A 56,693-nucleotide genomic window follows, 5' to 3' on the forward strand; every position below is an offset into this window, starting at 1 on the left:
AGTGCCAGATCAAAACCGGGACATGGATCATGTCCATGAGTCATTTAAAGCAGATTGGCCAATGGTTTCATCACTGGGTATTCACTTGTACATCTACTTGCTTCTGAAAGATACTGACAATAGTAGCACCATCAAATATGTACTATATAATCTCCAGTCCATAGTATTGCAATAGTTATTTTGTGATGAAACAGTTATTTTTGCATATCGTCTTCCACACATTCCATGCATTGTCTCAGTATTCCACGGAAATGTGTACTCTGGTATCTAAAGAAAAAATTATAATGAAAAAAAAAATCATCAAACTAGAAATGCACCCCACATTGCCATAATCTTGGATGTTTTACAAATTTTGATTAAACAGAAATCCTGTGTCAATTCTGTCATCTGTTGTTATTACAGTTACTTACATGATAAGGTCTCTCATGAGTCCATAAAGTCCGCCCAAGACAGGGTCAGGTAAAGTATTAATAGTAGTCAATGCCCCATCTGGAGAAAAGAGGTAGAGTTTGACAGACACAAGACAAGGGACCAATCTCAACCTACCTAAACCTGAGGTCCTTTACCTCAGGTTTAGGTAAAGGACCTCAATGAGTTGGCGATGTTGCGCCAAGTGTCCAACATGAATTGAAATTTGAATAGTTTTGTCCTTTGTAGTCACTGTGTACCATCAGCTGCAAGACATACAGTACAGTGTAGCACTCCACTGTCTGGTTGCTGCTATGTTACTACTTATCTAATATTTTGCCACTGAAATTAAATTAAAACAGCAGGTCTTCAATTTCAAACAGGTAGCTCAACCTGTTTTGTTTGTTCTTTACAAAATGTGTCTAATGAAATATTAAATGAAATTTTCATTTAATGAAATATTGATGCAAGAGCTCTGTGATGAAATCAAACACTCAACCTACCACATAGCCAAGGCCTAAATCCCTACTCTTTAACATGGTGCTAGGTCTGAGGGGGGTGATTACCAGAACGGCCTCCAACCAGGGTGAGGTTACGAGGGAGTCAGACGGCTGCTGGCTGGCACTTTTATGGGGCTATTAGCACACGTCCCAGCGTCTCAGTGTTAACACGCCTTTTGTAGCCTAATCCCATTACTTTCAACACTCAAATGGAATTCAGATGGAATGGTGCCCTCCATTTTAAGAAACGACTGCAAACACAGCAGGCGTCTACATTCTCATCCCTGCTTTGCTGGGAAATTAGAACAGCGCGAGCAGGAACTAAAAGCGCATCAAATCATCATTACAAAATAGAAGCATTTTACCTTGCACACAGTGCAAATGTTTTCACCGCAGCACATCCACTTCTTCTGCTTCCAGAGAGGCAGGAAAGTGGTGCACAGCTCTTCAGAGATGTGGTAAGAAGTGTTGGGGAGTAGTGGAGCAGGACAAGTGGATGTAGCAGTGAGACAATGAGAAACAACTACTGCTGCTCTAGGCTCTGTGAACAGGCTTGCCATTGATTAAAACAGCAAGGTGTGCAATAAAGCGCAAGGCAAAGTGTTTCCTTCCATATGGGCCCCGGGACCCTCAGGCTCTGGCCACCTATTGGGCCTTTCTGTCTGCCACTGTTCCCCCTTTTCTCCTTTCTGCTTCCCCTTCTCTGTCCCTCGGTCCCCAGATGGTAAAAACAATTTTCCAGCCCTCTGTCTCTCTCTGCTGCTGCCCGCCACTCTGCAACCACAAAGGGCCCTGGCCGTGATTCAACCGTTTACTCCAGTAATTAACAGCACCCATACCACAACAATTACAGTCACTGGGCTACTACACTCCAAATATACACACAGACACACACAGTGGTAACAGTGTCACAGCGTGAATGAAAAGGGAAGGTAACCGCCAGAAGCTGCTAAATTAAAATTAAAATAGTATTAACAAAAAGGTGAAAACAACATGCTGGCACTACAGCAATGATTACCTCATAATTAGAGGAGACAAAGCTCTCTCCCTATCTTGTGGCAAAACACTGTAATTACTGCCATGACAGAAAATCAAAGGCTACTTTGTAAGCAGCAGGAAAAATTAACATTTTAGGCCCTGAAGCTGTATGTCCTGATTAGAAACGTATTAAATCAATGCATTGCTAACTGCTGGGCATAAATACGTCCCCTCCTGAAGGAGCCTATAATTGCGAGAGAAAAAAAAGTGGGCTTCAATTTCACAAGGAAGTGGCATTAATCGTAATGGCAGCATCATTTGGCGAACGCACACTCCTTTTGTCATGAGATGATGCACTAAAAGCAGCGCCATTTTTCAAATGTGTTTTTTGGTTGGAGTGAAGATCAAAGTGTGTTTAACATAACTTGTTGGAGGCCTCTAACCAGAAGTACATATCTGAATGTTGCAATGCACCAAAGCAACAGAATTTGTTGTTAACTCTTTTTAAACATGACCATCAGTACACTGTACTTTGCCTAATTCTTTTAAGGGGGGTTGTCTGTGCAAAATTTAAGAAAAATATAATAAAATGTACAGTGCTGCTCATGAGTATAGGAAGTCCTGCTTAAATTGACTAAAATGAGGATTAAAAAAAATTATCTTTTGGAAATGGATCTCATTGCCTTAATTAAAAAATAAGGAAAACTCAAAACATTTAAGGACACCAATTTTCTTTGTAAAAGAACATTAAAATACATTAAAAAAAGAACATTAAATATGCATCCTGATAAAGTTCACTTGGCCTTTGGAATTAAAATAGCCCCCCCATCATCACATACCCTTCACCACACATAGAGATAGGCATGGGGAACCTTCCCTAAGATCATCTCTCAATGCAAAAAAAACCAGCTATTAAGCTAGCTGAAATAACACCATGCCTATCTCTAGGTGTGGTGAAGGGTATGTAATGATGGGGGGGCTATTTTAATTCCAAAGGCCAAGTGAACTTTATCAGGATGCATAGTATCCATGCACTGAATCCATATTTATTCACAAATAAAATTGGTGTCCTTAAAGGTTGGACTTCTACTCATTTGTTAATTAGGGCATTAAGGCTTCTGTTCCTTCTTTTCTTGTGATGATCCTTTACTGTTTCTCCTCTCTCAGTTCCACTAATCTAGACTCATTTCACCATGCAAGATGAAGTTGTGAATGAGAATTTGATTTGCTCTAAAGTTGGCTGAATCAAGGTTTTAATGAAAAAAAAATATGATAATTAAATAACACAAAAACAAAACGAGTAATGGTCATGGCTACAAACATGTTGTGACCTTAACTGATACTCGTACCTTGGAATAATTTCCCAAATTGGTAAGCTTCTGTGAAAGAAGAGGCCATTTTTTTTGATCACACAGGTCAGCTCTATTTCAATTTTCAAGCATTGCAGACATTTTACCTTGTCTAATTTCCAGGTTGGACATGTGACTCATGTAAAACCACACGGGTTATGACCCACCTAGTTTCCGTTCCTGTTTAAATTGATAAAAGCTGCTAGTGGGAAAGCAAACTGATCCCTGGCATCTTTAACATGCCCACAATAGGCTCCTTGGGAATACAACTAATTACTTCACATCTGTATTTATTTGATCCGCGTGGAATTCTCCCTTCTGTCAGTACTGAGCAATGCCAGCTTGGACTAATAGTGATTCATCTAAGTGACACTTCTGGTGCAGATTCACATCAAAGCAGTGCCCAAAATCAATGGGGGACACATGGGGGAGACGGGGAGGAGGAACTTTTTTTTTCCCCTCAGCAAAACTGTCATGCATACAATCCACCAGCATAAATAAAGCACGCCTGTGCTTGCAGGTTTGCTGAATCAGATGTGGTGGAAATAAGACACAAGCTGTTTGTTAATAGTAGCTTAAAGAAAGACTTTCACAACTACAGCATTTTTTGGAAACTTTAGTCCACAGCAGTGGGCCACACCAGCTCTGACTGAGAGGAGGTGCCAACTTCACGCAAGAGCTGTTTCTAGTGACCTCTGTTGTACACTGAGTAAACTGCAAACAACTCACCTTGATGTGGCCCTGTGCAGTGAACCAGCTGGTTTAAAGAACTGGGAGGCAGAACCAAGAAAGTAAATATAGATGACACAAAACCCAATTCATATCAGCTGATAACTACTTTACACGCACACACACGCACACATACACACACACACACACACACACACACACACACACACACACACACACACACACACAAATCATCCACATTAAAGTAAAAACAATGACCCTGGCAGCCTGTTTTAAGTTCATGTAAATGGTTTGATAATTGTTCTCATTGACAGGTTAAACGCTAAAGTCTGAAGCCCACTAGCGGCCCCTAGAGGTTGCATATTTTATTACACTAGATTAGAGTGGTGGACAGAACAAAAAAACATACTGATTCATTATTTATTGTTAGACCCTTGGAGCATGCAGGCCTGATGAATGAAGTAAAGGTCATTAATTAGCTAAATAAACACATAAATGTTTGTAGTAAACTTCATAGTACAGATGAATACAGAATACATTTGGAAGACGTAGTTTCTTGGACTGGCAGGGTGTATCCAGGTGGGAAAAGTCCCCCACTGTAACACCCAATTGCCTCGGTGCAGTTGCTAAGTGGCCAACAGAGGACTGTGGTTTTAGCACGGCTTTCTGAAATAGACAGGCAATATTACTCCTGTTAAATAATTTATGTCTAATCTCTGGTGAACATGCATATCTACAACACATTTTATGACAACCCGGCCACTACTGTAAAAGTCTTGTGTGCAAAGCTGACATTGGGGAGATGCCAGAGGAAGTGAAGTTTCCAAAAGGCAACAGGTTCATCCTCTGGGGAAGCTCATTCATTTCCTTTGTGTTCTGCCTGTAGATTTTGATACTTCTTACTACTCAAGTGGATGCTTCGTCCTGATCAAGGTGCAAATAAGTCAGAAATGTAATTAGCATTTTCTGGGGACTGTGAATATGTGCAGTGTTTTAAATAGAACGTAATTTTATTTTTTGTTAGGCCTATGTTGGACAATTTGGGGAGCATGCACAAATCATTATTTACTGTTGAAGACGCTGTGCTGGACATTCAGTAAAAGCAGTGGTCTGGGATTGCCTCCACACGGCTCTCACTAACTGTCCCCGAAATTGTCAAATACAGACGCTTTGTCACGACCCTCGGCGTCTGATACTGACACACAAGGCACTCACATGCACACACACACATACACACACAAACAAACACACACACAAACACAACCACACACACAGAGACACTCAACCAGATCGGCTATCAAAACAAAGAACTTACACAGAAGAAGTGTGACTTTGTTCTGTGCTCAGATGCCGTCACTTCAATATATCTTTACCTAGAAGATATTTAAATATTACTGGTATATTAATGTTCTGAATATTGAGTGAAGCCTCTTTGATTTCCACTAATGTTATGGACGACAATTACTGCAAATTGCGTACAGAAAAAAAAACATGTGCTCCACTGAAATAAAGTAATGTCACCTGACCTGTCATCACAGGTTAAAGCATCAGTGAGGACATGAGTTAAGGAAAGTCAGAACAAGTAAGATAATGTTGTGTAAACCCAAATATTTATTTATTTATTTATCATTTTTGGGATCTTGTGACTCCTTATATTTATCTTGAGACCCCTTGGGGAGTCCGGATCCATGGTTGGGAATAACTGCACTATGGCAACGTGTTTATTGTCTTGACGTTAAAGTTAAAGTATAAATGGAATGGTTTCCTGTCCGACTCACTTGATTAGTTACCGTCCCGATGAGCCCTCGGGTATCGTGAAGCATCTCAGCATGAGGCTTTTACATGCTGCTTCCCTCCAGAAAACAAACGGAGTTCTCAATAAAGAAATATAAAGTCTCTGTATCTACGCAACCTCAAGGATTGAAGTCAATGACTGCTCCAAGCAATGCATTCATATAACTATATAGCTAATTTGAACCAAATTTACATCAAAGTGTTGATTATTTAAACACAACTTGGAAAAAACAGGACTTCAACTTCTTAATTATCCTTGTTCACACTGCATTTCCCATGCACACAGTCGCCTTAAGTGCAAATAAAGCCTCCCATCTGTTTGTAATTACAACTACGTAATTTCAGTCGTTGAGGCTAATCATTTTGACTGCACATTCAATTAAAACTAGTGCAGCAATGGTGCAACTTTGAATATCTGAGTTACATCCTTTTGTGCTAAATACAGATGTGAGCAGAAGATGTAGCAGATTAACGTCAGGCTGCAAAAGAGAGACTGAAAATGTATAAAAGCCTGTGTAGGCCAACTGGCTCAATACCAAATCCTTTATAGCCCTTTTTTGAAGAGCACATAAAATTAAAGCACTGCTAGAAAGCCTTTCCTGCTAGCTAGTGTGATGCGTTTTATTTGCCTAATCCCCAAATTAAATGATGTTTGACGCAAGAAATTTGAAACCTCGTGTCATCAGGCCTCTGCTCATGTTTTATTTCCCTGTGGTGCCCGTGGAATAGGACAAGCAGGCTGCTTGGCAAGCTACTCCAACAACAGGAGTCGAGAAACGTCATGTAACATCACTTTATTGCGACTCCATGTAAGCTAACAGCGTTATGAACCCCGGGGCAATGGTGAAAGCTAATGATGGGAGGACGATGGCGATTCCAGTGGTTTGCCAGATGTTAAACATCTAAATGTGCATTGATCAGTGACAGGATAGCCCGTAGAGATTTCTTCATTTGCCCAAAAAGAAAACAAGGTTTGACTAGGTTCCTCTTCAGTTTAACAGGAACTGAGCAAAGCAAATTAAATTAATTACATGTGTAAAAACATCTCAATTAATTCAGTTAGCCCGCAACATGACACTGACATAGGGTGGATTAGATGGTGTAATTAACAGAAGATCCAATCCTTGTACTTGTATATTTTACAGCATTGCTGATTGGTTGATTCATTAATTCATTGATCAACTAGTAATTAGGAAAACGTTTTGATAACTGATCATTTAGGTTGTCTTTCCAGCTTCTGAAATGTAGGGATTTGATGCTTTTACATTCGAGATTGAACATGTTTGTGTTCTGGACTGTTGCCCATCTGAAGCCTTGGTAACGTTACATTTTTCATTTTTCACTATTTTCTGGCTTTCTGACCCTATGGCGTTTATTTTTTAGACTTGATAAATCCCAAAAATGTCCATTGCTATGGGACACTGGTCACAACTGAAGCCACATGTGCAAATCCTGACTCAAAATGTGTACTTAGCATATGATGCCCCTTTCCACAATTAAATAGAAGAGCTCAGTTGTTTTGAAATCTGAAAACTGTTTTTAAAACGCTTTTCGTCAGTTGTTAAACAAGCAAAGTCTCTTCACAGCTACGAACACACCTGTCCAGGTGCACCATGGGTATGTGGAGCCTTCTGACGGTTGATGAAAACAACAAGGCCTATTGGCTATTCCTGAACAGAGGATTTGGGTGTGCAGTGTTATGACATGACGTAAGGTTCATGTTGTCATGTTGTCCACAATGCAGTGCACAAAGGAAAAGACAGCAATTACAGCTGAAAGAAATATTGGTGAGAAAACACAGAAACATAAATTAAAAAAACTTGAAACATTAGCTTTCTGAAGTTCAACTGACTGTGTATTATATAGTTTCCTCTTAGTAGTCTACAATTAGATTGGAAATATACCAACTGCAAGAGCAGGCTGGGTTATGAAGTTCGCTGTTTACCAGAGACTGCACAGAAAGGTCGGTTGAGGCCCAGTAGTAGAGAGTTTGCCTCCCCATTGGAAGGTTGGCAGTTCGATCTCTTTCAAAGTGTCCTTGGGCAAGACACTGAACCCTGAGTTACCCCCCTATGCCACGCCTTCAGTGTGAAAATGTGTGTGAGTGTTTATATATGGCACTGTGTACGCCAGCCTCTGCCATAGTGTGTGAATGTGCTATGTAAAAGCAATTTGAGTAGTTGTTAACACCACGAAAGCACTAAATAACAACAGTCGGTCTGCAATCAGCATGTAGTCAGATGCTCTAGGCTGGGTGTGTTTGCCATAGAAGTGGCAGGAGTTCAAAAAGTAGAAGGTTTATCTCTGTAGATTTCTTTACATGTGCATGTGCAAGGGTTTAAGCTCTGCAAAAGAAACTTATTAACCTTAAATCAAATGTATAAACAGATACGCAATAAAAAAAACGTGTGCAAGGCTCAACCAAATATTAATTAAGAACATTTAATGACAGGGCACGCACACAACATGACTGAAATAAAGCAAGATCTTATTTGTGTAAAGTGATTGCATTTAAGGGGGGTGGGGGGAGGGGGGGCAGGATTACTTGTGCCATCCTCCCTGTCTCAGCAATGAGTATTTACAATGACACAAACCTTTTGTATACATACACACTGTAACAAGTTTAAAGTAGAATTTACAGTAACTTACTGGCAGCAATTAGCCAGCAAGTTACTGTCAATTTCTTTTTTAAAGTAAAGGTAGCGTACTTCCATTTAAAGTATTGTATGCATTCACTGTAAAATACAAAACAATTAAACACAACATAAGATGAACAGTAACAATGCAGTACTATTTACAATGCTATAGTTTTGTTACAGTAATACCACTGTGATTTTGTCATGTCGACAAGGTTGTAATGCAAACTTAACAGCATTCTGCTGTAAAAAATAATATATAGTAGTGTTGCTGTGAAATCCAATGTAAATAATTGTAGATTTCACAGCCATTATGCTCAGCGCAGTGTACATTTAGTGAAGAGATTCCCAAATGTCGACGAGGGACAATGCTGAGTTTAAAACACACTGAAAAACTAGTCTACAAGAACTCTATAAAGCTTCTAACAGTAAAAAAATAAAAATAACTAGGCTAAGTACTTCTACTTTAAGCTTTACTAGTTGCTTTACTCAGTTTTCAGTGGTCTCCTGCAGGATGAAGGACTACTCTGCGCCATCGTCATCGCCATCGTTCAGCAGCTTGCGGTCAGTGCTGAGTCACACACATATTGCTACTCCTGCATCATCTGACATCTTGTATTCAATACTTACTTATACTGGTGGAGTATTTCCTGTGCTGGGCAACATCCTGCTTTGAGGCCACATGGTGACACATTTTCATGTCATCTTTTGTCAACAATTAAACAATGCGGCTGTTCATGACGACAGCTCCCCTTAACTTTGAAATTAAATCAATAACATCATGTTAATCCACTCCCAACTGACTTCAGACCAGCCAGACTGATAACACCAGCTCTAGTTACTGTCAAGCTGATTTTCTCAGCTTTACAAAAGATGACAACCAAGTGACAAGGCCTCGCCCAATAAACACAAAACAAGCAATTAACCCAACTATCACCCTATAATCATGAATCAACTGTGGAGCTAGCCGGTTCCTGCTTTGCTAGCAGCAGAGCCTTTTGGAGAGAAAACATGGAACATCTGGTGGAAGCAGACAGGGGCTGGCGTTACACGATGGGAGAACAAGTGCCTGAAAGCTTCATTATGTACCAGCTGTTGGGCTTGCTGTTGCCCTCAGCAAAAAACAACCTTGGCAGGATGATGTTCCTGGCAAATACGCTGCAGAAGACTTTTTGTGTGTCGTTTTGCAGGGAAACTTGAGGAGGAGCTATTGGTAATTGTGAGGTGTTTTTTCAGTGTGAGTTGACCTGTGTGCATGACAGGGCTCAGCTTTCAAGAAACCAACACTAATGTGTAGCTCAACGTAGACACTCAGACCAGGGGAATGTCTTTCTTTCTTTTTTCTATCTAGGAGTTGGGTTGTGGTCCTGTGTGCCCATTGAAAAATTGTTGGGCTATGTCCCAATTTTACTAAAATAGCTCAAACTCCTTTTAAAACTTTTAATCTTAATTCTTCCCTAATCTCTTAATACAAAATATCTGGTGCAAGTTTCATGCTCATCATCTTTGGTTTTAAACCAAAAACCTGCAACATGAATGACGTTCCCATCAACACCCACTGTAGCCTTTGTTAAGCAAATGTTAGCATGCTAACACACTAAACTAAGATGGTGAACATGATAAACATCATACCTGCAAAGGATCAGCGTGTAAGCTTTGTGATTATGAACATGTCAGCACACTGAAATGAGCATTTAGCTTAAAGCAGCCTCACATAGCCGCTATCAACTGTTAAGTCTAGTTTTGTCGTGCATGAAACATGATGATTGACAGGTTCTGGGTTCAGCTGCTAAATATGCAGAGTTAACTTAAATTGTAAACTAGTTTCCTCTGCTTGTTACAACCCCTAAATCTCATCTGTGTCCTTACAGGCCCTGAATCCCACAATAATTCACTTTTAAAGGATATGTCAGTTAAAGTTAATTTACGAGTATCTGAAATTTACTGCTCACTACAAACAATTGCATGTGAATTATGTAGAAAATAAACCATGGATTCAGGCCAGGCGTTCAAAGTTGAAAGGTTTCCATGTAACCCTTCTCACCTTGTTTTTCATTTCTAACTTTTCTTATTTTCTCTTCTTTCCAGGCCGGTGCTGTACCGGCAGCAGCAGAGCCCACTCTCTCAGGTTGGACAGCTTGTTCAAGTCGAATGCTATTAGTTCTAGGTCAGCGCCTGGGCTTTCTCTACACCCCAACAACACCTTTTCACCAGGCAGGGATTCCAAACGCCATTAATCAGAGTGGTGACAGCCCATGGATGTCAGTAAATATGTTTCCCTCTCTGCCTCTTTCTCCCAACACTTTCCTTTCCCTCGCTCTCTCTCTCTTGCTCGATGATTGTTCTTTTTCCCCCGCTCTTTGGGGTTTAATGTTGACCTGTTCTTGCTTTGATCTTTATTAGATCAGGATTCAACAGTGGAAGCACTCCACTACACATTGAAGTTGGGTAGTTTTAGGGTGTTTTGTTAGGAAGAGAAACTGGGAACGTACAAAAACAAATCTGCACCGAAGAGCAGAACACAAAATGAAAAGCGCTTTTTCTTGATCCCTGCTACACCAAACGTTTTCTTACAACCAGCTCAACGTAGTTTTTTTGCAACATAAGTGTTGGCCAGGTGCTTGTAATGATGTTGTCAAGACAGAACGTCTGCTCAGTCGAGACGTGCGACAGTTTTGTCTCCTGCACGGGTGGTACAGCTGACCAGGGGGATGAGTGTTGGCTAGCGTAGTGGCTGATGTCTGTTTGTGTGTGTGTGTGTGTGTGTGTGTGTCAGTGGGCAGAGGGCCAACAGCAGCCAGTTGGAGAAGTGGGTGCCCATCCCTGTTGGCATGCAGGGCCGGGTATCTGCTGCTGTCCAGAGACAGCTGTAATGAAGCAACCCGTGGCCGTGGCTACTGAATGCTGACAGAGCTGCAGTCTGAGCTTTTTCTCTGCCTGGCAGACGGAGCTGTGACCAACCACTGACAGGCATTCCTCATGAAAATAACTCGCACCGGTGCCAGAGATGTAAACTGAGAGAGAGTAAGAGAGCGATGGAGAGATAAAGAGAGAATGAGGCAGGATGACATGAAGCAAATGGTGACCTTTGCAAAGATGGATTTGTTTATCAACAAATGTTCTCGCTGTCGACACCTGCTCCAGCGTGACCTTCGCGCCGAGACAGAGCTGACGGCACTCATCTTTTCATCTTTGTGTCCACTTGTCAACACTAAGTCCTATCAATTGAACAGACAGACAATGTGAGCCATGTTTCCTCTTTGTCGATGCACAGAGCCCTTTCATTCCACTGCACAGTCGTGTTCTGTTAATCACTATTAGCTGTCATCATGTGGGCTCACACACTAACAGGCTAACGGTGATAATTATTCACTTAATTCATGGGTTGAAGTGATAAATGCATATACAACTTCTTCAGTTCAACAATCTCTGTACTGCTAAATCAGTTAAATATGTGTACAGTGAATATGTACACTATTCAATATTATTATACTGTGGTGTGTGTTTGTTAATGGATAATGTCTTACTCTTGCTCTTATGTTTGAAAGATGCATTTCAAATAAACTTTCATTGCCTCACAGGCCAACTGGAGATTTAAAAAAAAAGAAAAAAGGTCTTGAGCCGTTTCACTAGAAAATACTAGAAAAACTATTTTGTTTACATAAAATACAAGAAGACATGCTGTATCTAAAGTGTGTCTGGTGAATCTCAGTGTGGACATTTTGTTACAGTTTTTCTCAATTGCAAAAACACTAAACCCCATTGGCTGAACAAAGTTCTGCAGTTGCCTGAACTCATTTAGCTGATTGTGCAGTCTGTTGTTAATACCTTAAACCGTTTCACATTGTAGAACACAATTTGCAAATCTCGCTTAGACTTTTCAGCAAAAGTCTAAACACATTCTACTTCTCAAAACCCATTCGGCACTGTAAAGCACAGGTCATCCATACTGGTAAACACAAGGGGCGACAATCAAACCCAAACAGAGAACACATGTCATTGATTGAACACAAGCACTTAAAATTGATTTCACTTGTTCCAAATGAAGTGACACAACCAATGTACAAAGGGGCGTCTTCCCCCGTTGCCTCAGGAGGGGGAATGTTGCTTGTGATGTCGACGAAGTGCTCTGGCCTGACCCAGCCCAAAGACGAGAAGAATTGATCACATGTTTGCTACTTAGATTTTTGTCCCTTTTACAGTAGTATTTTATACTATAGTACAGTGCAATGTATGCTGTTTACTGTACAACGAACAAATTGCATGGCCCTGAACATTGTGTTTTCCATTTGTTACTGTAACAGTACTCCCTGCTCAATAGATCGTGACTGGTTGCAGTTTCATATCAACAAAGAACTAGAGTTACAGTATCAAAGAGACAAAGGACAGGTTTGTGAGATGCAGGGTACAGTACTGTAAAAATAGAGGTATAAGGTGGAAGAACAAAACAAATTGCAAAGCAAAGTAGTAATTTCTGATAAATTTGGAGCTTCTATGAGGGCCGGGAGAGCTCAGTTGATAGAGCGGGCGCATATTTATATATATATATATATATATATTGAGGTCCGCTCCTCAGCGCAGCGGCCACAGGTCCGTCTCCGACCTGCGGCCCTTTGCTGCATGTTGTTCCCCCTCTCTCTCCTCTTTAATGTCTTAATTTGTCCTGTGAAAATAAAGGCCTAAAAAAGCCCCCAAAAAATAAATCTAAAAAACCCAAATAAATAAGAACCTGACTATGAGCTACATTGAGAGAAATTGTTTTCATCCATCAAAAGACAATGATGTAAAAATATGTAATTTGTTATGAGATTGAAAATGTACTTCTCCCTGAGAACTATGTTTTGAACAACATGTTTCCTATTATATATTTGTATGTACAGTGTGTATGTTTATATGTTTGTTAACTGATTGCTTGATAGTGCATATCATTTTGATCCCTTTGTTCATGACTGTTTATGATGTGTTTGATTTTGAACACAGGGAAAGAAGTTTTGTAAGTATTGCTCAAAGATGAGCTTTCGTGTTTAATGTTTTCACAAAATGGAGCAAGGTATCAGAAGTTATGTTTTAACGTTTTTTCCATTAAAACAATGGAAATATCTTCAGCTGTTCTATTTTTGTCACCCTCGCTTACGTGTGTGTGTGCTGCAGAAACTGTAGCCTATGTACAAACAGGAAGACACCTCCCTGCTGAACTGCTCCATACTACTAAATCTGTCCTGTTAAAGCTTTAGAGCGTAACTCTTTGATTCTAATGAACGTCCGTTACATTCAAGCCATAGCCAAATGAGTTGTCTCTAAGCTAATTAAGACTATCAGCTCCACACAACTCTCCCCTCGTTTATATCTCAGGATGGCTGTGTTCTGAAGATTGTGTTGTGCGGTGACCTTCCTGTACAGGACCTCGAGTGAGGAGAACATGCAAGCATAACATATTTCTGGTTAAATCTCAGGATGGATGTAAACTTCCGGTTATTGCAGAACGTTGTGCTACTTTATGATTTCATTGAATGCTTGTTGTCAAAACACTCAAAACTGTTCAATTTTGTTGCTGTTGTGTTGATATGTTAATTAGTACAGAGCCCGTTGAAAATGTGCCAGTTTGAAAAGTTGCTTGGCCTGTGGTATTGCTGAATTCTTCAAAAACAAATAGTACCCCAAAATTTGTTACAGAAGGGCCCCAAACCAAATTTGAAACTCCACTGTATAGCCTAGTACTAACTAACAGTGTTAGTGTAACAACAACTACTACAACAGAGGAAGACAGTGTAGTACTGCATGTACCTGACAGAGAACGCTGCAGATTCAGAACGTAATCACAAAATTTCACAATGAATACATGGAGTAATCAGACATTAGCCTCATGGACTCAAGGCAGAGCGCAACCCACCCGGCCCGTTATGAGAGCTAATCAGTAGTGATGGTCAAATGAATCTTCGTGAACCACTGTCTCTATTTTGTGAGCTCACTAGATGGCGCTCTCAGAGAGCTTCACTTGAGCATCACTACTAATATCTGCGTTAATCAACCACCAGAACCGGACTGTTTATGTGTGTGTATATGTGTGTGTGTGTGTGTGTGTGTGTGTGTGTGTGTGTGTGTGTGTGTGTGTGTGTGTGTGTGTATGCACACAGAGAGAGAGAGAGAGAGAGAGAGAGAGAGAGAGAGAGACGTCTCGTGTTGTGCGATCATTAATGTATTTAACACTTCAGCAGTAGAGGCTTGGTGGTTAATGGTGAAGTATGGACTTGCTTCGCGGGGGTATTTTGGCGGCAGTAATGTTGTTAGTATTATAAATTAGCAGTAGACTTAATTAACCCGACCCAGGATGAGTATGATGAAAACTTATGTGTCTGCCTAGTTCAGCTCTGAGATTTTCTCGCATTGCCCAGCGCTGTAAAGGAATAATCTCCCAGATTACGTTATGTTCTGCCAGCTCACAGCAGTTTAATACAATAGCTGGAAAAGAGTCCAAGGCTGTAACACCCCCAGTGTTTGAATCATACCGTGAGCTTCAAGGGGGAACAGTTATTTTCTTTTTTATAGATGATGTCGTATGCTCATTTGCATATTGATCAAGTCATTAAACAATCATTTGCATAAAGCTTAGTGGTTGTGTCAGCAAGGTAGATTCTAAGAAATATAAATCTTAAGCCAAATAATCACAAACTCACCATGGGAATTTATATTAAATTACAATTATTACTTAGGTAGCCGCACCCTGTCCCCCCTCCCCTTCTACCTCCCTGCAGTGCCGCTGCACATGAGGAGAAAGCAGAGAGTGGCGGCGCAGCTCCTCAGCCACAGAACAGAAGAGAGAGGAGACTGTTTTTGCAGCCACACGAGAGAGAAATACCTTGCTTATTTGCCGGACACACTTGCGACCTTTCAACAGAACGTTGCCAGCCTATAGGCGGAGATTAAAGTTGTTTCAGCCACTTACACTGACTTACTACTGACACACCAGCGCCTGCTCGGTACGTATGTTTTCACAGCTAGTGAGGTGATATCAAAGAACCAGTCTGAACGTAGGCCTACCTCCCTGTTGGGCGGTACCATTTCTCTTGTACGTAGTGAGGGTTTGAAAAACTTATTTCATTAGATTATTTCCTGAATTGATGGTGATGGTAATACTGCTTTTAAGGAAAGACAGAAACTACACACTATAGCTTTATCTAGAGCTGATCCTTTTCACATTAAAGTGACTAAAACAAGTGAATAGTCTTACATTAAAACTAACAAAAAAAAATGTATCCACTATCAAATAAAGGCCAAATGACTAGGTAAGAGTTTGGAACCATCACCAACATGAAACTTCCTGTTTGGGGCCGGTCCGTTTTCCCTGCAGCCAGCAGATGGCAGTGTTAACCTAAAACAGTTCATTGGCCTCATTAACATCAACAAGCCTGCTGCTGCTAGATCAACACAGTGACAGTGATGCACACTCCACAAACCATAAACGGAGATAATATCTTAAAATAAAAACCTAGAATCTGTTGAATGAATTGTGGGGTTATTGGTACGGGAGCATTTATGTTGAACTGAAAGCAATAAGGACTAAACGGACACCTGTTTAATTATCGGTACATATCTTTTGTGACATGAGCTGTGTGTGATCCCACAACACAGTCCAACCAATAAATAAATGAAATCTAGTACATAGTTCTATTCATAGGACAATGAGGGAAGTTATGGATTTTATAAAAGAAATTGTGGGCACGTCCCACCCACTGGCAGGTGAAGGAGAAATGAAAACTAAATAACGTATTTTCTTCTTAGGGCAAAGGAGACTGAGTGAAACCACTTAAAAAGTAATAATAGAGCCTAATGCACTTCACCTGAAAGAGAACACCACCCTCCTACTCTCCACCCATATGTCTGGCTTTGACTGTGTGTGGAACCCATCATCTGAGGCCATAATTTTAACATAATTTTCCCTCTCCAGTTTCTCAAAAAAAATAAACCATTGTCTGCTATCTGATATTATCTTAGTTTCCAAAATCATGAACAGGACCCGTTCAGTTCTTCTTTTACTTGCAGTGCATTAACCACAACTATTTAACATTTACTCTCTTGAGGTATCAACATAACTTCAATAGTGGAAGTACATAAACTGCATTTACAAAAAGCTTCAAACTTAAAGTGGTCTCGTATATCTTGTTAATGTGTTTCCAGAGCCTCATAGCTTAAGTATGCCTAATATAGAAAAGGCTTTCCTTTTTTTTGAACCAAGTAATAAGTCAAACCATATTCAGAAACAGAATTAAGTATATTATACTTTGGTATTCTGCTGTATACCATATACCTTACGATAATAACTTCAGTGCTGTCCTAATCCTCTGAGACACAAATCTGCCTCCTAGCTATTTTTATTGCTTCTGCATTGACTCTTTTTAAATATTTCCAGATATCACAAGAGTGAACCAACAGAGGTTATAGTCTTTCCACCCTCTCTTCACTGTTGATTTTCTCATGCACACAAACATTTTGTCAGCATAGTGACGTGGTTTCTGAAGTTCCAAGCAGGTGTGCTGTCCTCTTTACCTCAAGGCTATCGGAACAAAAGCCTTGCATTCACAGTGAAAGCTAAGTCATGCCTCTGTGACAGCAGAACTGGTTATGGTTTGCATTAGTCTGTAACATAGAAATTGTGAAGAGCCAAGAGAGTGTCTGCTTTGTGCACGTAATTACAGTTACTGTCTGCTTCTGAGGACAGCGCCAAATTATCCACCACAGACCAGGAAATCCCCGACCCACAGAAGAAAGCAGACAAAAGGAGTCTAAAATCTGACGTGTCTCCAGAGAGGTCTGTAATAACAGCCTTTAAGTACATTTCATGCTAACAAAACTCATTAAGGTATACATTTATAAATATGTTGGTGCGGATTTCCAATGTTATTCTATATTTCACAGAGTGAATCTGAGTAAAAGAATAACCTTGACCACTGAAATATAGATTAAGTTTTACATAAAAAATGTATAATACCCAGCTTCTTACTCGCTCCAGTATCACCACAAGATATATAGTTTATTTGTAGACCAACAATAATAAACAAAAATATAAAGCATCACATCAACTTTTTATAGGCAGAGAAAAATGAAGGGCATGATTTTATATGAGACATCTAAAAAGAATTCAGAGCACAAATACATAAATCACAACTAATAATGACGATTACGGTGAACAATTTAAACAAGGGGGGAAAGCACAAGCACGATAACTTGAAAATGGTATAAAAATTAGGGCTTAAAGAGCCCTTTAGGGTCAGGACTGCTGCGCTCGAGGACACCAGAAGCTCTACAAAGAGCCGTCTTGTCTCAGAGTGGTAGATGCTACCGTCTCTGCAACAATCCCACAGAAGGTCTAAAGTCATCATCATTTATAGATAGAGATCAAAAATCAACCAGCTTTAACTGTAAAATTGTATGGCTTTGCTGCTCTCTTGAGTCCCTAAAATGTTACAGATTAGCACCACTGGGCTGGCATCAGCATCAGAAGCTAGGGTAATGTAAATAAGTACTGCAAAAGGATTCAAAATACTGTGTTCACCCACTTTGTCTTTGTCTAGTGTTCTAGAGCCAGAAGGAAATCGATCCACTTCCACCACAGTGGGTGGCTTAAAGGAAACGGGACCAAAGAGAAGACTACGCCTTTCCATTTCAGCAAAAGCTTTTCTCAACATTTTCTTTTTTCATGTTTCCAAAACCATTAACATTATAAAGGTTAACGGTCACATTATAAACATGTATGTAGTACATGTACATGGACCTAAAATAACATCACATTTTGAGAAGCTACCTTTAATTACAAGCCTTGATCCGTCTAAACATTTCCCTTTGTAAAAAGCTGTGCTTTGTACTAAAATTGCCTCGTCTTTACAGGTAGAAAAATACAAGATTTGTGTCCCCGGAGCGGCTAGCAGTACTTTCTGTCCTGTCATGCAAACACATATGGAGAAGACAACACCCGGTCACCTTACTGTCCTATAAAAATAATCGGTAGTAAAATAGACTAATCTTGAAAGTCATGCATCTTTCCTTTCCACTGGTTGCTGTATATAATTAAATTATTTTTTTTTACAGTCCTGAGTGTGCAAAAAGTCAAAATCACTGATGGCTAAAAATAACACCAACGTTATGGACTGCTGAGAGAGAAAATTAAAAAAAGCAATGGCATCTTCCTGCTCTCTTTACACAGCCTTCTGCAGAGAATTTATCCCACACGCAAGTATTCCAACTACATCTTGTGTGTTTAATTTATAATTTAACTAAAAGGTTTGCAGAGAAGTACAGTATGCAAGATGTTTTCAAGTTCAATGTAAAAGCCATATCATACACTACCTACCACAATACAACGCTGCAAAAGTATTTTGCAAATTGGCAAAGCTTCCTGAAATGAACGCAAGATATATTTCATATAACCTTTTGACAAGAACTATTGCAGCTGTGAACTACAACTGCCATTGAATGTACATTACCAACATTGCTTTTACTAGAATATTAACATTTTACAAAAGTGCATCATCCTCCTGATGACATCTGATGAATGCCACTGACTTTAAGTACTCATATTCGGGTATTAAGAGATGTACCTGCCGTCTGCTTAATCTTAAGAATGACGGACTTCTTCCTTGACAAAGATTTGTCTGAAACTCAAATCTGTCGTTAAACACGTTATTCGCCCTGTCAGAGTAACTAGGCTAGACACAATATTCCTTCACACAGGGTCTAGAAAGAGTTGCTGAACATTTGCATTATATTATTCATTTTATATAATATCAGTCCAGTGAGACATCAATCTGTCTCACTGGATTTATACTTAGAAATGTCTTCATAACCCAGCAAATGCCCGCATATAGAAACAAAGTCAAGTGAAGTGCATGATCTTATACATGCTTTACAAAATTGTTATTAATGCTTTAAAAAAAATTGAGTTCATTTTTTAAATCCACTGTTCACTTCAGCATCTGTACAAAATACATGTAAAAATCATGGAAAATGAAATTTAACACAAAAGAAGTAAGAAATAAGAATCTCATAATGAAAAAAAAAAAAAAAAAAAAAAACTCCTGCCATTGCTTCAGCCTTTCTGGCACTTTTGGACAAAATGTTGAGATCATACTAACATGGTATTGCTTTAATGCACTTGTCCCCATTTGCCACAAACAACATGTATATAAAAGTGCTACTGACAGCTGGTGGGGAGAAGGACTACGTTACAGAATGAGGATTGGCTGAATGAGAGGGAGGCTCGTCATTTTTCTGTTCTCGTGTTGCCATTCTTGCCTGTATGCAGTCTGTGTGTTTTTTTAGTCACTGACAGGAAGTGGGTGGATGAAGGGTTTTCCTAAGAGACGCTGGAGCATCGGATGCTGGGGGAGCCCATTTGTGTGAGCACCTTGTCGAGCCACTGCAGGGGGCCGTTCAGGTGCAGCTCGATCCAGCAGGGGGTGCTGGTCACCGTCTGTCGCCTGGGAGAGACCAGAGGAGAGCAGAAACAGATGTTGAGTACGCAGGGAAAGCAGAATGTGTGTGAGTAAGAAGACAAGAAGCTGGTCTCAGACAACCAAAAGACAAATAGCACAAAAAACTGGATCAATACTGGATCAAAATAAGTCTAGACTGTGAAGTGAAATACCAATATTCTCCTTTTTCTATCGGTGTTGTGATTTTTTTAACTTGGGGTTGGGAGCGCCAAGCTCTGACCTATATTTCATGTCTACAATAATTGTTTTTTATAAGTCTTATCAATGCCTCATCTACATAGTGAAAAGTTCAGTTGAACCAGAATAAAAATGATAACCTAAGTCAACACCTGCTAGCATCTATGTGTTTTTAGAATTCTAGTGCTTAGAGGATACATGTCATTTATGAGTACTAAAACTGAAAATAGGAAGTTTTGTTTTCATAAACGTGTGTTACCTTTTATTCTATATTCCTCTGAAAATCCTTAGAATGTACAAAGTGATGATAAGGATTCTCCACTTACACGTTCTTAAAAAAACCATAATACTATTTTCCTTTTGTTTTTAATTCTTGAAAAAGAAATATTTGAGAAGAGGCAAAATAAACAAAACACTTCCAGACATTCATCCTCTTGATCTCTTTATCCTTTGGCACCTCCATCATTCCCCATGGCATTCACACAAAATCTCCCTAGTTTATGTGGTTTGTTTCAATCATCTTTGTATTTGTCTGTTAACAGTTTATCTATTTTTTTTAGTGGATTAAAAAAGTAACAGGTAAAAGAGACAGAAGAGTTAAAAAAAACAACCAAAAGTCAGCATGGGAAAAGACAGAGCGAGCGAGCGGGCGACGAGTGGGTGGAGGTCTGGCTGGTCCAGTAACCTGAATCCTGTTTTTAACTGTCTCCACATGTCAGCCTTTGGTCTGGACGGGACTGGTGAGACGTTGCTCACGGCACAAAGGTTTCCCCCTGAGGAAACCTCCTGTTCAGAGCCAGTTTTCAGCCAATCATTGGCTCCTCTTTTATTCCGTCTCCTCCTACTTACTATCAGTGAGTCAGACTGTATGGAAAACAGGGAGGGGAGAGGGAAAGTCTGACATCTCTTTTTGAAACAGCACATGTGTGTTTGTTTAAAAGAAGTCGGCCGTACCAACTGGGGCCTGTTTCTGTTGGTGAGGGCTTGACGACGTCATGCACCGGATTCCATACAACCGGAGTGTAAGCAGATGCCTGAGAGCGGGAGCGGCTGAGTTGTGGGGTGTGATTCACAGCTTGTTTGTTTCTATTGTCTGTGTTTACATAAGAGGACAGCAGTGTCGCTGATAAGTTGGTTGAGGGTTTTCTCAGGTGTTAAGCAGTTCATATCTGTCGCGGTTGGGGTTTACTATTTAGGATATGAGTGAGTGTGAGTGTGAGTATGATATGTGTTTGTCATTAACCCAAAGGTGATCTGTGAAAGCAGCTTACCTGTACTCCGCTCCCCAGCCCTTGACGAAGCTCATGCGGATGGTGCACATCCTGGTGAGTTGGTACACAGCCTCAAAGCCCTGGTTGACTGACTGGGCCAGCAGGGCAGCAAACTCCTGGTTGTTGAAGATCTTCAGGTTACATCCTGTAGGGAACCGCCAACACACAACTGGTCACAATCAATTTGGTTTTACCATATTTGGACATGTCCATAAGATGGGACAGCTTTTGGGGACGTCTGGCTTTCAGGGGATCTTGTATAAAGCCTTTTGTGGCTCCAGAGGGAGCTTAACCTGTCACATTGCATTGTTGGTAATGGAGGTGCCTAGTTTTGACAAGAATGCATGGAATATTAAAAAAAGATGATATTTTTGACTGCCCATTGTGTGTCCAACAATGGCATAGGAGTGCTCAATCTGTGGAGCATTCTATTAATTGAAGGGGGGAAAACAATGAGATTTCTTAATGTTACTAGGCCTTCAACAAAGTTTTTAATTATTTTTTAACCTTTGACACTTGCAATTAATTTAGCCTGAATTAAGCCTGATCGAACATGAACGGAATCTCCAGAGAATTATAAAATACTCTATTATTTTATAATGTTTCATACTTTAATAAAGTGATTTTATTTTCTCTGAGCGTAGACAATACTTGCGTGAGACAAGTGATCTTAATCCGGCAAACAAGACATCCATTTCCTTTCTCTGTGAATGTTAGCTTGTGCAACATTTAGGTTAATCTGACGGCAACACAAAGGTTGACCTAATAAGATTGGAATCATAACTTTTACATTAAAGAGACTTCAAACATGAAACCTACATGTAAAACTACCATCACATTCAGGTAAAGAGGTGATTGTCTGAAAAGGGCATGGCAGCAAAGTTCAACAGTGCTTGTGTAAAACTCTTTCTTTGGAACACAAACCTCGACACTATAGCTAAGGAGGACATTCCTGGACTGGTGGTGAAGGTAAGAAGGGATGCACCCAATTATTGGCAGAACATCTGCTTCGGATGGCGGCAAGTAAGATGTCATTTACCGATGACAGTGGCAAATATTGTTTTTTTGCAATGGGACTCAGACAACAGCCGCTAGCATATGCTGCTGCTGCAGCAGCTGATTCGGAGAAGATAGCCAGTGAATGGACACTACCCTGGCATGACATATCACGTATAAGGTCAAAGGGTGCCTTGCCCACATGTGGTTTGTTTACAGTGAAAGAAAATGTTGTGGCCATGCCGGGGTTTTACACTGTGTCTAGATCAGCAACATAAATCACCACCAGCGTTTGAGAAAGGGAGAAAAGATAGCATAATAAAGGGATGAATGACTTTAAAACCGTTCTTACAAAAGGGTCGTAAATAACAACAAAACATCGTCATTACCATATTGTATTATACTATTTTAAAGATTTATCTTAACTTCGATTAATCCCAACGTGGTTACCAAAAGAGGTTTTCTGATGTTGTCAGTTTTGTCACAGACATTGAAATGGCTAGAACTGGAGATTTTTACCAACAGAAAGCTGCTGACGAATACACATAGTTTTCTCCAGAAGTTTATTCCTGCTCCCCAAAACTACAGTCCGCTGTCGAAGAAGGGACAACACAACTTCATACTACATAACAAATGGGAAAAGGTGTCTCTGTCGGGTGGACACACACCTGGAGGGATCTTGCACACTGTAGCAGGGTGCCAGCCGTAGCGTTGGTTACAGTTGGGGCTCTGGACAAAGATCGCGCTGTCGCTGAGACACTCTGCAAAAACTTCTCCTCCAATGTAATACAGACGCACACCACGGCCTTGAAGAAAACAGAGACAGAACAAACTCCTTAGATAAAACGCTTGCCATTTAAAAATCACAAATTTAGAGTCATATCTTGTTTGGAATTGGTATTAAAAAAAAAAAAAAAAAAATCACATGTGCAGAGCGGATTTAAATAGTGTCGTACCAATATGTCTGCGCGTTAACTCCACAGCTGCGTTGCGGTTGACGTTGGACAACAGACCCAGGCAGAAACGCTCTGAGTTGGAGGGGTCCGTGAAACCATCCACTGTCAGCGAGGGCTGTGAGGCGTGGAAGGTCTCTCCTACTCGCTGGTTCAACTCATAGTAAGAAATAGAGCACCAGAAGGCCGGCTCGCAGTATGTCACTGGTTGAAGGTCTAACACAGAGAGATGGAGAAAGATACAGTTTACCTACATCAAACAGACAGAGAGACTAGCGAATGGAGTAAAGTGTTCAAAGTAGAGTGGCTGTGAATAGACTGAAATGTGCAGATCAATAAGAAATTCAATTCTTGATGTAATACAGGAAGAAAGAAACAAATGGGTAACCGGACACCGGAGTCAAGGTCAGTAGGATAAGAAAGAAGTGGGGACAAATCAGAGGAATAATGGCAAGAAAACAGAATAGATACTGAAAATGGATAGAAAAAGCAACTGAAGCAAGGAAGGGGAAAATGTGGGGAGAAAGGGGGCTGAGATGAATGTAGAGGGAAAAAAGACAACCTAAAAAAACATTAGGCTGAGTTTGTGTCACAAAATGTCAAACCCATACGCTGTTTCCAAGAAGGTTTTACCAGACAAATTGCGGAAACTCAACCCTCACTGGTGTGACGTTGGAGCCAAAATGGTCAAATTACAGGCGTATCCATGATCATTTTCAGTAACTTCAACTGGTTCTGGTAATTTGCTCTTTTTTCCCCTCAACATAGCCACTCTCTAACAACTTCAACATTGTGTTCTTGGCTCTGAAATCCAGAACAGAGCTGGACAACACTGCCAAATGAAACTGGTTTGATTGTGATATTTCACCAGAGGCTTTGCAGCCAAGCCCCCCTGGTGTTTTTCCATCCTGATAGAATAAACGTAGGATACCGCCATTGAAGTTAGTGTGGGCTGAATGGTGTCTGTTCCAAGAGGGAAGACAAAGGATTCTTTCATCACCTGGTTTCCTTATACAAAAATGGAGTTACATCAAACAGAGAATTCCCACTGGAGAGCTACACTACTGAAACAGTTGTCTGTAAGTGAAGGCAGACAGCCATAAAAGTACACACACACACACACACACACACACACACACACACACACAGTCTTTACCTAAGTTGCTGTGTGTAGGTGAAACAGGGTTAGGTGACAGGTTTGGGGAGCTTGTGTCCATGCTGTGGGTCATCTGGTGATCGTTGGCTTCCCCATCTTCACTGAGGTAGCCTGGTGGTGGCGTTTCTGACACACACACACACAAACACAAACAATCAAATTTGTGGAGTATGTTCAATCCATGTCCAATAACAGTTGTTAACCTGTTCAGACAGCAAACATGTATAACTGTGTCATTCTGAAAGGTGTGCTAGGCACTTAGAACTGCCTGACACATGTACAATGTTAACGCTTGACACTGTGTTACTGTGGATAATCAGACTTGGTTTAAAAGATTCTCATACAAGTCCTGGTTTAAAAGGAGTGTCAGTCATGTTAGGGAGCATGCTGGTACCTGGTATGTAGTTGCTCTGAGGCTCAATGCCCGCAGGGAAGTTGGTGTTTTCTGGGATTGAATGGCTGTAGTCATCCAGAGGTGGGAACTCACTGGGGATTTCTGTGTGTCTGGGCACGAGCACTGGTGGGAGTACTGTATAATGGACATAAAGACACAGACACACACAAGTTGTTTCTTAGAACACAGCAATAGTGAGTTTCATGCCTGGGCAATTAAAATAAATATAAAATAAATATGTAATGCAACACATTGAATAAAATAGAAGAAAGTTGTGTGCAATTAATCACAGGAAAAAAATATTAGGTAAGCCCTCTGGATAAAAACAAGTTTATTCAAGTGTACTGAAAAACAGGGTTGTGGCAGCAAAGTAAAAGAATTCTAGACAAACTGTCAAACTTCATCCTTTGTATTCTTGGAAAAAATATTAGAGAACCATGGTAAAACTGGAAGAAGAGATGAAACACAATCAGAGCTCCCGTACCTGGCGTTTCTACCCTCTGGTAGTGGTATGGGTTGACACACACTTCGTCCTTCTTCGTGTGGAAGGCGTACTCACACAGCTCCACCGCCCGCAGCTCATGGTGGGACTGCAGGTCGGGCCAGCGCCACAGACGGCAGTAGATGACGTGGGGCAAACCTTTCCTGTGGGAGACCTGCAGACGGCCATCCAGAGACCTGCAAGCAGAAGCAGAGAAGTCTGTCAATAACCTGCAACCTTTTGTCTAAAATACAGATTCATGTGTCTGACTTTATTTATAGATTTATATATTTGTTTTTTTTTTCATCAAGTTTATGGCAAATGTACCACTTTGAATATGAGACTTGGACTAGTTTTTGTCTAATCTGCCTTCCCCATCCCCTTTGTTAACTTTTTAAAATAAAAAGCGCATTATTGTTTTTTTCTTTATTTTAAGCTGTATTCAAAGGACTTTGTCAAATATTGTTTGCCTTGTTTTAAAAATGTTTTGAACAGTTAATGTGGTCATTTTCTTGAGTGTTTGATAGGGCACCTCTTTCTAATTAGTTGTTATAGCCTGTGGCTTTAGTATAACCATTTTTTGTTTCAAATTAGAAACTGATACTTGATGAAGGTCCATGACCCAAAATGTAACAACAATAATAATAAACTCACATGTAAGACAACCTTTTCTTTCACAGTCACAGACAAGTTTGTTCTCCAAATCATATCACCAGATGTGATGTATTGTTGTTGTCTGAGCTCTGACACTACCTCCTACTGACGAGGGTCCCAGCTGTCTGCACGTTGGTTCTGACATGATGTCTAATAATAAACCACCGGCGAGGAGATTTCAGTATGTATAACAAGCCTTCATTCATTGTGTTTAACATCTAAATTCATTTGGTAAACAATACAGCTGGCAGGATGATGATTTAGGCTCCCAGACAGTAGTGAGCGGTAGTTAAATGCTGCAGATTGTCATAATGGGGATGTAGCCTTTAATCTATGAGCACAATGACCCAAAAACCCACTTATCTTATCATCTTATGCAAGAGGAAACAACCACATATGCCTCTTCTACAGGGTGGGAAATCAACTTTTTCCCCAGCCACGGTGGCTGGTGGATGCTGCATTTTACCAGCCACTTTATCCGGTTGCAAAAAAATGCACTAGCATATTTTAAATTCCTTCAATAAATCATTTTGTATAATGAATATATATATTTTATTAATATAAGCAAATAAAAAGTGATGTGAAAAAATGAAAGCCTTTATTGCCACAATCTGGTCCTGGGGTCCCATCTTTGCCAGCTGTATGGCAGTGCACTTGATATGAGACTTGGATGACTTGTGGTCTCTTATTGCCTCTAATTTAAGGTTAGGTGTTCCTCTAACAAATTGTTAGCATTTTCTGAAGACGAGTAGGTTTGACAGTAAGTACAGTGCATGGACTGATCGTCCGTAAAGTAGGCTATAGGGTGGTGCCGATGGACGATATCATATCATCGTCCATCGTGATGCGGAGGCACCATTGTGATGCCATGATCAATTTATGGAATAGAATAATTTATGTGCACACGAGCATACAGGACCATACAAAGAAGAGGCAAAGTATTGCCTGAAAAGTTGTTAGACAACACAAACCTTAGATGATAAGGATAACATTCCCCCATAATAAGATACAAGTCAATTGACACAGTGAGAGGTTAAGGGGCGCGTCCCTTTAAAGACACCTCATAATTGAGAAACTGTAATTAAGTTGCCCCTACCAGCGGCAGCATGTAATACTGTCTATTTCCAGAGGGCCTTTAAATGTATGTCTGATCAACTGCCAATTTAGGGGACATCTCCCAACCCTAATAGGCTAACCATTCCCTCGTAACAGTTGTTACTGCTGGCTCGGCAGCGGGCCTCTTAACACTGGGGATTTGTTGCCACATTTTTTACACCAATGTCACGGACTAGCACTGAAAACCACTCCACCCGCCACTGTGGCTGGTATACATGGCAAAGTCACCCGCCACTTTAAAAAGTACCCGTGATTGGCTGGTGGTGGGTGCTAATTTCCCACCCTGCTCTTCTATCTCTCTGTCTCACCCACCCTCTTACACACAAATACAGAGTAAGGGTCAACGACGTAAGCTAAAGCCCTTTAGAAGGACAAATGTCATTCCCCAAATATAAACAAGGCTGTGTACTGTTCTACTACTGAATACTCAGTCGTGCCCCATCTGGGTCAGCCGTTGTACATCCAGCAAGCAGAGAATTATATTTTAATTTTTCATGGCAAAGGCTTTTATTCACTGCCTCTGTACTTTAAATTGGTTTGGGGAGTGAGTGTGAGTGTATGTGTGTGTGTGTGTGTGTGTTGAGGGGGGAGATGTCTTCAATTTATGGTATTTATAATTAAATGGTATCTGAGTACTTTATGTTCACATAAGCATACAGGAGCATACAAAGAAGAGGCAAAGTATCACCTGAAAAGTGAGAAACCCCAGCTGTTTGACAACACAAACCTTAGATGATAAGGATAACATTCCTCCATAATAAGACGACAGTCAAGTGACACAGTGAGAGGTTAATGGGGGAGTCCCTTTATAGACATCTCAAGATTGAAAAACTTTAATTAAGTTGCCAGTTTTTCATTCAAGTTATAAAAGATTTTAAAAAAAAGATAAACTAGCCATTTCTTGGGGTTTTACACCTCAGTGGTCCTGTAGTCATAGTAGGAAAAGAGGAACGTTAACAGCACAGCTGTCCTCAACCATGAGATGTTATTATGGCCAATCAATAACACATAAAACAGCTGTTTTCTTTCTTCATAAATGTGACAATAAAAACAGAAATGGTGTCTCATTGTTTGTACAATCTATTTTGTTAAGGGGTGTACTGAAGCTTTTTTCCCCAGAGTGAGCCACAGCAAAATAATGAAGGTTATTACAACAACATAATGATATTAATAATACATCTATTATAGCATGGCTAGGAACATGTAATATGGCTGTTACACGACAACACAGTGTCTGATCAAAGACCTCGCAGACTTTGGGTTCTTAAATCATGGACAAACAACAGAGCTCGTCCCATTACACTGCTTCTGATTTTAGTGTTGAGAGAGAGAGAGAGATTTGGCTGGGCCCACAAGTAAAATCTGGATACTGTCACACAGTGGACAAATAAACAGAAACACCTCGGGTTATTATGCAATTGAGTACAACAACCTGCAATAAATAATTGTTCATCATTAAAAATATTGTTATAGGTGTATTAGTAGTTGCTTGTGACAATTTCTTAACTGTATTTCAGTTATTGTTTGAGAGTCTACTTATGACCACTGTTCCTCTTTTCTATTGCAGTTCTTCTGTGTTAGCATGTATTTTTCATGATTTACTGGTGCTGTTTCCCTTTGCCACATACTTTTTTTTTAGGTTTGTGACTGACGCAATAGCAAATAAGGCCTTTCAGTACCTCCGTGAGTTCTCTCAAATGTCACAAAGATTGACAGCTAATTGGCATTCAATTTATTTCAACCTTGTTTTACAAGGGTTGGAGAACATAAAATAAACAAACAGACATAAGAGAGTTAGCAGATTTGAAGCAACTAAATCACAGTTTCATAAACAGAGGCAGCTGCAAAAGTGAATCATGGGAAATTGTCCAAAAGTCACGAGGACACGAGAAAAACGCATCAAAAATGCATTTGCCAAGACGAACAATGATCACATGCTGACACTCATAACACAGACTGACTAAATGTTTACTTGATAAACAGCACAAACTGTCAAAAAAAAACAAAACAAAAAAAAAACATAAAGTTGGAAAAGTACATCTCTGAAGGAATCTACAAAAATAATGCATTATAATCCTCAAAGAGGTACATGCGGGGTTAATGGGGTTATCGGTGTTCCCTTACTCTTTTGGAGCAGAAAAACTATCACTGTAGGTGTGTAAAATGGTCGGACAGGGCTGATCTGATGTCAGTGGTATGTGTGCTAGGTCCCCCCTGCTGAGTGAGTTTGGTACGGGCTAGACACTGCATGGGCTGAGACAGACATGCTCAAATTGCAGTGGCATTAATGGTTATTTTGTGTACTAATGAAACACAGGGCATATGGAAAAAATGTACGGAACAACAGCAACAGTGCACACGAAACACAGAGACAGGTCCAAACACACACAATATCCACCTAAAACTGAATGACTCACTTTATTGAATAAATTCATGAAGGTACATTGATTGAGACTTTAATGGGGAAAACAGTTAAAACAACTCCTTCACCACTATCAAGCCTCAGCTTGTTGTTTAGAGGAAGAGCCAGCAGCACTGTCTAAACAGGCAAACTCAGACAGCTATGTAGCAAGGGGGAGGCAGAAGACGGGATAACTATGACCCCAAACTCCCTGCTGGGTGGACATGGGTGGGATTTGAAGGGTTCCAAAAATCCAGGCGAGCAGTTTTTAGCTTTCAGTTCCTCCCCACAGCACCAGAAACTGCGCAATACAGATCATCATGGACTGATTGCGTTTACAAAGCCATAACTCACATTGAAAAACAAGACAGCCATCGATGACAACGGAATAGCTTTACAGCAGTGTTTCCTCTGTTGATATGTTGATGGCTGCCCACCACAATAACATTTCTGCTGCCATGGTATCAGAAATGGGGAAGACGCACAACAGGGTTTGCACTATGTACACCGCGCCCTGCCGCTGCATTATCCGTATATGAAAAGTCATGAAGTCGTAATTACACGACTACTTGTCACTCAATCTTAGGCAAAGTGACAATCCACACTCACGTGGGTCCCGTGAAATATGACCGCAACAGTTTGTTGGAAAATAGCATTGTGGACACTGAATTTGATTGATATACTGTTTATCAGACCCCAAATGAGACAAGAAGCTAATGTTAGCGAACGCTGCGGCCCCTCTGCCTCCCCGCTGTAAGAGTCTGCATTAACGTCATTGAATGTTTTACAACTGTTTTCCAGGTTAGTGGAGGTGCATACCACTCAAAACCAACATGACAAGCGTAGCTAGTAACTCAGCGTTAAACTGTGTAAAATGAGCTGGGACGTTAAATCACCAGTTTCAAGTAACCTCCCTACGGTACCATCTATTTGCTGGATGGTTTCAAGGTAACGGTCAGTAGCTAACATCAGCAGATAATCGTGTTGACAGCGACGTTATTATTGTTATCATATTTTGGCACATTTTTGATCGTAGTGGTCTCAGTGACTGAAAGTGTGGTGTGAAATGCTTGAAAGAAAAACTACATGCTGTTTTCAGGTAATGTTGATTTTTGTTGTTCAACTGCAGCTACTCAATATTGTCCTCATCAATTAACATGCCAATTATTTTCTTAATTACTTTATGAATCGTTTTGTCTAGAAAATGTCAGAAATTATTAAAAGAAATTCTCATTAAAATGTCTTAATGTCATCAAATTGCTTGGTTGTACTCCAACCAAACAATATTTAATTATGTGTGACACAAGACAAATAAAAGCAGCAAACGTTCACTACCGAGAGGCAAGAACAAGGGAATGTTGTGAAAAATAAGTTTAAATAGTAAATTTATTCATTTTTCAAAAGACTCACTAATCTTTTCAGCATTAGTTAATACAAACAATCATTTTCTTTTTAATGATCACTGCAAGGGGGTAAAAGACAACTTTATAACCCAATGAATAAAAAATATCAACCTTTAAGACCAGCATAGATTTTTTTTTCTTGTAGAGACAACATGTAGGGCTAGTTAAATCACGCCTGTGTCATCTTTAGGTGATCTTGATTTCCTTTCTGATTGAGAACAAGAGACAAGGTGCCGCTGTTTTGCTGTCAAGGGACAGTCAGAATGAAATTGATGCCAAAAAAGGAAAGGCACAAATTGGTATAGATTTTTTGTCAACATCATCGGGTTTTATGACCTGAAACTGAGGCTGAACCTGATCTTTACGCCAGACCAGCTGTTTATGTGAATGGTATACACGTGCGCACACACACACACGCACGCACGCACGCACGCACGCTTGCAAGATAAAAAAATAAGGGATTCACATTTAATAATAATCTGTGTAAATGCATAATGTGTGTGCGAGTGTTTAGCTGTCTCATAATACAGACTCAGGCAGAGCAGAATGAGCTTTACTGGGTGGGCGGGGCGGGGTTGGGGGGCAAAAACAAACACTGAGGCATGCCCAGTTACGCTCCACCAGACACAAACACATACACTGTGTGTGTGTGTTCAATCTCTCTCGCTCTACTTTATTTGTGTTGTCTTCAAGTCTTGATTCTTACGCTACTAAACTCTCATGTTTAATCCAAAAATGTAAGAAATGATTTTGTACTTTTGAAGTGTCTGAGAGTGCATGTAAACATTGTGACCTCTAGTCCACAATCTGTCCAATGATAGCTTAGAGGGGGGAGGACAAAGTGCATGATGGATAAAGAAAGGATGGTGATGCTGGACAAAAGGGCTGGCAGACTGTCTCAACAGCTCAGGGCAGCTCAGAGACTCTTTGACTGGGCCCCTAAACCCCCCCCCCCCCCCCCCCCCCCCCCCCCCCCCCCCTCCTTCCATCTCCTCCGTCTGTCCCCCTATCCTGACTGCTCTGCCTCCGTCCCGGGACTGAGTGAGGGTAGGTGTGGGGGTGTAGGGCTGGAACGGCCTTTGTGCCTTTCATAAAGTCTGGGGCCAATCTGTCGAGCCATGACGACCAGAGCTACAGGCCAATGACATTCAGCTGAGGTCTGCTGCCCACCAATAACGACGATGTGAAGAGATAAATCATCATTAATTCTGGAGAAGGGGATGCAATAAAGTTGAGATTTTGAAACCTGACACACAGCTTGATAGTGAATTATTTTTTTCCTTAAACTGCTTCAGCTGCTTCTACTGCATCTATCCCCTTGTGTCATACATTAGTTAATACATTTTCAACCCTTTCTGCAAGCTCTCTTCCCCTCCCCCACTTGAGTTCGATGTAGAGAGGTGGGTTATTTGTTATTTAAACAACATTAACTGAATTAAAGTCCTTACTGGAAACACCTGTTCAGCAACTCATTTGTTGCAGTCCTAGAAAGAAGTCCTTGTTCTTTGCTCCTGAGGGACACGTGGTAAAACCTTCCCCTTTATCTTCACATGGACATTTTCTCAAATATAACAACTGAAATATCAAAACTAAGTTTCAACTTGATCAAAAATAAAAATGCTCAAAGTGCACACCTCTTTGCTTGTGAGTACATTACCAACAGAGGTGCAACTCGCACAGAGGAACATACTCCCCACACACACACACACCTCGCACTCACTCTGGAAAAGCCATCAGACTCCTCTTTTTCTTACAAAAGAAAGGGGTGAGGGGTGGAGGAAGAGAACGAAGAATAAAGTGTGAGAGAAAAGCATTCCGACTGTGGCCCACAGGTGATATCATAGGGCTGGAGTGTGCTGGGGCCAGGGAAGGATGTGAAATAAGAAACCAGCAGGGCTAGACGACAAATATCATAGTCTGGACTCCAAAAACCGGGGACACGATAGAGGACTGGGAACCATTAGTTTTACTGCTTATATTCAATGAGCTGAGCAGCCTGTTTTTCTCTTTCTGCATTAAAATGATGAATGACTGAAATTGTTCCAGATGGAAGTCATCAATACATTTTTCTCCAAAGTGTAATTATTTTTTCCTACATCTTTTCTAGGGCAGAGTGTAGACAAGTCTACTAGTCCAGAGAAATTGTTTGTTACTTCTTTCAAACACACAGATGCCATCCTTCATCTGGCTACGATATCCCACAAAGTGTCATTTCCACGATCAAAAATGTACCAAGTTGTGGCCAGGTTGGATCGGTGGTAGAGCATGCGCACATGGACTGAGAGGTTTATGCCTCGATTCAGAGGTCCAGGGTTTGATTCTGACCTGTGACGATTTCCTGCGTGTCTTCCCCTTTCTCCCGTAACTTCTGTCTTAAATTTAAAAGGTGGAAAAGCACAAAAAATATTCTTAAAAAACACATTAAGTTTGCGGTATGTTTGAGCATTAAGAGGGATTTCAAAAACAGCATTCTTTTAAGGGTTGTTTGCTCAGAGACTTTGGCCAACAAATGTTAACCGCGTCGGTCCCACGGACTGTTGATTGATTATTTTCTGAGCTGATGGTCAAAGATCTGAATTACAGGCCAACATTATTAAGCTATGTGAGCTCAGATGTGACTAGAGGTTAAAAAAGGCTATTGCAAGTGCTTACTGTCCAAAGTACAGATATTAAAACACAAATGACAAAATTCTCATACTAACAATACTGAAAACTGAGAGAAAATGACACAGCTGTTGACAGATCAGCAAAAATGAACAGTTTCCATTCTGAACAAATGACTTTCAATGGACAAGCATAAATGTTTCTCTCAATTCCTACGCTAGACAGTAGAGGATATCTCTTATCCATTTATCCATCCATCCTTTTCTTCAGAGCTCATCTTTTCAGCATTGTGTGGGCATGGAATCTATCCCAACATGCACTGGGAGGGAGGTAGAGTAAACCCACAACAAGGACTCGGTATAGTTTGAAATTTCTCAATTCCGATTTTCAATTTGTGCGATATTAATTACTGAGTTGAATAAATATTTAAAAACATTGTTCCATAAAAGGAGTCTGATGGCTCAAGACTACGAACTTAATTGTAGATTGGAGGGCCGCTGGTTCAAGTCCAAAGTACGGAGTGTGGATCGGTAGCTTGAAAGATGCCAGAGCACGTCCTGAGCAATGTCAAGTGCTCTTGAGCAAGGCACCCTTGCTCAAGAGCCCCCCCCCCCACCTCTCAGGGTCCAGCTGACAGCCCACTCACTCTGCGATCTCTCCATTTGTGCATCAATAGGTCCTGAGCATGTTTGTGTAATTCCAGAATTGTGTGTGGTGATTCTAACAAAAACAAAGTGTAAATGGTACTTTCCCCACTGGGGATCAATAAACAGTATAAATAAATAATAAAGCACTTTATATATCCTTTCACAAGAAAGGATATATAAAGCGCTTTCAGGACACTGAAGTCATACGCCCACTGATTGAATTATCATTCCTATCGGACACACACCCATCACAACAACACAATCAAGGCGGTCCTCATAATGTGACTCCTTCCTCACTGATCCCACACTGACGAACATTTTGTCTCCACCATTAATTCCTCCTAATTCCAAGTCCTAACATGACTCAAAGTTTAAATCGTTTTCAACGTCTTTGTTTTGGCTCCCTCTTTATTTCACGTAGGGGGTTTTGTGTGTGGTGCTCCCTGTTTCAGCTCAGCATCCTGCTTGGCGGGTCCAGGGTGCATTAGAAAGATCTGAGCCATTAGCACCGAGCATAACTGCATAATCTGATCCAACGTTACCTACTCAAACACAATAATGTTTCTATATGTTGAGATCGCATCACACTACAACAGTGAAATACGCCACAGATCAAGAGATGAGAGATAAGGTCTTTGAGGTCGAGATCTTGATTTAGGTCCATGGTCCCTTGTGCCTGCAGAGCTTTTAGCGAGACTAAAAGGTTCTGGTTCTTCTACTTTGGCTGAGGTGGTGCTCTGATCTTAAGAGCAGACTGAGGAAGAAGAGTAAATGTTTAGGACAACCTTTTTTTTTTAACAACCGAGTCCCACTAGGATTCTATGACGTCCTTTATGGTGAGTCGTGGACCACAATGGTATATTTTGTGATGTATTCTGTTTAACTTTGACATCTACTGACTTTTCTTCCATGAATCCCCCCTTTCTGTATTTTAAGACATTCACTTGTACTCGTGGCTTAAAAGTAGTCCCCCCCCCCCCTCCTTTTAAACCCCTGCTCCTTCACGTCAAGTAGTTTTTCCGCACATCCAGCTGTAGTCCGGCATCCCTTAGCAGCAGCAGCAGTAGCGGTGTTAGTGGCCAGTGGAGCACAAAGACAGGCTTGTTGTCTGGTGATCATGTTTGTGTGTGAGTGTGTGTGTGTGTTTCTGCGCTGTGCACATGCACTTCACTGCAGATAGTGAGAAGGCCAAGTCAAGGCAGAGCTGTCTCTCTAACCCCTTCCACCCCCAGAGAAAGCCTAAAACCATACTGCAGCTGACGCCCCCCCCCCTCAAGGCCCCGACAGGCATAAAGAGCGGTCCTCTGAGCTGACCCCCACACACACACACGCAAACTCACACTCACTCAAAAAATGAGCTGGAATGAATTTAAATATCAGAAATATCACACACAAAGAGCGCCAATCCCAAAACACACCTTGACCCTTTCACCTAGCCTGAGGGCCACTTTCTATATATCCATTTCCTATAAAGCAAATCAATTGACAGAAATCCTGAACCCACCTGCTGGGGGAACTTATTACTACCTTCATCAGAGCAGCCAACCACACACAGACAGACAACACACATAAACTCTCTGTGACCTGTCTTGTATCACGTCCCTGTCGAACAATGCTGTCTCAGATGACTCAGGTGTTATGCTTGACATTAAAGCTACCTAAGTGAGTAGGAGAGAGTGTGTGTGTAAAAAGGAGAAGGTAGACCACACTGAAAGTATGATGACGATAAAGGTAAGAGAAAAAAGCAAGGAGTGAATCAGCGAGGATCTCCCAAATACAAAACAGTATTGATTCTTAGGTTGTAGTAGGATTTTACTGAAAGAAAGGCAGTGTGTCTTTTTTTCTTCTGAACAACCTAGGGCTGTTTTATTCTATTGGTCTATCGGTAGAAATTTAATCACAAACCTTTTTACAAAGGATTAACCCTTTTTTTTGTCTACACTATTATTATATTTCTAATGTTGAAATTTTCAATTTTTTCAGCTTGTTTCGGCCGCCAGGGTACAAGCGGCCGAAATGGGTTTCCTCAGGAGGGTGGCTGGCGTCTCCCTTAGAGATAGGGTGAGAAGCTCAGTCATCCGAGAGGAGCTCGGAGTAGAGCCGCTGCTCCTTCGCGTCGAAAGGAGCCAGTTGAGGTGGTTCGGGCATCTGGTAAGGATGCCTCCTGGGCGCCTCCCTAGGGAGGTTTTCCAGGCATGTCCAGCTGGGAGGAGGCCTCGGGGAAGACCCAGGACTAGGTGGAGAGATTATATCTACACCCTGGCCTGGGAACGCCTCGGGATCCCCCAGTCGGAGCTGGTTGATGTGGCTCGGGAAAGGGAAGTTTGGGGTCCCCTGCTGGAGCTGCTGCCCCCGCGACCCGATACCGGATAAGCGGTCGAAGATGGATGGATGGATGGATTTCAGCTTGTTTCGAAGGCCCCTTCTTTGAGATAAAAAAAAACTGAAAATGGGGCGAATTTTAACGGAGGACAACAAGAGGTTTAAGGCTGTCGCTCTTTGTCTTTACTTTTCTGGAGACTTGAGTTGCTGACCTCAAGCAATACTCCAGAGTTAACGATGTGGTTATCAGTGGCCTGAGAACCAGACACCAGAACTATGCCAGGGTGGCCGTGGAGCGAGTGAAGCTACTGAGGAGGAGAAGGAGATGCTGGAACAACAGGTGATTTGCTTTTTGGACAGCAAATGCATTCATGTTGACAGCGGGGACATTGAGGCTTGTCATACCCTGCTGAGCGGAAATAAAACGGCCACTCCATTGGTAATAATCCAGTTCACAAAAAAATTAAAATAAGTCAGCGGTCCTCAGACAGGAAGGAAATTAAAAGGCACCAAAGTTTACATCAACAAACACCTCACCAAGAAAAATGCTGACATCACCAAGAAAGAACGCGTACTCAGAAAACAAAACAAGAGCCAGGCAACATGGGCAAGAAATTGGAAAATATTCATCAAACTACATGGGTCGACGCCGGAGGCAGTGAAAGTGCTTCTCATCAGGGACATCACCAAGCTGGATAAGTTTGAAGAAGGAATAAATCAAGAGCAACATAGGCCAACAAACGTATCAAACTCAATGATCCTGGTCAAATCGGACAGAAACTTATGCAAACACAGACCATAAGCCACAAGACATTGAAAATTATATTGACCCAGATAATCATTTTTACATTGGTACTCACTGCAAGTGTTAATATTACACAGTTAAAAGTTGAAAAATACATAAAAATGGACTGCACCACATCAGTAATACATTTTAACGGCAGGAGCCTCATCGCAAACCTATCAAAAATTAAACAGTGCCTAAAACAAATGGGGGAAAAAAGAAAAAGAAAACAATCACAGTAACTGCAATAACAGAGACATGGCTCACAGTAGAACACCAGGAGTTGGTGGAGATTGAGGGATATGAAGTGTCATTAATCCTTAAGAAAAAATCAAAGAGTGGGGGGGGGGGGGGGGGCATTATAAAATGACCAACGATATCAATGTCAAATAGTTAATAAAATGTCTTTTGTTTTAGCTACAATCATGGAATGCATCACAGTACAAATTGAAATTGAAAGATCTAAAAACATTCTGATTAGCTGCATTCATAGGGAACCGGGATCGAATAGTGACATGTTTAAGGAAAAGAAATATTCAGTAAAAGCAATAACTAAAACATGTTTTTTCTCTGCGGAGACTTCAATATTGCCTTGCTCAACCCACAAGACCACAACAAAACTACAGAGTTCATTAATTTGATATATAATGCCGGTTTGTATCCCTCTGTCACACGACCAACCGGAATTACAACCAATAGTGCTAAACTAACTGATAACATATTTACCAACGTGATTGAATGTAAAGCTGAAAATGGACTAATGATAAACAACGTCAGTGATCATCTGCCCGTTTTTGCAAACATACCTAGCTACACTAAGACCAGGAAGGACAACAACAGTTAAACAATGACCAGACACAGAACCCAAGAAAACATCACTACATTTAAAGAGGATTTTATTAAACAAGACCGGGGCAAAGTGTACGTGGATAACGTGAATGAAGCTTATGATTCATTCTTGACTGTTATAACAACTTTATGAAAAGAATTGTCCTCTAGTAACGAAAAATGTAAAACAGAAATCTGATGATAAACCATGGATAACTAATGGAATATTAAATGCATGTAAGAAGAAAAACATATTAAATAAAGAGTTTTTAAAAGAGAGGAGAAAAGCAGCAGAAAATAAATAAAAGATATATACACAAACTGACCAGTAATTAAATGAACTACAACGCAGGTATGACCGGGGTCCAAGCCTCATCGCGCCAGTCGTACCGACGCAAGCTGAAATCGGCAAACTGGCGGAGCGCACAAAATAGGAACCCGAAGCGTAACGTCGGGAGGCAAACAGTAGGAAATACTGAGAGGTGTGAGCTGCAAGGAGATTATTTAAAACGAATATATTAAAGAGATTCGAGGAATCAAAGTGATATTATTGCATAATGACTGTATGGTTCCTTGGCATCTATACACTAAGCCTAGTATGGGTGTGTTGTTATTTAATCTGCAATAGATAGATGGTAAAGAAAGAAGTAGAAAGAAAAAAAATGAAAACATACATAATGTATGTACAGTATGTAGTATGTGCGGTAGGGATGTCATCAGAACCGATACTTACGGTACCTTCCGGTTCTAAAATGACTGACGATGGCCCTTTTTTTAAAGCACCGTAGGCACCGTTAGTGCCGATGCCAGTGTTAGCAGCATGGGTGCTGCGCTTCTTCCGGAACCGACGGGGGCCGCATGTGCTTCAGAGTGTTCCAGGGGTTCACGAACAAGTGGACAAAGTCACGCCTTTCTACTTCTGGTTCATATCTTTTTGGGAAATATGAACTACTCTATCCAACCTAAAAAAACGGCATGTTCACTGCAATCTCACGACCCTCTCTTTCAGATTTTGCAGACAGTGTTAATCTGCGCTTTGCCACTTTTGAGATATCCAAACCACTTCCATAAAATTGATGTGGTACCTTTTTTGTCAACAATTTCCTCAGCTTTGGAGGATAGCGCAAGTTTACTTTCTCCGTTGCTTAGGCGCCCATGGCCCTCGATTCCACTCGTTACTTCCATTTTCTTCACCGCCGATAGCTCAAACAACGCTCTGTGTAGGAAATGGGCATGCACTTTGACGGGCAAGCCAAAAATGTATTCTTCTTCTATTGACCTTTTTTGGTTGGCAAACCAATTTTGGTGTGCATTACCACCACCTTCATGTATTTCTGCTATGTAATAGGCTGTTAGATCTATCCACATCAGGTAAAATGTCTAAAGTTAATCATCGTTGTCCACCTGGAGTTTATCGCAATTGCATATAGTCGATGTGCAGCATTCAAGCAGGTGATAGTATGAAGCAGTGCAGGTACATACAATATCTTCTTGACACAATAGCTTGTGTATGTATGTATGTATGTATGTATGTAGTTCATTATCCATTCACACGCAGACTCTGTTCTTTTGATGCTGAACTGCTGTCTAGCTGGAAAACAAACCAGTTCTACCTCGGCTATTAGCGGGTTTCTTTTATTGCATGCCAACCATAGTAACCACAGTCTCCATAAGCTTGAGAAAAATTCTGTGTCATTTGTCTCTTCCTTCAGCTAAACTCTTGGCTTCCTGGTTTACCTTTCTCTTTCACATTCTGATCCCCTCACATGTCTCATCTCTGCTGCCTTCTCTCTTTTTATTCTGTCTTCCTATGGGCCATCCTCCCTAATTAAATCACACTGTGATGATAGGCCCTCCCCTGGAGTACCAGACACAACAAGGGGAATAACCAACTCCACTCCACCCCTTTGTATTTCCCTCTATATCTCACATAATTTACCTCAATCTGTCCCTCTCTCAGGGCACTTAACTGATGACATGCACTTGTATGTTGATATATCAACCTGGTTTGGCTGGTAAATATGATACTTGAGTTTTGGTAACTGGAACAAAGAGATACTTCTTTCAAAACTTCTTTGAGGAAAGAAGACATTTGTCTACAAAATAGTCTGAAATTTGCACAATTTTATGTTTCAATTTTAATCGGATCAGACGGCTATTTGATCCCAAAAAAAAAGTTCACGGTAAACAACACCATTTCTTAAATCAAAACAGTAACCACAGGTTTCAATAAAGACTCAATAGAGGATTATCACAAGACTAATATTTGATCTCTAAAGTAAATCTATTGGTTTTGACTTCTAGCTCTTTCAGTCATAAATTGTGTGTCTGAAAAAGAGAACCTGTTTTGGCACAAACCTTTTCATGGCTGACTGAATCAGTAAATGTAATCCTCTAAATTCATACCAAGTCCCCCATGAATCTCAACAACCCTGTTAAGCAGTGATATGTATGGGAACAAGGTTTTTGTGAAAGGGTACCGGACTCCCCGTCCTCCTCTTTCTAATGGATGCCGCCACTTTCATTCTTAGTCCATATTCTTTCTTTTCCCTGTCTTTCTTGGTTATCCTATCTTTTACTTCTGTGCTTGGGATTCCTTCACTCCCTCCCTCCTGCCCTGACATGCAGCAGTGTGAATCAGTGTGAAGTCTTGCTGCCAGCAGGGATGTGTGTGGACAAGACAAAAGCACTCCCCAGCACTGGCAAAAACCCAGACTAAGTTAAGGTTGGTAGGAGTGAGGAATCCACTCCCCCAGGCTCTATGAAAAGACATAAAACACACATACATGCAACCCACATCTTGAATAATATCTTTTAATATACCACCAGTTTTTCCCCATTAAAATGCTTTTGGAATCTTACGTTACTTTGCTGCTTTGTAAGCTCTATAGCCGCTTTCCGACCAGGTAGTAGGAATGAAGTTATAGAAATAGTCCACTTCTCAACAGTTCTACTAACTAATTTCCCCAAAACCGGTTTTTCCATTTGCAATCTCATTTGCCAAGTGGTCATATGAACTGGTAGGAGCGGTAAGTGAGTGATGTAAGCACAGCAACGACCTTTATGGCGTTAAGAATACAAATACACTAAAAAGTATGAACTAGATACTAAGGTATATAGCCTATGTCCTAATTTAAACAATTCAAAGAGAAACGGGTGTTGTGGAGTTTAATTCCAAAAAGACAGTTAACCACAGGTTCCCGTTGATCTTATGGGCATGTGTTGTAATATTTAACCAAACAATCTGTAAACGGAGAAATAAAAAGCTCTTATTTGCGAGACCAGTCAGCGACCTCGAGCTTACAGCTCATGACATTACCATCCGAGCAACGAGCTAGCAGTCCCGACAGGCGCTAGCTGGCTGTCGCATCACTTTCTGGAGCTTCTCAACTCCAAAAACTTTGAAGTAAATTGTCATTTTGGCAACGATTTTAGAAATCTAAACGATTCATTTCTCGCCTATAATGTTCTTAAAAGGGACTTTAGTGATGAATAAGGTGGTTAAAATTGTTAACATTGTCCCATTGTTGGTCGGTCTGTACCAGAAACCTGAATCGCGTTGACCTAGGTTCCTGTGCAGAAAAGGGTACAGCTAAAAGACTCTGTCCTGAAGGAGGAGCTGAAACAGTTACAGGAACTGCGGTCAGGGGAACTTAAATATCCCAGAATTAGTCCAGTCAAAACCCAAGAAAAAAAGAGTTCAGAGAATGTTATGTTCTTCCGGTCAGAAAGCAGCTTATGTAAACCTATTAACTTTTGAAACTACGGTTAGGCATGAAACCTTTTAAATTGTGTGTTTCATTTTCTGGTACGTACTGGCTTCCATGCAAAGTTCTCTGTTTTAACAAGACAGGACCGTTACAGATAGGTACACGTCGGTGTAATAATTGCCATTTGGCATGCAAGACTAGACAATGCAAGAAGTTACTGAGAGACTGTTAACCTATCTCCTCCTAATTTTAATGTCAGACTGATTTCCATCCGTTGGTACAACAGTAGTGTAGCTTGTGCAATTCTGTGTTCAGAGTCAAGTCTGACACTGCAACGTGATGTCCACGATCAAGGCTTTACAGCATGTACTGCTTCCTAGCAGCTCATGCTGAGTTTGCACAATTTAAGTGCCGAAACTATTGATTAGTTGAACGCCAGAAAATGTACCGACAATAACCTTGACAATACACTATTGAAGTCATTTATTGTTAAACAATTTGAAAAGGTGTCACCTTGACTTCTGGGAATAGACGAATTAATCAATAATAAAAATAGTTGCAATAGTAGTTACATACACACAAAAAGTTAAATAATGTGACAATAATCACAACTGCAGGAATAAAATTGTATTGGTTAATGTTAGGGAAACAATGTGTTTAGGGTTAAAAGAACTACTTCCTTAAGTTTAAGCACCTTTATCATCTTGGTTAAGGTTAGGTAACAATCACAGCCATTGCTAAATGACTAACAACAACTTTCAGTAAAAAACAGGAACCAAAAAGAAGCCCTTTGTACAAAATGATGACGTTTTGTTGACCCATCCAACCAGTTTGACCTTCTCCCTCTACCTCTGACTTTGTTGCTACTTTCTATTTTGCCCAAGAGACGGATAACAGTCACAATTTCTATGGCCACTGGAGGGCTTTGGAAAATATATATTTTTTTTAATTATTTATCCAGGTAAGTCGATTGAGAACAAATTCTCATTTGCAATTACACCCTGTCACATTCACATAGTTACACATTCATACCTGGAAGATGCCCAGTACAACCACAGTCTGATCCGCTGGCCACTGAGCAGCTCCACTGGAGCAGATGGGGTTAAGGGCCTTGCTCAAGGGCATCTCAGTGGTGGTAATGAGGGAGGGACAATTCCTGCTCTTTCACTTCCCCACTCAAATTTCACAAGCTCGCTTTAACCATTAGGCCACCACTGCCTCCAATTTTATTTAGTTATTGGGAAGCTTCAGTAAAAGCACCTGAGATATTAACCAACCCACAGGTATAACTGAAACAGACTTGGCTTATGTTAACAAATACACAGATTCCCTTTAAACAACAGAGGGAAATTAAATTCGCTAGTCATCCTTTTACCTTCAAGCAGCGCAGGCTACCACACTTCCCATCCAACCAGGGTGCAAAATTAACTTTCTTTTGTCCACCAGCCAAATGGCTGCTGAATGTTCAAATTTTGCCAGCCACTCAATAGATTACCACCGTTTTTTTATGGCTGGTGTGTCAATCAAATCTACCAGCCACATGAATATTATACCAGAATTTGGCTGGTGGATCATGCTAATTTTGTACCCTGGATATCCAACCCTCTACCGGCTTGACGCATTTTACACACCAATGTTTGTGACTAACCAAAGTTTACAGCTCATAGGAAGAGAGGAGTTTAACAGATGAATGAGAGAGAAAAAGAGGGTGGGACGGTAGGTCAACACCACAACGCCACAATTGCTCGTTGTTGAGTGACTACGGCTTGAATAGGGGCCCCAGCATTCACTGAGCTTACTGCTCCTAAAAAAATTTAAACAGCTGATTGTGAAAACCACAGTGGCCTAAAGGCAAGTAAAGCAGTAGCCCGGCCCGAGTGATAGGCAAAGCCTAATACTGTAAGCTGTAAAAGCCTAGCTTTTCCACCTTCAAATGGGAATTCAAAACAAAGTGACTGTGTGACTAATGTTTTTTTTATGGGACGCAGGCTTTATCTCCAGTGTAAACATGTTGGGAAATACACACACACACACACACAGCCCACTTAACCACCCACACCCAAAAATAACTCTGTCTGGACCAAACTCCCCAAGTTGTGATACCATGGCTTCTACACAGACTGTAATGTTATTTTATAAATGTCATCTAGTAGGCCACAGCCCTTTAGATTTTTGACAGCTGGCTTTCCCAAATCTCCAAAATGTCTCATTTTTACCACTTGGCAAGGCAGGTTTGACAGACAAAACTTACATGAAGGAGCTACTTGGACAAAACCTGTAAACAACCTTAACTTTGTTTGACACAACTGGAAACATTAGCCTTGAGACTTCAAAATCAGCTTCTGGTTTTTGGTATTCTAAGATATATCTGAATCAGCTCTGATGAGTGAATCAGCTGTGATGAGTAAATCACCTGTTTTTCTCTCTTTTCAATGATGATAATCCTACCTTACATTCCCTCAAAATATACTTGAGCTGCTAATCCACCACCTGATGCACCTATTGACTCAATCAATGCACAGTGCCTGCTTCCTTCAGCACTCAGCATCACGGAAAACTGTCATCAAGAGGGGTCGCAACGATGAGCCTCAATAGGGAGTACATGTGTCAGAGAGATAGGAGCTGACCTCTTCATGGACAGGCCTGAACAGGCAAGCAGCTGCTGTCAGCGAGCCAGAACGTAGGGGAAATTAATAGAAACAGCAGCTCTCCAGGGACACGGTTAGCCCACACTGACAGCCAGATCTGATCTGGGGTCATCTTAATGCAGTCTGCCTCTTCCCTTATGCATTAGTGGTGGGATATATGAAACCTGGATCATGACAAACATTATTTAACTTTCCAAGTAGGCTTAACTCTGAATGCTGGCCAAGGCCTGAGCAAGCTGGGATATGCACACTTGTGGCAATAAAGAATGTGGGAGTGTTCTGCGTGGTGTTCAATTTTAATCTGACACACAGTATGCCTTTAACTTTAAATTACCCACACATGCAAGTGAGATTTTGTAGACTCAAGTAACATGGAGAACTTTATTTGTTCTTTACTTAAATATAAGAGACTTAAAAATCACTGGGAACATCTACTCTGTTGCCAGTTTGAGTGACACCTGACTGAAAGGAATGTACTCTAATATGACAGCCATGAAATACATTCTACTTTTGTGAAGCTTATATTGTTGAGTTGTTCTATAAACTGTAGAAGAGAGATGTTGATTTAACTTTATTATAACTTGGAGACTATCGATTGTGGGGCTGTTAATTTGTACTACAGTGAGAGGTCTTAAGACTGCAATCATTTAGGGCTTCAACTAATGATTCATCTGGCAATTATTTCCACAATTAATCAACTAATTGTTTGGTCTTGGTACCAGAAAATAGTTAAAAAGGCCTTTAACACACACACACACACACACACACACACACACACACACACACAAAAGCGAGATGTAGTATTTTAATGTGTTCTGTCCAAAGACACAGCCTATTTAGTTTACTTTCACATATGAGAAAGTAAAACATCACAACCTAACATTTGAAAAGCTGGAACCAGCAAGTGTTTGATGGTGAAAAAGGATGAATTGATTATATCGCAATAACTTCCAACAATTTTTTTACCAATGGACAAATCAATGTATTGACTTGAGTTGAGTTGAACCCTCACTGATACCGTATACTGTACTTGGGATGGACACATTTCAGCTGGGTGTGCTAAAAACTGGCAACTGAGTGTATGTAATATATGCCGTCATATTATGGCTCTACAAAAGGCAATGCACACATTTTGAGTTTGAAAAAAATAGACAAAACCTTAAATGCCACATTCTTTCTATTAGCATGATATTTAGGAACTGTGATAGGTAAAACTCAGACTTCTGGTAGACATGTATGGTCTTTGTTTACAACCGCACCTCACCAGCTCTTACCTGTAACAGCCTTCCATCAAGGAAGGAAAGTGTCTGCTTATAACTCAACTGAATGCCTAAAACTACGAGCAATAATATGATGTTGAATGCCAACGTTGATTGTTTTAAAAGGCTGTATAGCCGCACTGAAATGAGCCATAAGAGCCCAGCTCCGCTGGCTCGCCTACGCACTAACACAAACCCACAGCGCTAGTAGAAAGCGTCCTAGATTAAGGCCAAGTTATATAACTCGGACTCCATTTGTGCTTTTGCATTGCATTAGGCTGCTCGCTAGTGATGCACACATTATATACACATTTTCCAACAACATGACTCCAGTTACATCTTAATCTTATTACTAGAAACTGCTGGAAAATGTTTCAGTTCACTTGTAGCAGCGTAAGTGTAACGTTACATATGATGGCATGGCAGCTAACTGCCGCGATGATTTGCTAGCTATCTTTATGGACCACTGTTAGCTCGTTAAGCATTACATTAGCCACCGTGTTGCTGTATAATTAACTAACGCAAAAGAAAGCGGGAGTTTGAAATATTGACGCGAGACAGGAAGGGGAAATGTCAACTAATCAGTCAAGTAAGGATGACATTCATGTACATGCTACAGTTAGCTAAAGACTGCGAAAACCTTTGAGTTTTCTGTAACAAAGCTGTAATTAAACGTATAAACTGAAGTAACGTGCTTACCTCAGCTAGCTAACGTTAGGATGCTGACTTTACGGTCACCGTCAACTCTCCTTACCTCGGTATGGTGATGCATTTTGTGTTGATATTCTGGGTGGTGATGGCTTTCTCCAGTTCGTCTAGTTGCCCCGTCTTCTTGAGCTTCTTCACCAGACTTTTCACCGCTTTTTCACACCATTTCTCTTCCTGGCCGTTTTGCTCTCCCTTCTTCCAGCCCAAAAGTCTTTTGACAATGGGGGGAGTGAAAGGCAAAATTGACATCTTGGGTTCAGTTTAAGTCCTTCCAGTGTCGAGAAGTCCAGGTGGCGGTTTGGACAAAACTCGGGAATTGCTCTTTAAACGGTCCAAACAGTGGATGTGAAAGAGATATCGATTAGCTAAAGATAAATTGTTGTTGTTTATGAAACGCCACACTAACGCATCCCGGAGTTAAATCCTCCAGTTTAAGTTCACTCTGTCTTGCTCAAGCTCAGCAGTGAACTGTTCACCGGTAGTCTATTGCCCTCTGAATATAGTGCCACTCCGCCAGGAAACCTAGTCCCGTCTGCAATCCTTTAAACCGGAGCTATTTTAAACCAACTTAACACAACTCACACCCAAACTACGCCTTTAACGTGAACTATGTTTAAATATGAAAATGAACACAGTTTCTTTGTGTTTCTTTGCGGCTTAAACCTCCAATCAGCAAAGTTTTGATAAGTTCAGAGTCATCCGCGGTGCTGGGTCTTAACTCTGCAAGAAGTCTGCATCAAGTCTGCATCAAATGCAAATGCAGGAGCTTCTGCTGGGAGTCACAATTCAGGCTTTTAGACTGCACAGCGGACCTAGAGAGGCCAGTCTGAGCAGCTGGCCAAATGTGCTGCGCTGATATTGCACAATCTCTGCCATTTCACTGATATTGCTTGCTGATCAAATTGCATGTGCACTGTGCCTAAATAAGCTGTCCCAATCACACACATGCACAGATCACTTGATTTAGGTATGAAAAACAGAGGAAAACTGTTAAATGCATGTGATTGCACTTAGAAAGTGTGATTAAGTTAAGCCCTTGTGCATCCTGGTGTTGATCTTTTGTATATGTGGGGTGATTTAGAATATATTGGGTGATATAAGATGTGTAGGCTCTGCTTTCAAACAGTTCCACAGCTAAGTATGCCTTATTTCTCCTTCTTCTTGAAATCTACCGAAATGAAATCCTCCATCTGTTTCAGTTCATCTACTAACTTAATTGTAGCCCAAAGAGGGCCATGATGTTCTTACCTCCTTATTTCCCTCTAGAGTCATAAAGTTTAGGTTTTTAACTTTAATAGGAAAATGCACTCATTTCCTTCTTTATTCCATTTTCTTTTTTTCCAGACACTCTTAATTATCCAGCAGGCAGTCACCTATTTTGCATAAGGATACATTTATGTGTGTGTCTATTGTGAAAAGACTGCATCTACAACAAGACTTTCCGGTATTTGCTACTGGGTTGTTTGTCTCCACAGGGGTAAATAACTGCTCTAAATGGAAGGTGATGAAAGTTATGCACACATGCACAAGCTGAGCCACCAACTTGCCTCAGCTTGTTAGCGGTAAAAACACAGGATGCGTACTCAACAAGGTGGCAGTTTGGTTTGCAGCGCGGCTCAGCCCTATACCACAGATTCTGACATGCACACACACATTTGCATACACCCCCCTCCCACACACACACACACACACACACACACACACACACACTCACTAGTCCACACACACAGTGTTAGGGAGACAAGTGCCAGATGTACAATAGAGTGTGTAACAGCTGAGCTCACCACAGAAAGTGATAGTCGGACAGTGTAGGGTGTGAGGCTGCCTTTGTTCTTCAAGCTTCAAAAGAAAGACTTTACTGCTCACTGTTTCCAAACTTGGGAGTCTTATTTGCATCCACTTCAAAGAGTTGTACAAGTTGTGAATGCTTTGCACAAAGAACTTGGTGCACTTGCTGGCATCTTTTTACACATTTCCATTTTTTAAAGTAGCTTAATACATTAAAGGAAGTCAGGCAAAAGCAGAACAACTTGCATACTTAGGGCCCCAAAAAGGCTGGGAAAATATGCATTAAATATATACTGAACTGCGTGATTAGGTGGAATTTAAGGAGAATGTATTGTCATTTTTTTAAGAAGTGCAAACCTTTAATTTGTGCCTCCATTGACATTTCAAACAAGACTAGTAGCATTGATCTGTAGTTTCCATTTTTGGTTTGTGTGTTTAGGCGCATCGACCTGCGTCCAGCAGTCCCCTCTCTGTGCACAGTGTGTAGTTTGTGCTAAAAATACAGCTGGCTTCAGACTCAGTAGGACAGACCCTTTCCTTTTATCTATTTTGGTTGCACAGCAGTGTATATTTTTATACCTGGTAAAGGCATGTCAAGGTTCTTCCTTCATGCTTACAATCAACCAACATACATCTGATACAGTACATTGATTCACACTGCACAATATTTTCTTTTAAATAAGAAAAGTCACAAACAACAATTACCGGTAAGTAATTATAGAATATATTATCACATTTTAACCAGTGCTATCACAATCTTTGACATTACTGATCAGTAGGCCTGAACGATTCAGCAAAAAATATGAATCTCGATTTTTAAGCTCAAAATTTTTCGCCAAGTCTTTTTTCTCACGACGTGTAATGTTTATTGCATACATGAACCATGACCAAACAAGACAAATTGGCAGAACCAAACATAGAATTTTATTAGCGCATAATATTGCACATTCCCTATCACCACAAGCCTGCAAACATAGAGGCTTTGATGAAGAGAAGGGAGAGCGTTGCAGAGCTTGGGAGCGCTGTAAAACCTATTTTATACAGTTTTTGTTTAAAACTCACAGAAGAAAGTAGTAGTGTTTGTGATCCAGTTAGCTCGTAAAGTTAAATGAGAATCAAAGTCATTAAATTGTTTTTTTTAAGTTAAATAAAAGAAAAAGTCGAAGTTATTTTAAAGTTAAATCCCAGGGTTAAATTAAGTCACTGGGTTAAGTTAAATCACAGGGTGAATCGAGATCGCAATTTTATAATTGATAATCGTGCAGGCCTACTGACTAGTGAGAAAGTTTTGATTTTTGTACTTTTAGCCTTCAACAGCTCCTCTGTGATAACAATCAGGTCTACAGCTGTAAAACACACCACTCTCTTCTGTGGTGTGTTGGCAGGCTGGAGCAGCGTGCTGCCATGTGTCACATGCTGAGGCCCCGCGGCCCTCTCGGCACCTGTTTACGGCCCCGGAGACACGACTGGCCAAGACAGCTGGTTTGTGTTGTAGAAGTGCAAGGCAAGAATGGCGGATATGGGGGCGCAGGGTGGGGGATGGGATTACAGATGGGCCGCAGTAGACTTGGGGGGTTGGAGGGGAAGGGGGGCTTCTGTGAGAAGAATTACTGAGCACAAAAGGCATGTCAGCGAGACTGAATGGGCAGTGGCCGCATACAATCCGATGGTTGATAATGACATTGTGCTGGCTAGGACCTCAGGGGACTTGGTCCAGAGTGTGTGTGTGTATGTGTGTGTGTGTGTGTGTGTGTGTGTGTGTGTGTGTGTGTGTGTGTGTGTGTGTGTGTTTGTGTATGTGTGTGTGTGTGAAGTCAGCTGGTGTCCCCAATGGAGTAAAAGGGTCAGAAAGAATAGAAACTGTGGATGTCTGAATGGATGTGATAAGGATGCAGATGACCAATGTTTGGCCAACTTCAAGAGGAAATGTAAAATGTATCATTAATTAGTTGATTTTAATCCAACATGCACTTTAAAGTTGTATTTATCTTTTGCTTATATACTTTTATTGCATAAATTGTTATGTTATACAAAGCAATACAACAAAACAGAAATGTATAGATGTTTCCTGCATTTGTTCTATACACATTTAAATGTAATAAAGATAGAATGTTCTGTGTTTTGCAGTGATTGAAGAAGTATTACAGTGAGAACCTTTATTCAGCTAAGAGTTGCAACAGCACAATCAAAACAATACTTAATTATAAGTAAAAAGCTTTGCTTCCAAAATTGTGTTAAAAACTCGTGAAACTACAGAAGTGCTATCAGCTAATTTTACCTAATGTATCAAAAGTAAAGCTATTATATTGTTATTTATTACATTATTAGATTATTAATACTGATGCATTACTGTGTATGCTGCAGATAATTTAAATCTAACATAATATTACATGGTTTGTGCGTAAAATAAAAAACAATCTGCAAAGTAAAGTAGGCAGTCACAATGGCTCATACATGCATTTAGTGGAGTAAAAAGTACTATATTTCACTTGGAAATGTAGTACACAGGGAGTGTGTTGAGACATAAAAGGGTTTTCATCGATCTCCTTGGCAATAACATGACACTGTCGTGTTTTCTCTCTGAGATAGCCATCAATCGCTCAACAGTTTCTGACATCTCTTCACACACACACCCACACACACATACACACACACACGCACACACACACACACACACACACCCACACACACATACACACCCTTCCACATGCAGCTGGCCTCTCCTTTCTAGCTTCAATACTCTACAGATATCTTCCTTTCTCTCTTTTTTAGAGTGTTTGCACTCTCTTCACAAACACCCCTTTTTCACATTTATGTACACATTCATGTCTCTGAATGTGTATTTTATATGTGACCATTGTTTACATTAGATAATCCACTTACATAAGCAGAAAAAATACTTCTTGGTTCAAATGCTTTGCAAGTTCAGGCTGTTGCACAACTCACTGTTCCATGAATAACAGGAAGACAGTTATTTTCCTTTCAGTGTAATTGCCTGTCACCTAACAAAATCCTTGGTGGCAATTTGCATAAATTCAGAGCACATATAAAGGTTAGCTTTTTTTAAATAACATACCATGTACATGACACTTTGAAAATAAGAGCTTCGCAGATCAGAATGACTTTTTTTGTTTTGGAGGAAGTTGTATTATAACAACCTTGATAGGTATGTTTGTTAGCTGATGATCATTGATATCATATCATATATGATAACATAACATATCGGGCTTTCACTTTCTTGGGTTAAACATTAACATTAATAATTTGTAGTTGATATCAAGTGTTAGTGCTTCTATTACATAAAAGACCTCATACACAGTATCAATCAATTGAGGAGAGTTGGCCAGTTCCAAGCTTGTGTTCTTGTGACGGTGGGATAACTGTTTTGTTCATGATGCAATTAAGATTTAGTAACTGGGTTTGAACAAGTTCACAAGTCACCTCACGTAACCTATCTAAGTGATAGGACTAAAACCCTTTGTGTCCTTGGACAAGTGTATAATAAAGGTGCCATCTTGACCTGGAGCCATATTAAGCATGGGTCTGTTCAAAATATTCTCAGAATATTCTTTTTTTAAAGATTCTTTTTTGGGAGCTTTTCTCTTTATTAAAGTGCCAGTGGATAGACGTGGAAGGTGGAGAGAGACGGTGGTCGACATGCAGCAAAGGGCCACAGGTCAGATTTAAACCAAGGCCGCTGCAGGACTCAGCCAACAGGGGGGCAAACTAGAAAAAAATGCTTTTGAGAAAAAAAAATTGTTTTCTCTCATTATAGTATTCTAAACCAAATTAAAGCTTCAAGCAGCGTTGGACGGGTCCTCACTTCTTTGCGCGCATCAGGGTTTCTGGAGGATGCCCCTCATTCCAGCCTTGCATGCAAGTCTTCACCAATGAAAAGGGAAATCTGCTGAGTTCAATGATACCTCACACAACAGTCTACGTCATACAGTAGATTAGGTCTGACAGAGGGCGTGGCTTAAGCATAGGGGGCAGGCCCAAACCATCACAAATGAAGAAGAAACTCTCTGCTAAGTTTAAATATACCTACAAGCCTTTTCATCTTTAGATTGTTAAGATGGCACACACCAAATTGGAAGTCATTTGGATGAAATTGTTAAAGTACATCACCGTGACTTTTAGGCCGACTTCCTGTTGCCACTAGGGGGCGCTTTGACTTTGAGTCAATATTGACCTTTATACGTCCTCACGGTTGAACTCTTATGAATTCTCAAAGGTTTTGAGCCAATTGGTCAATGTGCACTCAAGTTACACCCACTTCCTGTTTCAACGGCCCGCTACAGGAAGTTGGTCCTCTATAACTTGCACATTTGTTTGCGCTATAGCATTTTTTAAAATACCTTTTCATGTCAGCATATTCTGTACATACTAGATAAAACATTCACTATCTACAAACAGATTACTAACAATGGCTGAAGGTCTGGTTGGTACTGTGCTGTTCATGTAACGCAACAGTGTGCAGTGCAAACAATGCTTGAATAAATAATGCATGTATTGGCTGCTATTTATATAGAGGTGGTGTTCTGTCTATCGATGGATATCCTATATGTACAGTCAACGGTACAGTATAGACAGCCACGTTAGACCTATGGACTTCAAAGAATATTGTGTGCATGTTCTTATTTTTTTAAATAACTAAGAAACAACATTAATATAGTGATTACAAAGGGCAACACACGGTTCAAACTACATTCTGCTAATTGTAAAAACTAGACAATAATTTGCACAAAGGAAAGGCAAATTAGTGTGCTCACACGTTGACATATTGTAAATGCTCTTCATTTTTCTAGTTTTGGTATTGTGTGTGTTTTCAGATTTCAGTGGACAGCTAACTCAATTTTGTACTTCTCTGGAATAAAAAATGCTGGATCAAAGTCCAAGGTCATAGCCAGGACTTTAGAAACACTGAGGTTCAGTTGGTTGCAATCTGTTATCAGCCAATAAACTACACACTGATCCTTTAATTGTTTAATAGTTTTATGTATATACTAGGTTGAGAGGGCAACCTCCTGTGATTTCTGCAACTCACAAAGGAAAATGGGTGAGTATGAGTGGGTGTCCTGTAGTGACCGACTGGGACAGCAGAGTCATATGTGTGTGTTGCTCGTCAGCACTGTGTGATTCTGCTGATACAACTTCTCCCTGATACTATTCGAACACACATGAGTGGATCAAACACAAACACATGACTCATAGCTCTACTCTGGACCCTTTTATAGTCATTGTGACCATAATCTTTGTAACTGCAGAGAAAACTTTACCTCTAGTTTTTCTACCCTTGAGCTGTGACTCATCGTGTGGAATGACAATCCCAGAGATAACCCAGTGTTTCTACTATGACTGATTTATAAGACATAGGTTTGTTTTACAGCGCGGACTGAGGCCCCACTGTCATGACTTACCTCTGAGTCATGAGTCCCTATACATGGCTACAGTTCAATCCCTCTGAGAGCAAATTTCCTGTTGTTAGCATGCCTGCATAATCTCATTGATAGTAGACAGGATATTGAGTTGAGGTCATTCAGTTTGAGAATGGTGTAAAAGCAATAAGCACTGAACATTGTGGCACCTATGAGACGGTCATTTGGTATCATTTATCAACACATTTATCGGTGTATTTGGACTATTATTTTTGAGATGTTGATTTAGAGTTACAAAACCTGTTCATGTCTTTTTGCATGATTACCTTTTTGTCACATTTACTCTGCTCAGCCAGGCTTTCCCAGCTGATCCTCTGATTTAAAGTGTTGCAGTGCAGCCTTCAGTTGTCTCCCATACTCCCCTAGGATTTTCTCAAACATTCCAACTTTTTTCACAGCTAGGGTAAAAAAATAAAAAAATAAACAATGAGATATAAAAAATAATAACAACATATAGACATAAAAAGCATCTACAGTGTAACATTTATATGTATGGGTGCGTCAAAAACCAAATAATAATACAAATGTAAATAAACATAAATACATTTGTACAAATAGAAAATTATCATAAAAAAATGCAATGATACTTCTTGATATTAAGACCACACGCATTATTATTTGACAAACTCTGGTTTCTTATATGCTTCTGACTGTGAGCATGTCATTTGTGACTTTTGTACATCCCCTTGCATAAACAATGGCATGTCTTCTTCATTTTGTTCTTCTTGTCTTTCTGGAAGAAACCAAACTGTTACATTGCGCCACCCAGTGGTAATGTTAATTTATTACAAGCATGTGAACCTCAAGTATTCCATTCTCTGCAGCAGAGACAGAGAAGCAGTTAGACTTAACAGACTGTGTTTCGTGAAAAAAATTTAACTATAATCATCAAAACTATCAGGCCACCTGGCAAAAAATCTGACTTCATCAATTCTGGCCATCAAAATCTTTATCACTTTTATTCTGATGGAGATGAACCACCGTGATGATCCCTCTGATTACATGCAACATTAAATGAATTATGTCTACAATCATACTCCAATGTGGGATGTGTTTGATACTGTCCACTGCACATCATACTTAACAGAACACTAAAGTGGATTAGATCGAGTAAAATTCCTATTTGAACCATAATTGCACATTATATCCCTGCATACCAGCTTTCCATTTGCATTTATATGACAACAAAACCCCTCAATCTCAGCTAACATATGCATAGAAGAACGAGCATTTGGTCACAGACCATTGCTTTTCTTTGTGGCTGATATCATTTCTCATTCTCCTGAGCCCTATTCACACACCCCTTGACATTATGCAAATAATGTCCCTGGGCTACCATTGTATTGCTGCACTTGAACAATATGAGAGAGGAGAGGAAGTCTATTGTTGCTGGAGTTGTTTTCAAATTCCATGTTCCTTTAAAAATCTCTGCAGCTGATTATAATGTAGGGGTACAAACAAAGAGATCCTTGTGATCTGCCTAATGTTGCTTGGAAATGAGAGTCCTGTATCAACAACATGGAAATAACATTTATGCAGCTCATCTCAATTGAGTCCACCATTTCTGTCTATTTTGGTCATTTTGATGTAAAGACATTCAAACATGATTCACAGCGATGACAGCAACAACTCAACTTGACGTGAATAAAGTTAAACCATTTTTCCTTTTGATATACAATAATCCTAATGGTACTCATACACAGTTTTGCTCATGCAGCATTTTCAATGCAGAGCTTTTACTTGTGCATGTGGTATTAGTTCTTTTACTTGAGTAAAGGGTCTGAATACTTCCACCACTACTGTTGGCTTTTGACCCTTAATATGAAAATCCTGACAAATGTCCAGAGGGACCAAAACGTTTTTGGTAACATTTTATTTAAAAATAAACACAAAAAAAACATCAATAATAAATGGTAAATTGATAGTTAATTAAACTTTACATAATAGGTAATTTTACTGTCATTAAACAATGAAATTATGATTTATAATGTTTAATAATTACTAATCATTAGAAATATTATAATTTATGTTACTTCATCATTAGTTTAGTGTCATATAACCTAATAAATTCATACATTTAGATAGACAATTTGTTAATCATTAACAAATACATAATACAATATATAAAAGTTATGATGTGAGCACCAATAAACTGTTAAAATAATATACATTATAGCATCTATAACAATTATTAAACATTATAAATGATTACTTTGTTGTTAGTTAACAGTAAAATTATTTGAATATCACTCTACATTAATGAGCATTGGTTATTATGAAGTGTTACCAAGTTTTCTTTAATAAATGGGACATTTTCCAACACACCTGAACAGCAGAATTGTTGGATGTGCAAATTATTTCTTTAAAGTGGCTTTTGACCCATTAAAATGACACAATATATACCTCTCTTCGAAGAAATGGTTTTAGTCTGTGCACACAAGATTTTTGTTAAATTAAATTGTTTATTTTAGGAATAATTTACAGGAATCTGAGAACCTTTAGAGAAAAATCATGATACTGTGTAGCAGAAATAAGTCTTATTTATCTTTTTTTGTGACCCCTGCGATACATCTTGGGAGCAATTCCACTCTTCACGAGAAGGACTATTTATGTCATGGTTAAGACTTTGTTTTAATAGTAAGGTATGAATTATACCTTGGTGACCATACAAGTAAGGGTTAAGGATTATACATTTGGTAAAGACCATAGTATGACATGTTGTAATTGTGCCAAAAGATGGCAGCAAAAACCCAATTACACCCCACTGAACAACGTCCATTCATAAATCTGAGGACCACACAAAACATTCAGCGAAGGATTGTGTTTCTGAAGACAAAGTAAGGCTATGGAACAAAATCTCACTGTGTTTCCAGTTATTATCTGGAGCTAGACAGCCCTGCCTGCCTGGCTGCCTGCCTGCCTGTCTGTCTGTCTGTCTGTTTGTCTGCCTGCCTGTCTGTCTGCCGATCTGCCTGCTGTCTGTCTGTCTGCCTGTCTGTCTGTCTGTCTGTCTGTCTGTCTGTCTGTCTGTCTGTATGTCTGTCTGCCTGTCTGTCTGTCTGTCTGCCTGCATGTCTGCCTGTATGTCTGTCTGTCTGTCTGTCTGTTTGTCTG

General features: G+C 40.3%; 1 protein-coding gene across 1 annotated transcript; it reads right to left on the reverse strand.

Annotated features, from left to right (window-relative positions):
- Positions 1 to 17,921: 17,921 nt before the first annotated feature.
- smad3a (SMAD family member 3a) lies at positions 17,922 to 47,160 on the reverse strand. The gene is made up of 8 exons (XM_034881254.1): positions 46,400 to 47,160; positions 25,273 to 25,466; positions 24,789 to 24,923; positions 24,395 to 24,520; positions 23,242 to 23,454; positions 22,954 to 23,091; positions 21,290 to 21,434; positions 17,922 to 19,826 (listed from the first exon to the last, which is right to left on the reverse strand). Exons 1-8 carry the CDS (start codon positions 46,600 to 46,602, stop codon positions 19,703 to 19,705), a joined length of 1,278 nt encoding a protein of 425 aa, XP_034737145.1. The 5' UTR covers positions 46,603 to 47,160; the 3' UTR covers positions 17,922 to 19,702.
- Between the last annotated feature and the right edge of the window lie 9,533 nt (positions 47,161 to 56,693).

The sequence above is a fragment of the Etheostoma cragini genome, chromosome 1, assembly GCF_013103735.1.
Source record: "Etheostoma cragini isolate CJK2018 chromosome 1, CSU_Ecrag_1.0, whole genome shotgun sequence".
Lineage (NCBI taxonomy): Eukaryota > Metazoa > Chordata > Actinopteri > Perciformes > Percidae > Etheostoma > Etheostoma cragini.

Bases quoted from the DNA above. Each gene is read 5' to 3' on its own strand.
- smad3a (XM_034881254.1), bottom strand. From the start codon at position 46,602: ATGTCAATTTTGCCTTTCACTCCCCCCATTGTCAAAAGACTTTTGGGC. The intron at 23,455-24,394 runs GTAAAGACTGTG...TCTCTGTGTTAG, and splicing joins ACCTACACACAGCAACTTAG to ACCTTCAACCAGTGACATAC. The intron at 21,435-22,953 runs GTGTGTGTCCAC...GGTTCCCTACAG, and splicing joins AGTGTGCAAGATCCCTCCAG to GATGTAACCTGAAGATCTTC.